Source organism: Mytilus edulis, chromosome 14 (genome assembly GCF_963676685.1).
Source record: "Mytilus edulis chromosome 14, xbMytEdul2.2, whole genome shotgun sequence".
Lineage (NCBI taxonomy): Eukaryota > Metazoa > Mollusca > Bivalvia > Mytilida > Mytilidae > Mytilus > Mytilus edulis.
In genome coordinates, this window is record NC_092357.1 from 40217182 (window position 1) to 40289270 (window position 72089).

Sequence of the window (72089 nt, forward strand, 5' to 3'; positions counted from 1 at the left end):
TCAACACCCAGGGGTGTTTCATGTCTTTATTCTCAAACAGTTATTATTTTTTTTGTATCTTTTTTTATTAATGCATCACTTCCTACTGTCCTTATCTATTATTCTATACATTCTGTGTTTCCATCCAGATTCTCGTGTAGACAATGAGGGTCCGGATTGGGGGTGTTGTTTATTTCTATATTCTTTAAATTGTCTGTTACTTTTCTCTACATTTTATTTTATCTTACTCATTATTATTTCTTTATTCTTTATATATTCTAGCATCCCAATATATTTTACTTACTGATGTTTAGTTACATTACGACGTTTATCTCTGATTTATATACTGGTTAATACCAATTTAGATACAAATTAGTGTTATTCATGACAACCTAAACAGAATCCACATGATATATGCGACCATTCTTGGATGAAATCAATATGTATAGATTATAACAGGCCCTTTTCTATATTAGCCCTGGTATCATCCCGAGACTCCCATATCGGCCTCGAGGCTTTAGCCGAGGGCCGATATGGGTCGAGGGATGATACCAGGGCAAATATGGAAAAACATGTTATAATCTTTAAGCTATAATTTTATCACATATTTAAGTGTTGCAGAAAAGAGGGAAAACAAGTTCAATTATAACAATTTAATGAAACATCTTAAAAATTTATCCGTATCCGTAACAAATATCATGTGATAAGATATAAATAACACATAGCTGAGACCTGTGATAGAGCAGATTGGGTCCCGAGAAAACATTGTCAACCGCGGCGAAGCCAAGGCTGACAATGTTTTTTTCGAGGGATACCGATCTGCTCTATCACCCTCTCAGCTATGTGATATTTGATTTCTTATAATGAATGTCCTATCATCATTTTCTTTAACAGATGAGTTTTATTATAAAGTATTTTCTATGTAGTCACGTACTTGACAGCGTAACGGGTATTTGACTGAAAATCATCAGAAGTGAAGTAAATAGACAATAGAAGTGCATTGACTTGACATATAAACGATACAAGGATTAGGCCCGAAACGGGAAAAAAGCTCTGCTATCAAGAAAAAAATTATTTTCAATTGTTGTTATTTTGTTATTGTCATTTATTTTATTTAAATTTTGGGTAAATACCCCTTTCAAAAGGCCTCATATCTGGCTGAGATATATACATCACAATGAACATGATGAAATGTACATTACCAGTTGAAACCCATCAATGGTGAACGAATGCGTTTAATATCAACAATAAGCATAACACACAATGATTTATAGGTTTCAAAGTAAAAATAATATGAGGCAGGCATTACCTGTAAATGGGGACGAAGTCTGTATGAATTATTTTTTTGTAACTTAATTATTTGTCAAAAAAAAAGAAACGGAAATACCGTAACGTTTCCGATTTTGGTTCTGTTGTTAGGGATTTTAGTTGTGACGTTATTTAAATTATGACGTCATATGCAATGTTAACAAAGAAACGCTATCATTAGGTAACGTTTTTTCATATCAAGGAATTATTAAAAATGAAATTGGTATTGCACGTTCCTTCCTATTTTATACTAGACTGATAAATATATATTTTACTCAAAGTTCCATACAAACGAGACCGGAAAAAGGAAGTATATTGTACATTTCTGCGCAGGTCCGGGATTGCAAAACATGACATAAAAAAAATTGAACGATTTTGAGTTCATTAGTACAATGAAAAATTCGGGAAATTTTCCCGAATTTTTTTTTTTTATTGAATTTTCTACTGTTATTGGGGACTTCGTCCCCATATTAACAAGTGAAATGCGTTTTTCCAACAATTGTAAAAGAAATAAGTTTGAGTCGTTCCACGCTTCGTTGTATAGTAAATTAGAACTTTAAGGATTGTCTATAAAATAACTTGATGTAGATTCAATTCATTGTCGTTTAAACTGCCGATTTTTGATTGGTCTAGCCGAGAGGGTGACATTCCAAAAAATTGTCACCCGCTCAGCCATGTGATAGAGTAAATTAACACCTTCTTATTAGGCAATCAAAATATGGCATTTTAACATGATGTATAATAATACTTTAACATTACACTTTTTTATATCAGTTTTCAATATTCATGGCCTAAATTCATTGTTCATGTCAGTGTTTCCGTATATATTATGTTTCATTGCTCATGTGTTGTTTCCGTATATTTTAGCCACTCGTCTTGAGCCTACCCATTTGATCCGATAACACCCAATACAGCAATAAAATTATACTTGTATTGCCATTCATAACTCTTAACAGACCAATTAACAGACCGGGTTTTATACATCCGACCCATTAACAGACCAGGTTTTAAATAAAGATTGATTTATGTCACCAAAATACAGATTTTTGTGTAGATTTTTCACACAATGATATCAATTTGGTTGACAAACATAATGCCTGTCTTTGTTCGATGTTCAAAATATCGCATGCAAGTAAATTCAACCAACGTGTCTTTTTGTGTACATTTTGTGTGTGTAAAATGTGTATAAATTTATTGATGAGTAACACGCCTTTTCATTTTATAGATCGTACATCGAAGCTAGAAAAATAATAATTACACCACTGGATTCAGTACATTGAATTGTTTTGTTAGACATGAATAATTTTTATGATAAACATATATTTAAAAAGTTATACAATGAAACATGCAGAATTTCAAATGATTTCCTCGATAACACCTGATTAACAGACTTTAGCCAACCCGATTAACAGACCCACCGCCGATATAGCCACATACTCAATATAGATTAACCGACCAATCTCTCGGTTAGCCGAGTGTCGGCCGTGAAGATATAAGCCTCTAACAGTCCATTCTGTAAAATATTGAACAAGTCTTCTAATTTAGACAATAACTCCTTCTTTCCCGAAACCATGTATCCACCCTGCATGAATTTTTCTTATACAAAACGCAAGGCTGTTTATGTCGAGGGGGGGGAGTAGATATTAAATTAAAATGTATCAATCGCACAAAGGACATCAAGTGTATTTACGGAAATATTGGACAATATATCACAATTAAAAACACAACGGGATATGGAGGTCCGTGTGTATTTGAGTCTCTCCGTCTTGGGAGACATTTAAAAAGGAAAACAAAAATCCGGAAGTGTTTACGTTTTTCAGTTTTGATTTCTCAAAAACAAAACAAAAACGAAGGTAGATACAAAAGTATTCTAGTTTTTCATTTTTATTGCTCAGAATACGTCAATTTTTGTGTTTAGTTCTCAATAAACTCATCATAGATACAAGGGCTACATTTTGTATTTATGCCAGACGCGCGTTTCGTCTACAAAAGACTCACCAGTGACGCTCGAATAAAAAAAAAATCCAATAAAGTACGAAGTTGAAGAGCATTGAGGAACAACATTCATAAAAGTTTTGCCAAATACAGCTAAGGTAATTTATTTCTGAGTTAGAAACAGTTACACTTTATACTGTTCATTTAAAGACACTGTTTTCTGTTGTTTTTACTGTGCGCGTACACAAAACGTAGCGGGATAAACAAAATTACAAGCTTTATGCATGTTAAATAAAAAAGCCTTGGGTTTATACATGTAACATGTAAACACCTAGATTCGCACAGGGAGTTGTTTTTAATATGACATTATCACATGTATTAATAAAGTCACAATTAAGACATATTCATCGAGGAGATGAAAAATCAACACCTGCGCATGATACAAATCTGTTCAAATTCAGCACTCCTTATTTTCGACACCAACACCTTAAACAAAAGTATAAATTCAAAACAATTATTTAATACCATGGTAACAGAGAAATATGAACATTAATTGGTTGAGGATTTCAGTTAAAAAGTTATGCGCGTCCAATATACCTCAATAAAGTATTTACAACTCAGCCTCAGTAGTTAGAGAGAACATTTAGCAGCCGACAATCAACCAATCAATCAGCAGTTGAAGATTTTCTTTAAAATGACAGACGATACATCAAGGCATCAAGTTTTTTTGCTGGGGGCAGGCAGTGTTGGTAAAACTTCAATTTTAAATCAATATATGAAAGGGAATTTTACCGAAATTTACACAGAAACTGTAGAAAATATTCAAACGCAACCTTACAGTGTAAACGGAAATATCAAATATGTTGACTTTATAGACACTGCCGGAAGCATTGCATTTCCAGCAATGAGACAGATCTACATTTCTAAGGCAAATGGTTTTATTCTAGTGTACGCAATTGACGATGCTTATTCGTTTAGGGAAGTAGTACGAATATGGGAACAGATTAAATGCGTTCGCAAAAACGTATTAAGTATCCCATGTGTTGTTGTAGGAAACAAAATTGACAATGACAATAAGAGGCAGATAGAAACATTTGATGCACTCGAGTGGGCCTTTAATCAAAATCTTGGAGGATGTTTTCTTGAAGTCTCAACTAAAGAGGGTGGGAACGTCAAGGATATTTTCGACATTCTTCTGGAACAGTTCGGAAACACAAGGGCTCTCCAAACTGGTCGATTCACTATTCGATCTACAAGCTTATCAAGGAAACCAGTGGAAGATGAGGGATTCAGACTAAAACTTAGAAAGAAAAGGTTTGACAAAATGGTGGCATACGATAAAGTTGTTTCTTCTACTAAAATGTTTCAACAGGTTGCGTTCACCGGTTATAAGAAAAACACCATTTACCGTTTGAAACCTGAACCAAAACTTCGTCCCAACAATGCATTGGCAAGGAAAAAAAGTTTTGGTAAAAATGACGAAAAACTCTCTAATGTTAGAAGCACAAGTGTACCAACAGGCAATGAAAAATTTCCTGCGACTAGACAACTTGCAAGGAAAAGCATGGAGGATTTATACTCTTATAAAACCACTAGATATGAACAAGGGAGTAATGAAAACGAGTCTAAAACTAAAATAAATGGCAATACAGGACTGTTCGCAAAGGTACGAAAATACTTCCGTAGATCTAGTACGTAACTGTAGTAACTAATGACACAATCGGCAATCATCGGGTGAATCCGCTTCTCTACGGAGTTGGCCGAGTTGTGACGAATGAATAATGACAATGAGTTCACATATCATCAGAGAATGAATCCTATATTATACATTGTTATAAAATAAATGAAATGTAAGGCTTAAGTGTCCATTTTTAAGAAAAAAACACGGTACAAACGTTTTGAAAAAAAACCCATATTGAATTATGTTCAAACTGTTCTAGTAGATCATTTGCAGATAAAAACTAAAGAACCAGGCCAAATACGAATTTAAAACCATCAATTCAGATAGATTATGTTAATATTTATGCTTAACCCACACAAGGCCTACATTGACTAACGACTGCATGTAGCCAAAACAGGATTTAAACTACATGTATGTAAACATTGAGTTTTATCAATGGGAACGTAATTGTGTTTAGTTTAAGTGTAATTTACACTAACACAACATCGAGTGTAGATCCATGTGAACACGGACTTAGTTGCCTTTTTTAATATAACACAGGTCGATTGAATAAAATAGATAATTTCTAGATGCTTTTTGAATTTTTTATTCGTACTAAAACATATTCTGAATCACTATTATTCGCAGTTCTAAACTTCCAGGATATCAACCAAAATTGGAATCATATCCTCTCTGAATTCAATTAATCTGGGTCAAAACGTAGATCATAGAAATTCATAAAATATAAAATTTAAAGTTCTTTTTTCAAACCATTATTTGCCTTACAAACTTCCGGGTGAATTTTCCAAAAATATGATTCACATCCTTTTGAACTTTAATTGTTTCATGTCAAAGTTCGGATCATAACCTTCAAAACATAAGACAGTTGTTATGTGCGTTCTCGATTAGTATTGTTCTTAAATACTAGTGTTGTCAAATTGAGCATTTTTTATATCCGTATAATACGTCGTGTTGTCTTAAATACTCAGGTCTGGAATTTTGATTCAAAGAGGACATTTTTTTTAAATGAATTTTCACAACATCGAAAGTTGTATTTATGTCCTTGCTCACTTAGAAGTGTTCTAGTAATAATTAAGTCAAAAAGAAAAAGAAACAAAGTACACATGCATGACATGTTTTACCAGACCAGTGATAAGCACTTCTGTTTTGACATGATTTATTATTGCTATATTTTTTTTAATGATTTTTATACTGCAATCAGCTATTTTACTATACAGATAAAGCTATACGTATAAACGTTAGCTTTATACGTCAATGACCTCAACTCACCTATAAGCCCCGCCTACTTACAACGTCACGTCACAACCATGACAACGTGTAGTAACAATGGTCAAACTTTTATGAATTTAAACCTGTTATGTCTTCAAATTGGTAATTTATATACCATGTTTATCAAATGTTATTAATTAAATTCATTTTCCCTTTCTAATTTCTTAAATTGTCAATGCTTACCGCCTAGACTACGCTCATAGGGAAATACCCCAAAATGGTACCCCAAGGGGGAAATTCCAAACACTTTTTTTTAATAATATTTGTTTCATATTTTTATTATTTTTTTTATTTTTTTATCGATTTCAGTATAAAAACAATATACGTATAGTGTCTTGAAATATGAAATTTATTTGTATTCGGCACGAAACGGGAAAATGCTCGGTAGAACCTCGCATTTTCCCGTTTCTAAGCCTCATACAAATAAATTTCATATTTCAAGACACTATACGTATATTGTCTAATTCAAAATCATTGCATTACTGAGTTATACGTCTTATATAGGAGAAACGCGCACCTGGCATACAGCAGCATTACAAGCATGGTATCTTTGATGAGTTACTTCTGCTTTGACATGATTTATCATTGCTATTTTGTTTTTTTATGATTTTTTTAATCATTGCACCAATGAATGATGAGTCTTTTGTAGACAAAACGCGCACAATGCATACAACATTATAAGCCTGGTATCTTTGATGATTTATGTTTACATAGGCTATGTAAAAGTGTTTTTAGAAAGATATTGATGTCTCTTTGACACATTCCCTGTTTCCATTCTCTATTTTTATTGTGACATGGCACTTGGATTTTGTACCAAAGACAACTGATTTGCACTATTCCTTTCATTCTTCCTGAAAATTTTAATCAAGGGACGATCATAACTAGGCGAGGATATAAGTTTCCAAATACCTCATCCCACCTTTTACAAAAAAATCAGATGTTACCTCCCTTACAAACATTATGACGTTATAAAGTAGGCCTGAAAAATATTTCTATTGCCTGGCATAATCAACAGTGTTCATCTTTTTGTATTATTACTTTATGTGAAAAAGGCAATTTTTGTATTACTAACATCTATTGCATCAGAAATGAAACAGAAACACAAAGCGTCTCCAACATATCATGCACCGCTCATACTATTACATCTTATATTCAATAATCTGACTTAAGAACAAAATAAGGGTTATCTGCCATATTGTACTAAAAAGACGCACAGTAATGCATAATAAGGATGTATAATACTTTTCAAGTTGATGTGGCCACACATGTACGACAAAAATATGTTATACCGTGGGTAATCTAGTGGCAAAGAAATATTCAAGCTGATTTGAAAGATCGATGTTACAAGAAGTATATTTTGTCAGAAACCGCTAGTTTTAGATAAACAAAAAATATTATATTGTACTGAAAATATTTAGAAGATTTTTGACTTATTGTAAGATATGTACTTAGTAACCATCGAATCTATCATTATTAAAATATATAGCTAGCGCTTGAGTAAAAATTACCTCATTCGCAAACTCTGAACATTTGATCTTTTCTATATTTGACCCGTTATATCTATAATACTAAAATTACGAGGTCCAATTTGTCAGCCGTCATCACGTAAAAACGACGAATCACAGAATTCAACTTTATATATAACTAATATAGTACAAAGGTGTAGATTAAAAATTACACCACTCCAGGCCCTTTTGTTTTCCACGTAATCAATATTGCCAATAATTAAGAAGTTCCGGGTCGAGTCCGCTACCGATACCAATAGTATATTCACCTGTTACCTATTACCTTATCTGTACGTTCTGCATCTGACAGGCGCACCACTAAACGTTGTATTCAGGATTAATATGCTATATACACGGGTCGTAACAACAGGGTTGACACTACTAAATTGTCAAATTGTTACCTATTGTAGTATTTTAATCAGTAAGACTTTCTAAGATAACAATACGAATACTAAAAATCTGGACTAAAAATAAGGCGTATAGGTACAGTTTTCAATTTGTTAGTGGGCATGACGTAAAACAGCGACGCAAAGAATTCAACTTTATTTATAACTTATATAGGACAATGCTGTTGATTAAAAAATACTCCATTCCAGGACCTTTTGTTTTCCAAATAGGTAATATTATTGTTTCAGTTCGACGGGTTCAAACAGAAAAAGTTGAAAGCAGAGAAAAACTGTGTATCTTATAATCGACATGACTTTATCAGATGACAATACTAATACTAAAATAAGGCTTGCGCATAGTTATATACTTTAATTCAGTCTCGGACCCGTGATATCACGGGTGTGTTCTAGTTGAAATTAAATTCACAAGAATTGTTCTGGTAAATAGTCATAAAGACAAAATTATCGCTTATGATTTTTAGCATGTCCATCTTAATATAGCATGTATCACAAACAATTAGAAAAAATAAAGGCGACAGTAGTTTATCGATTCTCAAATCTCGTTTGTCGATAAGGAAGTCTTAGAGACAAATCTCGATAACGTCTGTGTTAAATTTATTCCTAACGTTTTTCGGGTCGATTGATTCAGCAAGTAAGTAATCGATATTTTGTATTTATATAAACACTTAATATATGTTTGTTAGGAAATCTAGATTGACCTCAAATGTATCTGCTGTTTCTTCGTTCAGTTGGTTCCTCATCGGTGTTGAAGATCTCAATATAATTTGTTTATCATAATCAGTTTTTTTTAAGAAATAGTTTACATTAATCAACGCTATAGTTTTGTTTTTCTCAACGAGAGAACAACGGGGGTAAATGGTAGAATAAGATACTATAGATATAATTAATTGCAAATAAATTTAACAATTTAATTCTCAAATAGGAATTCGTTCACACCTATTGTTAAACGAAATACCAAGTTGTTGTGTAAAGTAAACTCGCTAATTTGTTGCAGGTGATGACTTGCTTATATATTAGTCCGAGTTCTAAGGTTTAGATTATGCTTATTTAACAAGACCTCTGCGGTTTTTATACATAACATGGTAAATGTAATCTCAATAATTATTTTCGCCAATACTTTTACCAGCGTTTGGCCTGTTCTAGTCCCATTTGCGGCGATTTGATTTCGAAGTTTTAGAATTTACTTGCTTAAATTATAGAAAAAGAAAGATCCAAGTTTAAATTTTTGCGACGATTTATAGTTGCGTTATTTTTCTGCCCGCGAAAGTCGCGAACTTAGTCTTTTTACAGTACTTATAATTGTATATTTTGCAGTTTTAAAATCTTTTCGACAATATAGATGCAAATGAGACGGTTAACCAGACCTGCATATATTATAATGTATTCTAAAATGACGAGCTTCTTTCGCTTTATGATTAAACCCAAGCTCTAAATCCAAAAGTATTTTTTGCACATGCGTATATTGACTACTGCAGAATAATGAATTTTTATCAAATTGACATGCATGTAATATATTTCATTAACTTAAAACACTTCCAAACTCCTAAATGATGCACATGGTGTTACTAGTAATTCATTTCTTATGACTGTAATGTGTTGCATTCCAAAATTGACATATTTGACCTAGATACGACAACCGTTCATGCTGGCTGTTCAAAAACTCCTCCCTCTGAAAAATCCAGTGCCAGCTGTTTGCTTTTTTACAAACAAAAACGGGAGGTTCATGGAAGACCCTACACAATCGCTTTACCCTTATACATATCGGACATAGAAATTACCTTAATTGTCCTAATCAGAATCGAAATAATTGATGCAAACTATACTTTATTGTAGTTTTAACATGGGTAGGCATTATTTCCGTGTTATTTTAGCCCCCACTATCGATCGGGCAAAAATAATCACTAATATAATGCCTACCCATGTTAAAACTACAATAAAGTATAGCTTGAATCAATTATTTCTTTAATATATTAGTTTTATTTGACCTACACTTACAGTTTCGTATAATTCTTATATATTTTGACACTAAGTCTTGTAAATAAATGATGACAATAAAAATTAATTATATAAAAAAAAGAGACGAAATCGATACCAATGGAGCATTAAACTTATAATTCGAAAACAAACAGACAATGCCATGTTATTCAGTTCTGAGTGTAGTAAATTGTTATTTATCTTTTGATCGTTTTTATTATCATTATTTGCTATAGCACTGTCGGTTTTATTCTGCTGTTGACTGTACCAATTCAGGATCATTGACTTTTATTTTGCAAGCGTGCCGGAAATTTTATTAATAGAAAAAGAAAGTTCACAACGGTAAAACATAAATCAATATTACTTTTGTTATGAAGATAAGATCTCAACCACACCTTTTAAAAATGAAATCAACATACTTCGATGCTGTGTATAACATTTGTATTTACTTCATTATTTTGTTCATAATAGTTATTAAATAAAGGCAACAGTAGTATACCGATGTTCAAACTCATAAATCCATGGACAAAAAACAAAATCGGAGTAACAAACTAAAACTGAGGGAAACGCAAAGGCACCAAGACTATAATCTAATACGCGAAACGCGCGTTTTGTCTACATAAGACTCATCAGTGACGCTCAGATCAAAATAGTTGTAAAGCCAAACAAGTACAAAGTTGAAGAGCATTGAGGACCCAAAATTCCAAAAAGTTGTACTAAATACGACTAATGTAATTTATTCCTGGCGAAAAAATCAAAGTTTTGTAACAGGAAATTTATAAATATGACTATACAATTGATATTCATGCCAACACCGAAATGCTGACTACTTGGCTGGTGATACCCTCGGGGACGAAACGTCCACCAGCAGTGGCATCGACCAAGTAGTGTAAATATTTATCAACGGTATGAGGATAATAATTTAATACGCCGGAAGCGCGTTTCGTCTACCTATGACTCATCAGTGACGCTCAGATCTATAACAAAAAGTTGTAAAGTCAAACAAGTACAAAGTTGAAAAGCAGTGAATTAGACTGTTGGTTTTTTTTTGTTCTTTCGAGCCTTTTAAGCTGACTATGCCTCATAGGTTTATTTTTGAGTGACCTGTTATAGTTAATTTCTGAGATATTTGGCTCTTGTGTAGATATGTCTCATTGATAGTCATACCACATCTTCTTATTTTAAGATTGTGTCCTCATTTTGTTTTTCTTTTTAAATGAAGCATCATCTAGCAATTAAATCATGATTCCTTTTTGTCGTTCGTGAATTTTATGCACAAATAGCTTAAACATCCAGTATTTCATTTACATGTTGTTACACTGGTAAATGTTTCATCTTTAAGTCCCTTTTAGTTCACCATTTCCAAATGGTCGATCATTTAATTAGCGTCTTTCAATCGTTATCTTCTCCTCTAAAACTGCTTGACCAAATCTTACCAACCTTGGCTGAAGAAAATTCCAGTTTGGTGAAAAATAAAGAACATCTTTTATATTAAGGATACTTTTTTTGTTTAAAGTATTCTTAGTGTAAACTATATTTTGTTTTAAAAATAATAACATAAGCATAACAAATATAGCATCCCTAATAAACACCCAAAACCTTAATATGGTGAAAATTTTTGATAAAAACAAAACCAATAAATAGTCTTTCTGATAAAAAAAAATCGTCTAAAAATCAAAGGTTATAAAAATGGTAAATGTCTTCCAAGTTTGAGTTGAATTTTTTTCTTTGTTAAAATGCCATGTTGCAATGTTTTATAATACACACAAAGAAATGATCAAGTAATCAGCTGCCTATAGCTACATGACGTCGTACTAATACACTTATCAAACTTTCTTGAGAACTACACACGAAGACAAGTAATTGATTTTTTTTAGTTTCTGGTGGCAACATTTCATAACAAAATGAGAATTAATAGTTGGTTCTAATGACATTTATTTTTAGTTCTGATTGCATTGTCTTATATTATAGAAGATAAGAAATCATAGACGAAACCAGCTTGGACGTCTTATCAAGTCGTTCGAAAAACAATCTTCTTGAAAAGTTATAGACACATTATTTTGAAACAGAGTAGCGAACATCCTTAACATCATATCTTATACTATATGATACTGTTTTTTTCTTCGCACAAATACCGAATAATGTTTACCTTCGGATACAATATTGCGCAACAGAGGTAAGTGAAGGCATATGGAAGTTGATGTGGTAAATATACCCCGGTTTTTGGTAGAGTTCGTGTTGCTCAGTCTTGAGTTTTCTTTAGTGTGTTATGTGAAATGTTTTTCTTTTCATTGTTTTTCGTACTGGCATTGTCACTAGGAAGAGGATATATGGCATCACATTGTTTGTATTACCAAACTGTAAATATCTGCCGTATTTTTAAGGACAACTCAGTACAGAATTCGAAACGTATTTAAATAATATTATTCAGTGATTGCTATTTCAATCTTTGAGGGATGTTCAGTAGAATATACAATAAATATAGGCCAAGAGACAATTGCCTAACAAGAAATCAATCATTCGATGATTATCTCTTTAAAATTTGATACAATATAAACGATAGATACTACAACAGTAGTCGAGTGTTCGAGTACTCATTGACATCCATTAATTAAAAATGGTAATGGTATGTTTTAATATTACTTTCTTTTAATATATAGTAATATCTTTTCTTGAAGAAGTATTAGACAGAAACCCTGGAGCTCCAGATTTGTGGCATCTTCAAACATAGCTACTGGTACTGGAGAATGGTGACATCGTTACAATATATTCTGGAACAGGGAAAGCCGGTCATGTCATTATGATAACAATACATAATTGTGCCTTAAGTAGTGGTATTGTTAAACGATGCTGGTGGTTGAGAAGGAAGACTTTGTTTCAATACATCATGTTATGAAGAGACATTTTTGATAAAAGATGTAAGTGTAAGAGATTGGTGACAATGTTACAATAGAACATTTTGCTACAAAAGGCTGATGATATTTAAATACATGCTGGTGCTTGCCAAATATGACATTAAAAGTTGAATCTATAAATAACATATGATACGCAGATATTCAACTAAGTAACGGATCTTTCTTACATTTTGAGTAAATGCGTGAGTTTAGAGGATAAAGTGGAGGGATTTTTTTTTGGCTTGCCACATACCAATGGTTCAACTTATTAAAAATCAATAACGAAACACTTTATCTTTATAATGTTACAGAAGCAAGATACTTTTTTTAATCAATTATTGATGTTTTTTTTAATATTTTTGCTCTCATATAACATGTATAATAAAATGGATGATCGATGCCTAGACCTTGGAAATGATGTAATGTTTCTTCTGTTATCGTGATATCTTATATAACTTTGTATTTCAAATTCAAATATCCTCAGTTCTGTCAATGAAATTTCCAAGACCCTCAGTGTCATCAAAATCTTCTTCGTCACTACTGGATATACTCCGTGTCTCGATGACATTACTGCTTCTTTCTGAATTAAGTACTTCGCTATATACTGTTCTGTTTTCAATACCTCTGATCCGCACAGCTTGTGACGTAGACGGTTGGAAATACACGTCGGAATAATTCAACTGTCCTGTCTGAATTGTAATGGAATCATTAATTTTGTATGACTTTTGTGCAGTTATCTGCAATATCTTAGTAATCAATCATAAACTTTCAAATATGGGTAATCGAAAACATAATACAAACGTTGAGAGCTGTTACAAAGAAAACAGCCAGACATATAACCGAACCCTGACAGAAAATATCAGACCTAATGATGCTGGAGAAACTATCTTCCATTTATAATAATTATAGAAGTAATACAGTTATCAAAATAGATAATATTCACTTTAGTTCTGAACATACTTGAGTACATTAACTATGGAACGTACAACACAGTTTCTGAAAGATACAAAGTCCTTGAAACCCCTTTGCTCAAGACCACTTCCCTTCAAATACGGCATTACTTTGAAATGTAATCACCTTTTTAACAGTAAACATGTCAGAATATACTATTATGAAATATGTATCTATCGTAAAAAGTAAAATCACAAAAATACTGAACTCAGAGGAAATTCAAATTGGAAAGTGCATAATCCGTAGTTCGTAATTCACTGCTTCAAACTTTTGAAAAGTGTAAATCTTCTCATCTCTTAGAACCTGGACATTTTAATCGGTGTCGTACTTATTTCTGGTATTAGTCTTACTAATTGTTGTATGCAGTATAATGAACTTTAGTACACATTTGTATCATTTGGTTTTTGTTGGATATATATTTGCCTCATTATCATTTTACGTTTACTTAGTAGTTTGTCATTTTTCATATCCCCCACAAAGCAATAATTGATTATATTTACTTACCAATGGACGTATGTTCTCCTCGTGACTGTATGTTTCATAGTTATATTCTGAAAGAAGATCATTATAAAATTACTTACTAAATACCTTAAACAAAATTGTAAGTTAACTGATCATTTGTACAACCAGAAAAATTAACGAACAAACAGTACAATTACAGGCATTTAAAATGCTAGTTAATATTTAGATTTGTTAGAAAAATCTTACCAATGATTTCTCCGTTAGCTTCAAAGGGTATCGGTCGAAATATTATCGCATCTTGGTACACAATATTCTCTACAGGCGCTGGCTGACCTACGATAAGAATAAAAAGGAAACATGAATTGCCTAAGATGAAGAATGTCAAATTAGCAAAACGCTAAAGTACCAACAGAGAAGAATTGAAGCAACAAAAAACAACCAAACAATCCCCCATTTCAAAGATCTAAAAAAAAGCAAGAGTAAGGCAAATAATTTTATATTTTTTCTTCCAATTGGTTTAGATATTTTTGTCGAATTATATTAACAAAGTTCATTTAATATCTATAGTGACATTGAAACAACAATACCAGGCTTTAATTTGATTCTCAAAATACATTTCTCTAGTCAGTGGCATCAAAACAATAAGAAGGCCAAGTCATATACAGATTTGTAGAACATTTAAACCAAATATAACCGTATCAATAACATTCAACGTCAACAGATTGATGAGCATAATGGCCTAGCGAGTCATATCTGTATCAGTAGCGTTTAAGAACTCATCATGGACGCCAGAATTATATTGTTGTACACAGGACGCGAGTTGTGTATATACCAGAGGCGTATAGGCCAAACAATTATAATTCAATGTTCAATAAAAAATGAAATAGAACTTAGATGTTAATGTCTGTGTCATTTTGGTCTCTTGTGGACAGTTGTCTCATTGGCAATCGTACCACATCTTCTTTTTTTATATTACAACCAGGAAAATCACCAAGAAACAAAAGTTAACGGATGTACAGCTTAATATTATCAACACCATCCTGGAAAGATCAAGTCATCACACCGTCATAAGAGAGCTATTATTCTATCTTGTCCAATGTACTAGCAGTTATTAATTATAAGGCTCCTTTGGCATCCGTTTATGTTAGCATCAAAATCAAAACCGACAACCATCATCCAAGATCTGATAAGAAAATGGCCCCATTTGCTCGAAGGAAGGAAAAAAAATGCACGTATAAGGAGGCTCCAGAAATAAATTTAAATAACGCTTTATTCATTTTGTGTGAACGAAGCACTTATTTGTATATACCTTCATAAAATATACTCAAACCAATAAACTTAAAATTCAGATAAAATTGTGATAGCTTAAAGGGGCACTAGCTGTCAAATTCTTGTTCACAGATTTGACTAATATTCTCATAGTTGATTTATAACAATGTTAAACATTTATCCAAATTATAAAAAGTATGAAATAAACAATTTACAGTGTACGGGCTTATTTCAAATACAAATACATATTTTACCTTCTACCAACTCTGGTATGTCGTCCACTATTCTGAAATGAAGGAGAATGCCAACCATCAATACAAGTATTAAAAAAAGAAGATAATGTTTGAAATCTTATTAATTTTAAAATGTTCCATAAAATAAGTGAAAATAGTCTGCATGGTAGAAGAAATTATGAAAAATATTCAATATACAAACCCGGAAATGTTATTTCACTATAAATGACTTCTCTAAATACACGTCATGTTAAAATAAACCTGTAAAATCAGATGTATCTGTGAATACCAGAATCTATTCTCAAATATGAGAAAATAAGGGTTGACCAGCTGATTTAGACAATACCTTCTCTCTCTGTTTCTGTTTCTTTTCCTTTTCAGAAAAACTGTAATAAAAAGGATTGTTAAATAACATATTGAATAAACAATTTAATGTTGATACTATGGTGATATGCAAATGCTAGAAGGCCATATATTTGATTTTGAAGAGAACCTAACAAATTTAAATACAGTAATTAATCATTTTCAATACTGTAACATTAATAATAAAAACATGTCAGTTGTAATCAATAAAAGACATATATTTTAATGTACCATAAAAATTATCCAAATCATATTTTAATTATCTTGTTATAAAATTTCTTGTATGGGCCACACATGGTCTTCATTTTTGGACCTGAAAGGTATTTTGTCTCATTTAATCAAAAGATTCCATTAAATAAGATCGTAGTTATGCTTATTGTACCATATTACAAAACAAATGTACCTGCTGCTACCAAAACAGGGACACCGCTTACCAACATTACAAAGATGACAATAATTGCAACCTTTGTACCATAAGTAATGTTCTCTTCTGAAATAAAAAAAATAGAACAAGGAATCATTATTATTCTAATAAATTGGATTTGTTTGTGTCTCGACATGTTGTTACTATCAATTGTTTATGATTTAAACTGGGGGAAGTATATCATAAGGTACTGATATATGATTTATAGTACTCCTTTCGTTAATTAAATGCTGATTTTGATTGACATTATCATGAAATTAAGGTTCCTATTACATTTGTTTACTTTAAGTAAAATTGAAATAGGACGAATTTGGCTACTTTTCGTATAAGGTTCTGTCAAGCCATAGAGGTTTTGCATTTTAAGGTATTTATGCATTCTTTGAATTCTGATATTTGGGTTAAGGCGTTACTGCTCAAGTCAAAACTCAACTACATCATATATATTAAAGAGATGCAATCAGATCATTCCCTTAAGTCAACGATATAAATGATATTCTCCAAGATATGTTTTGCCCTTTTAACGGACCGCGTCTTAGCAACGTAGATTGATTTCCCCCCAAAAAATACCACAGCAACAGCAGAATACCAATATCAAAATTTATCGTTAGTGTTATACCGGAGGACAAATACAGTTTATTTCTAATAACATGAATAAGTCAGAAATATAAAACGTATGGCATTTGTGCCTGTTTCTAAAGGTATTTTAAAGATTGTTTGTGCAAAAAGTACATATATGATACAATCTTACCTGTTGTGAATAGTTCTATCTCTACTTCAAAACTGTTATTGCCAAAACCATTACATATTGTTACAGTGTAAATTTGAGACTTATTGTTATTTGATATTTTGAAACTCAAAACTACTTGAATTGATTCTACGGTTATTTCTGTGCCATGAAAGATTGTGGTACCATTCACACTTGTCTTTTCCATTGAAGCTGCTATATCTTGATTCTCACTTTTTACGTTATACCCTATAATCTCTGATTTAGTGTATAAAACAAATTTCAGTTTGAATATTTCTCCAAGATTACCATACTGCTTATTTTCAATTTTGTCCACAAATACAGGCGGACCTTGAACAAACAATAATATCATTTTCAATAGTGCAAGGAAATAGAAAATATACGCAATTTAGGAAAAAAGCAATATGAAAATTTATATGCATCTTGCTTACAGTTACAGTTAATGGTCTTAACTAAAGATTTCGACCAATTAAGTATCTAACCTTAGTACCTTATTCTCATCCTATTACATTGAATTAAGGGCATACAATACAGTTTTGATCCCGTATTTACAGTTTGATGAAAATTTCCATAAAGGCTATTTTTTGCCTGATTAAATCAAATATGTAATTAAAAATATACCTTCATGTGCTACTTTTTGAGTTAAATGAGGTCGAAATTTTGTATATTTGCTCAAAATACGGATTTGTGGCCGAATTTTCCCTTTAATAAACAAAAGACATAACTTTTTTGATTTGAAAGATAAACACAAATTGTTTTTTGTTAAATAATTTGTAATTTCTGTATTTTATAAGTAACTTAAAAATTTATGCATTTTCTATTCAGAAATAAATCATATTTATCAAATGGTCATGAATTAAGAACAAAACCTCATTTTTTGCTGTATATTTATCAAAATAAAAAAAATTGCACTATTTACAGTTTTATAAAATTTGGTCCTCATAACCTCCCTGCAAAATGAAACAACATGTATTAAATCAGTTTGAATGATAAAAATCAGTCTAAAAATGCATCTTTTCCCGATATGTCACAGTTTGACGTCGCGAAAATAACATTTTTATTGAGCAACGTCATTAACTCCCCTGTAACTGTATCGTATGCCCTTAAATTTACAACAAACGAGTCTTTGATTTGCAGAGAATATATTTTAAACAGTAATTGATAAATTTAAAAATCATCCTCATTATGTTTTTCTACCTTAAACGCAGTATGAAATCATATTTCACTTGCATGTTTAGGTCAAAGAAGCTTTCTTTAATGTTACGGAATCTAATAAAATGTGCGAACCATTTTCGCTATTGTTTTTTTTTTCCAAGGTATAATTGGTGTGAAGCAAGGCTACCAGATATAGTTTACTCTTCTTATTATTCTTTCTACAGTTAAGATCCTAAAATATTGTGGATAGGTATATCCATCAAGCAGTGTCAATTAGATGTAGATTCTCAAGATCTACTCGTAAATCTCCAATCAGAATCATTTAGATTTCCTCAGTAATACCAACACTTTTTACGCTATTGACTAATTATGCCATGTCAATTCGCGCTTACAATGCTTTCTCTACAAAAAGGGAATCGTAAATGCGACTGCCTTGGTTGTTGTCATGACAAAGCTCTACACCCGGTCCAATTTTTGAGAGACAATACATTTGTTCAGTTTAGTGGGTTTATATTTTTGAAGACAAGCGGCATGCAAACGGGTTTTAAGTTTGCACCTCTATTAGCATATTTTTGTTATGTATTTATACATGTTTTATGAAGGAAATTCATACAAAATCTTCTTAAATAAAAAGCAGGAAGTCCTGTCACCTAATAATCCACGATTCCATTGAGTATCCAATCATATCCCAGTGAACTTCAGATTGAGGATACCACAGCAAAAAGATTGCCTGCTTCATATTTTTGAAAATTATTGAAACTGATGGCAGACGTAAAACTAGAAACTCTAACAAACTTTTAAAATTATCTGATCTTTCCAATTGCCAACTTTCATATTCACAGTTGTGATATTTCCTCTGCCCTTTCAAAATGCATGCATATATTTTATCTTTAAACTTATAAGTTTCGTTCATGCATTTTTACAACATTATGGACTTTGTTCACCGGTTTGTCCCACGGATTCTGGAACAAAATATTTCTACGAGAATAAGACCGAACAAGAACTGACATAGGCGCTACTTTAATTTTACTGTAACCGCTACAAACTGGGCTACCGAGTCCAACCTAAGGCATTAACACGATGACGTGAGATTTACATATTTTCTCTAATATTTTGTGAATTACCATTTGCAATAACGTAGACTGTTCCGTTCAGAAAACTATTGCCGCTTCTATCAACCACTCCGTTTCACGCAGTGCATATGTAAATACCACTGTCCTGATACCTGTTGATTTTCTTTGCAATATGAGGTAGAGCTACTCTTCCATGAGTAGTAGAATCTAAATATCTAATGTGTTCGCCGAAGAATGACACGTGCTCCCATTGACCATATATAAAGACTTCAGGAACCCCGTGTGCAAGACAATGTAAGTTTCGTGAAACATTATTTTCAGTTAATTGTACGTGTTGATCTGGAATATCGGGAGGATCTGAAAGAATTTTGTATTACAAATGTTTAAACGATACTGACATTATAGTATACTTACTAGGTGAAATTAAAAAACACAAACATCTGGAATTTAAAATTGATACGTCGTACGAGCGTTAGTTAAGGAACAAAATAAGCTAAACATATTGATAGGTTATGCAGTTCCTTATTCAAGATTTTAAATTATTTTGAATTGATGGGAAAAGCTTGACTCGTTCATTTAGATTATATTTGCATTGTTATTTTTGGGGTACCATATCGAAAGTAAATACATCTATAATCTGATTAAACTTAGGTAAATGACATTTTATGAGCTATCAAAGTCTTATATGAAAAGAGAAAGGTGCTTTATGGGCCAAATTATTATCCTGTATTGAATTTAAAAGAAAAAACTGAGTAGTCCGAACATCTGAAATAAATTCCTAAACCTCACCTAAGTACAACTTTAAACGTAAATGCATGCATATGCATAATTGATGAAAACAACCTATTTTCGAACATTTTCAAATTCTGTTACGAGTTTAATTTTCAATTTAACAGTAGTTTTAAGATACAAAACAGGTTAAATTATAGTCAAAATTGAAAAAGTAAACTGATATGTTGTTAATTTTTGTTTATAATATTGAGCTGAACTCGAAAATTTTGAATGATGTCAACTATACCGTTTCAATAAATTGCTAAATTGTAGTTAGTGTTTTCTAGAGTTTAGTATGACGTCCATTATCATTGAACAAGTATACATACTTGTTTAGGGGCCAGCTGAAGGACGCCTCCGTGTGCGGGAGTTCCTCGCTACATTGAAGACCTATTGGTGGCATTCGGCTGTTGTCTGGTCTATGGTCGGTCGGGTTGTTGTCGCGTTGACACATTCCCCATTTCCTTCTCAACTTTAGCTTTGTTAAAGACTTATATTATGTTTCGTTGATTGTTTTACAAAGTGATATTTCACAAGGACATAATTTCTTGGTCATATCATTCTGATTACCAATGGTTCAATGTTTTTTCTCATTGTTTACCATTACTTTCAAGACTTAATCAAGACAAATTCGACGTTTCATAATGTAATGCATTCTATATCAGTTTTGTTTAAAACGTACATTCAAACGTTCTGAATTTGTAAGATCTTCTTGAACAATTGAAACTCAATCAATATCATGACGTTCCTTTCGCATGAACACCATAATTACACATGGCAAGGAACAGTATTATGGAAATGCGTAAAGTATTAATTTAGTGAATTGAATTAACAAATGGAGCATCTGGCCCAATGATATTAAATAGAATTCTTCCAATATGTGACTTGCAGCTGCAGTTGGACTTATAATTGAAAAAAATAATTATAGTCGACTGCTAAAGGTAATAACTTACATAAAACTTTTAGTTTAACCCCAGCATTTACAATTGCAAATTTGTTTTCTGCATAACATCTGTAACCACCGCTATTGTAACGACTGACGTTTACAATTTTATGACATAGGACGTTTGTATCATGTTTGGAAGACAGAAGTAAACTATTCAGATCCCACCACAGATCAATTGTTGTAAGTCTACTGTTAGATGAACAACAGAGTGTTGCAGATTGTCCCTCATAAACCTTGTTTGGCGTACATCGTACTGTTAAATGTGGTCCGTCTATATAAAGAAAAGAGTCAATACGTTAAATTTAAATAGTCAAAATGTTACATTTTTCATGCTTAGCACATTCAATACGAATATAATAATTGCAGTACTCATTACTCATGTTGATTTAAAAAATAACATGTTACAGCTATACATTGTACTAGTATTTGATTCCTTGACTTACATTTTATTATGCACGCACACTTTTTAAAATTTTGCGTTTACATATAACAAATAATGTATTTCTAATGGGATCTCCTTTAAGGCATAAAATCTGCCACTATTTCTAAGAAGTTAAAAAATATGATATTCGTGAATTCTTATCATAAAACCAAAGGATATGGTTTATCCAACCATGACGCACAGTCAGTACACACACAGCAAATACAAACAAAAAGTATGAGAAAAAACACCTGTAGTGCTGATCTTCATCTAAAGGTCACAGTGAGGACTTCAACAAGGAACAAAAAAACTTTGGAACTTCCAGGAATTAATTCTGATACTTATTCAATCATTATGTGTAACCCCCTTTTTAACTTTTGAGTTGTCCGGATAATTCAATTTGAGGGCTATCAAACTGTATATATACTGGGCAAATTCCCAAATTCTTTCTTAATGCAATTAATCATAATGATCATGTATGAAAACCAGTAACAAAACAAAATAAAATATATCTTTATCAATAAACCTATAAATGAGACGTGGTTTATGATGCAGCTAAAAAAAATTCAACCTGATAAGGTGAAATTGTTTCTCAACTAAAAGGTTAATTTTTTTGCAGTAGTGAACCTTAATTTTGAGACTAGTAGTCATATTTGTTAATTAACGGATTACGAGTCAATATTTATTTTGACGCTTTTACTAAGTGAGGACTCGCACAGCGTGTGATGCATGTATACATGTGTAACAGAAGGCGCTTACCCTATCTTGTATTTTTGACGTTATATAAACCAAAGTTAATTTTACAAATTTTGATGTAAAATGTCAAATTGAATGAAAAAAAGTTTTCTCGTTCGTAGTAAATGAGGACACAACATCTTCATTTATAACTCAGAAAATATTTTTTTTAAACTTATTGCTTGACTGGTTGTTTCGTTGGAAGCGTGTTTATATTTTATGTTAGTTCTTTTTTGAGGACGGCACCACTTGTTGATATCATAAACCAACCTCACGAATAAAAGTATGAATTAGACACCTCTTTGATAATTAAACTTTCGATAGATTTTATTGAATTCAAAGACAAAACATTCAACAATTTTTTGTCTTTAATTGAATAAACTCAAATTGAATGAGTTTCAAGGTCCACCGTAAAAAGAACACTTATAAGTATATTTTATAATTATATTATCAATCAACATATCTAGCATTTTTATATATGGTTGAGAATAGTTCCTTTTGTATATAAAACAACTGAAATCTGAATACAAGTTTGTGGGAGAAATATAGATTCTTACACTGCAACAAGTGTATTACGATATTTCTCCACTCGAGACAGTTAAATTTTATTATTTAAAGCGCGAGGCTTGCCGAGCCCTTTAAATAATAAAATTTAACTGTCGAGAGTGGAGAAATATCGTAATACACGAGTTATAGTGTCGGAATCTGTTTCTCTAATGATTTTTATCGTTCTTTTTCAAAGATTTTCAGAAAATTGTGCTCTTTATATGCGACGTCATCAGGCAAGATCGCCTTTTTTCATGACGTCACAATAGGAAAATTGAGAAGAAAACAAAACATTTTGACGTCATAATCAAATTTCGACTAATCATTTGCCGAGAACAGATTTTTCACTAGTGAGGAGAAATATTTTTCTCACACCGGTCAGGAAATGTGAAAATAGCACAAAAATTAGAGAAAAAGTAATTAAAAATAGAGAACGAGTTTGTTGAGTATGAATTGAAAAAGATACGAGTTAACATGAATCCTCTGTCAACAATCTTTTATTATCATTAATAGAACTTACAGTAGTGTTTTTTTAGTTAGGCATTTCACAAGAATGTTCCTTACTTGATATAAAAGAATTATCCGGAAACTTGGAGCGAGGTTCTTGGTTAAGGTTTCCTATTTTTTTACTAATTGTATTTTTGATTCCTAGAGTGTATGTCCGAAAGGGTTGCTGCCTTTTATCTCTATGAAGCATTGCTGAAGTTCCTTTCGTCGTTGGATCATTGCTTATTGTAATGAGATGCACACAACCTTTACAAAATAAAAAAGACATACATCATATACAAATATGGTATGATTATATAGTACAAACAATTAAAAGTAAAATTGTGACTGTAAACCATGATAAGTGATTCCGTATTAGCCAATCAAATGATTACCATGATTACTATAAATGTAAGATATAATAATCAAAATTTAACACCTAAAACATGTTTCTCTAAATCTGAATAAGGCTGATAATATCTGCATTTTATCTTCTTATATATGTTTCCATAACCTTGATGGTTATGACAAAATCTTATTTCTATGGGTCAAGATCTTTAATGAATTCTTCAAAGGCGGCAATGGTTGCTCAGTCCATATTGTTCACTTAAATGTGCATGATAGCTTAATCGAAGCTGAGACATTTATACATGTATGGTTACATTTTTGGGTTGCCAAATGAAATTACTTTTTTCACAAACTGCTTGACCCCAACAGATGGTGAAAATGTCACTCTTCCCATGAACTAAATTAAAAAAAAATGTCCATTCTAATAATTAATTTATCATGTTTAAGGTCAAATCTACATGTTTCTTTTCTCATCACATCAGCTCTATAAAACAATTCGTATTGTTCCGTTATATCTATTTCTTTAATATCACAGCATCCACAATTATATGGCGGATTAATATATTTGTACTTACGTCATGAGTTTCTCATCTCAAGGTCCATTAAGGATATTACCCCAAATTTATAACAAAAAGACGATGTGTTTATTTTATCATGGTCGACATATAATATTCCAGGAGGACATATAATGTGTTCAAAACTTTGTATCATTAAGTTTCAGTATTTGGGCCTACTTTTAAGTAAAATATTTTTATGAACAACTTACATTTAATCAATTCTCCTTTTGCTTTGAGCATTTTCGTGTCAAATGTCCAGAAGTATAAGCAAACTCTTTGCATATCCCTACCAATAGTTCTCGTTTATGTGGAGAAGGCGGGTCTGCTTGATAAACAAATATTTTACTGAGAGTCCAAATTTGGAGTTAACTGCAATAGGTTCATAAAATTCAATTGTATTTTATACTTTTAGTATGATGTCTTTTAACTTGCTTCATTAATCAGTAAACAGTTTGTTACTCGGCTAGTCATACCTCATACAATTGATGACAGGAAGAAATTAGAAAGTTATTTCAAAATAATTACCTGTTTGGAACAACAGAACAGTTAACAGTTGCCAGCTATATCGTAGATAAGTTGTCTTCATCCTTTGAATATAGATCTGGTAACAATAAGATTTGTCATACTACACACATGATGACGTGTTCACATGTGGATGTGACTGTTCTCTGCTTATTCCAGTTTTATAGCGAAACAACTAGATACTCTTTTGATCTGCACGTATAAGGAGAGTACTATCTTTAGATATTGTTAAATATTAATTGGAAGATAAAACAAAAATCTCGACATTTCAAAAGTGAGAAAATTGAACAATCGGAAACAGGATGTAGGATTAACAAATCATATGTTATTCTTCCTGTAAAGTCACATTCTACTTCCACATTCACTTCAGTACAATGTTATAATGCATTGAAACAATGCTTTTTGACACAGAGAATGTTGACCCTGGTATGGGTTACAGACTTAAAATTAAATATAAAAAGAGCAATGTTAAAACATAGGATGTAATCATTTCTATATCTCTTAGTCTTTTTTGTGTCGATCATGATGGGATTATATTTGTATTTTGTATTCGAAACACAATGATGTTATTGTACGTTCTATATTTTTGTTTCTTTCACTGATTGATTTTAAAAAAGATAAGGCTGAGTTTAAGTTACTTTGTCGATTTATCTCAACCTAATAAAATTGAGAAAGGAAATAGGGAATGTGTCAAAGCGACAACAACCCGACCATAGAGCAGACAACAGCCGAAGGCCACCAATGGGTCTTCAATGTAGCGAGAATTCCCGCACCGGTAGGTGTCCTTCAGCTGGCCCCTAAACAAAACAATGTTTGTTTGTCAGTCTAACTTGTATGTACTTACTTCAAATATCAATACGACTAATTGAAACATTATTTCTATTAATAATATGTGTGTAAATATTTTATTTTACATACTTCTACAGCTAATAATATATCATACTAAAATAAGTCAAAGATTCAAAATTACAAGTGAGAGGTTTAGCGCTAAAAACAGGTTCAATTCATCATTTTCTACATTTGAAAATGCATGTACCAGTTTAAGTCCACTATTTTGATGTGTTTTATCATTTGATTTTGCCTTTGATTTGGAAATTTCCGTTTTGATTTTTTACTTGGAGTTCAGTATTTTTGTGATGTTATTTTTTTACAATTGTTGCTTGAAGTGACCATAAATTCATCGTGCGACTCTACTTCTTTAACAAAATATTTAGAAAAACTATTAAAATCTTAAGCTTCATAACTACAAGCTTACACTGAACTAAATAAATAAAAATTAAATCATAAAGCGTAAAGTTAACTTAATTGAACCTTAACATTCTTTTAAATAACTTCAAACCATATTGCTGGATATTTTTGTTTCCTGTTGTATGACACACGAGGAAACGATGTTGTCCAGTTTGAAACCTTTTAAGGAAGAAAGCACGGAACGATCTACGTTCTAAATTCTATAAATTCAAACTTTACAAAAACCAGCTGTAATATTTAAATATGATTATTCATAATATAAACAAATGCAGTTGACTTAAAACTAAAAAAAAGTGTGATGACATTTAAACTCACACTGCTCAAACCAATATAAACTACAAAAAATATAGATTAAAAAAATTCCTCTTTGCCAGATAATTTAAAAAAAAAGAAAGAATAAACATAATCTTCCTGTCGTTTGACTGCTAAATATGGACAAATATATCTTAAGGGTGAATTTTGATATCCAACACTATATTTGATATGATTATACAAACTAAAAAGAATTTAAACAAATTAACCCCAAATTCAATATATTTTAATTGATTTCAAGACATGAGGGAAAATTAACTAGCTATAAAACCAAATTTAATCAAATAACTTATTAGGGAAATGTTTCTGTCTGACATGTTTTTGGATGTAAACTAAATTCTGTTATTACATTTGGCTTTGTGTCAATCAAGCAATAATCTGTAACATTTAGGATAATGCACAATTATGCATTCTTTTGTAAGGGGAAAATAAATTGTAAATCAAAACAAAATGGAGGGAAACAAAACTTTATTTTTCAACTATTCATTTATTTATTGATTTTACCGCAGTGGGTTTTTTTTTTTTTTTTTTTTTTTTGTTGTTGTTTTTTTTTTAATTTGACTGAAATCATTACTTGTTCTATTTCTTTTTTGGTTGAAATCATAAAACAAATGCAGGAAAACAAACATAACCATTTAATGAAAGCTAGAAGAAGACATTGTATAGTTTGACATGAGGACATGAAGCTTTAGAAAACATTTCTTTTGACAAACAGTACATTTTTTCGGAACGACTAAAAAAACAATAGAAACAAAATACATATTTAATTTTTTTTGCAGAGGCAACTTATTCTCATTTGATATGGAGCATTGTCAATAAGATAAATTTTCGATACAATTCATCAATAGGTGCCATAATTTACAGGGGTTTGATGTTTAAATTTGACGTCAAAATGTATCAAATATTCAACAGGAAGAATTATGTTAAATTGTTTATTATAATTTCGTGTATATCATGATACGTATTTCTCTTTCCACTTGACACTATTTATTTTAATATATGAAATGATTAATCAGAATAGGTCTTCCAAGAGCAGGAGTAGCACAATATTTCTTTATTTTGTAAGTTATTAAGTAAACGTTATTACCATAGTATCAGGTTAATTTTAAAACGTCATATTATATTTGATCTGTCAATTTAATTAATAAATCGAAGATAAATAATCTTAATTGGATTTAAAATTACTGAAAACATTAAAGAAACGATCCACTTTTAAAAGAGTTAACGGAGTAAACACAAATCACTGTTAATCATTGTCAAATTTCGTCTAAAATATAACTTATGAAATAGTGAGTTTGCTGGAACAATTACTGTGAGGGCATATATTGCAGGTAAGTTAAGGCTACCATCTTCTGTACTGAAATGTGTTTAAAAGAATACGAAATATATAAATGTTAACAAAATTTGTTTTGTTTTTGTTTTGTGTATTAACGTCCCGGCGGTCTAATTTAGCATATTCAGCATATGACAACACAAATAACAACCAATTACGGATCATAGTAAAAAGATGTGTTATGTACAGCACCAAACGGAGTAAAAGCATTTGCGTCTATAGTTTAAAGCAAAGTTGAAACTCCTGCGATCCGAGAACTTGTATGTTTGGAAAAAAAGTTTGATTGTATATGACATTTCATATTGATCAACAAAAATATATGTTTGCTTTATTTTGATGTATAAAAAGTGTGTCACATTATCACAAACGTACATATTTATGCTTCAAAAATGGTTATTTTGTATAACATGTATAATATAATGTAATTTGCAAGTAATGACAATTCATAAACATCCAGATAACTTGAGAACACCGCATTACTTTTTCATGATGTGCGTGAAAACAAAAAATCAATACAGCGGATGTTTGTGTTATTACTTATAGCTAAACAATTTGACAAAGATTAAGTCACCTTTATAAATAGCATAAAGAAACTCATAAAATTTAATTTAAATGGAGAATGTGTCAAAGAGCCAACAACCCAGCCAAAAGCAGAACAAAAACAGCTGAAGGCCACCAATTGATTCTTCAACACAACGAGAAAATAGCATAGAAAAAGCAATTTCCCCTTTTAAAATCATATGATTGTTGAACATATTCCTTAAATTAAGCGAAACATATTTTTAGTGTTAAGATAACCTAATTGCGACTTTTTGTAGTCAAATAACATGAAAATGTTTATCAAATCAAACTAAATGCAATCAAAGATAGATATTTTCTTTCCGTCAATATGATGTTTGAATTTTTTATCATGCATGGGTTATGAAAGCGTAAAACTAAGACTGCAAAATCACAAATGTCGGTATATATAGCTTATTTTTTCACTATTGGATTTTTTAAAAATTTATTTTTAAAGACAAGCAGCATGCAGAAACAGATATTCTGCCAGTTACTGTATATTCTTATGATGACATTGAGAATAGGTAAGTTTAATTTGCGTGATTTTGTATTAAATATGTATTATTGACTGATGCACGTCATTATTTCCCCTCTGTAAGCCTCTGACATTCCTTAGCGTTCTGTTTACTCTTGACTACGTCACATAGTAATCGGTGTAATGATGACGTTTCTGAGAATTAGGGATAAAAACATCGTATATATCACGGCAGTTTTCCTGAATATAGACTGATAGTAGTTATTAAAGGTACTAGGATTATAATTTAGTAATTCACCATATTTAAGGTTGGTACCAAAGACGTTGACTAATATTAAATTGGCTCGTTTGATTTCATAAAAATTTAACATAAATTTACTTTGACCCTTTGACAAATTAAAAACATAAAAAAATCTCAAAATTTGAACCAGCCTTTTTTCAGAAAATTTCATTGGTTATATGAAGTTTTTAAATTTTATGTCCTCATGCCCTTCAACTTTGATCTTGTTTGGCTATCATAACAGTATTGATCTGCGTCACTGATGAGTCTTATTTAGAAAAAAACGCGCGTCTAGCGATTTATATTTTAAGACTGGTATCTTTGATAAATATTAGCAAACACTTATTTTGATCACTGAGAAGCGTTATATTTTTTTTAACAAAAGAACGTAATTAAATCGTTTAGTTGCTTTTTACAGGGTTATCTCCCTGTAGTGTGATGTACCACCTCAAATATTAAATCAAACATTTAGTAGCTTAAATTCGCGTCATGTGATCTCTTGTTGACCATAACGTTTGTCTCTATGGCACTTAAATCCCCTTATTTATTTTTTATAAATTAATAGTAGTATGGATATATGCTGTTAAAACGAATGCTAAGATAAAAGTTTACTAATTCGGAATATCTTTGAACAATGCTGAATGTGCTGCTTAGTGTTCAGTTTTCTGTGTTGTGTCTTTTGTACCAAATTGTACTATTATTTGTCTTTTTATATTTTTCGCCTTGGCGTTGTCAGTTTATTTTCAATATATAATGTTAATTATCTCTTTAGGTATTACCATTTGAAGAATTGTTTTTTGCCTCCATATACAAATATAGCAATTTATCATTTATCATTTAAAATCAGGGTTTTGTTAATAACCAGAAAATGAAAAGATAGTAAGGCAATTCATTTAGCCATACAAAATCATCGATAATGTTTTAGTTTGATGATAAAAAAAATGTGTGTGTGACAAGATTAACAAATTAAAATTCATATATTTTATAAAAGAAAATGTATTAAAAAATTGTAAATTAAAATAAAGAAATACGAGAAAATACCCTAAAGTCTCTGACTATCGTTTCCCTAATTTCAAAAACATCAATTGCATCGAAACTTTTTGCAGTTTATATCTGTCAAGATAATTCGCATTATTTCCAATCAAAGAAAGAAGAAACTTGTTTCATGGAGGGAACATCTATCTTTCTTGAAAATAAACACTGATCTAGTTCAAATAAATCATTCTTTGAATCTGACATAATCAAGACGCCCAAGTTTTTTTATGTACTTGCTTGTCGTTCGTTATTTTTCTATGTTTGCCAATTGTTGGTAATTTCCATTGGACTTATGAATGTCCTATCAAGTCGCTTTTTCAACATTGCTAGTCAGTAAATTAGGAAATGTAAATGGTATTTCAATCAAGTTATACTATCTTTTATTCTAAAGTTATTCAAATAAACAGAAATTTTATTTTACAGTTTCAATGGCAAACATTATCATTATGAACGAAAAGTCTGGAAGCATACTTCGTGGAACTGAAAACGAAGGGCTATCTCTAGAATGCAAATATGACGGTAAAAACACTAAGGAAGTTCTTGTTTGGACACGAAACGGCAGAAAAGTGACAGATGATCGTAATGGATATGCGTTGTATTCCTTTATTCCAACGAAGAAGGATCATTTGTCTGAATTCTGCTGTGAAGTGCGTGATACATGGAACGGCAAAATCAAAGAAAAGGTTGTAACACTGGATATAAAATGTACGTTGATACATATGTAGCTGCTTTTTGTTTGTTATTAAATGTCAGTATTTTCTTTATCGCAGTTTCTATAAATATATATAAAAAAAAGCTTCTTTCTCCTTTCCAGATAATTTTACAATATATATTATGCTCTACTACTAAAAAAATATACAATTTCAACATATGAAAAAAAAATCTATAAATTTTGAGTGATGTAAAGGGGAATATCATACAGAATACAACAAAAATTGGGAAGTTAAGATGTAATATTAAATCAAAAACCCAAACAGTTGTTGACAGTTATGAATACTTCCGACAGAACATAAAAATTACGTTCTATTTGTATGAGTCAAACGATGTTAGTATAGCTCTGCTATTTTATTGATAAATAAACATTCAAACGAATTGTATTATAAGTAACATATGCCAGAATCGAAGCACTGGTCAGTGGCGGAGTTTTCTTCCCACTTCGCGGTTCTTAAACTTCAGATACTGACATATGTACGGATAACACATTTGTCTTGGATTTTTTACATCAAAAGGTTGGTTAAAAATATATACACAAAAGGCAAAAATTCACACACACCAGAATCAGAAAGCAAACCCCGTTTAAAGTAAATTTGGCAGCCACAGAAAGGACTTAAACATTGTAAAAAGAACCAAAAAAAAAACATACCGAGAAAAAATCAAAACGGAACGACAATAATCAAATGTCAAAATCAAATACTCAAACACATCAAACGTGTGAATACCAACTGTCAAATTCCTGACTTGGTACGGACATATTCCTAATTAGAAAACGGTGAACTAAACCTGGTTTTATTGCTAACTGAATGTGTCCCCTGTACGAAAGTCGCATAAAATTCAAATAAATAGACAACAATATTAATGTGTGAACTAAACAATGAGGCATAAAAAGTAAAAATGTCAAAAATAGGGGTACTGCAGTCGACATTCTGGTTTAATCTTAATCACTATAAAAACAATAAATATGTCAACATGTAAGTTCATCCTAATATTCCAGACAATCTGGGAGTTTTTATTGTTAAATCATATAATTTCCAGTGTTTTCCTATTTGTATGAGTGCTTACTTTTTGTCGGATAGCTGTCGAGCTGCTCTTAATTTAGATTTTTTAGCATAAGGAAATTGTTTTCCTTTAAACTTTTATGTAAAAATTATGTTATTATAATTTTGTTTCTGTTTTTTTTTTATATTTTGATGTATTTGGGTATACTTTTCTATCCCAAATTTATGTATTTGGTTTTGATGTTATATTGGTTATTCTCATCGGATTTTGTCTTAGTCTGTTGCTATGTGTGTTACATTTGAATGTTGTGTCGGTGTTCTCCTCTTATATTTAATGCGTTTCCCTCAGTTTTAGTTTGTTTCCCCGATTTTGTTTTTTGTCAATAGATTTACGATTTTTGAACAGCGGTATATTACTGTTGCCTTTATTTGTAATCTTTTGTTTGTTATTTGTCATATTTATTAATTTAAACAATTTTTATTTTTACAGATAAGCCTGTGCTTTATTTCAACTTTACAGAAAAAAGCCTTTTTATTAAAGGAGAAACAAAGACAATATGCTGTACTTCAGACAGCAATCCATCAACTGATACAATGTGGATGAAAAACCAAAAAATATCAAAAGAAGTACATCATAAACACAATGTATGTCTTACGCTGATGAATATAAGTGGAAGCGATGGCGGAATATATTCATGTTTCGCGGGAAATAAAATAGGATTTGTCGAACAAGAAACCAACATCAATGTGTTATGTAAGAAACATTTTAATAAGGCATTGCTCCTTATTTTTGTTTATAGAAGGAGACGATATATTGCTTTTTTTTGTAATGTTTGATTTTCAGAAATGACGTAATAAATATTAATATATATCCACTTGCAATCATGAAGAAAAGAAACCCTTAAAGGCATAATTAAACCAAAAAGTGTGTCTTTGAATAAGATACAATATAAACCCACGAATAACAAAAACATGTTATGCACAACATATGGTATCTAATTACATGTATGTAAACAGCCTACTGTTGTTTTCAACCATTATTTCTACACTTGATAATCATAAGTGGCAGTCTGAAACAAAGATACTGTTTTCTTACTTGTCCATGTAAACTCTTTCAACTGTTTAAAAGCGGTATTTTTTTGAGAAAAATTAAGAAAGTTTTAGTCGAGTTTTTGCAAGCATTTAAGCATTTGTGAATAATAGTAGCTTAAAAGCAATCAAATTATTGGTTTATTGAAAAAAAATGAACACACTTTTTAGATGATTAATCACCAACAATTAATACTTATCTATTATTCTTCGTATAATTCTTTTTTCTGTACAATACCAACAATTATCGGTATCAATTTCAATCAAGTTATTTGTTTAGTTCTGAACCTTTTTGTCTTTTCTACGTAGCAATTTTTTTTCATCATTATTCTAAGCAAATTCCAACCTTAATAAATTAATTGATACAAAAAATCCAGATATCATTATATAAATATATATATCCAAAGTATCAAATTTATCTTTCTTTGGTTAATTTACAAGTTCACTCATTATTTTTATATGTATTATATTCTTTTCAGATCCTCCAGTTTTCGCAGAGGAACAAAAAATCATACAGTTTGGAAAATTAGGAGAACACATTAAGACAAAGGTGATTGCACACACTGTATCAAGCATTGTATGCTGTCATATTGAAGGAGAAAACAGAAGACAAATACCACCTGATATTGAAATTATTTCTAATTACACAACACACCCTTTCCATGGTACGAATACTATTGTAGAATAACTGGAAATTGCAGTGAGCTTTACCGAATTGGAAACAAGTGATTTTCAGAAATATAAAATTACAGTATGCAATCATGATGGGAATAGTACTTGTATTGTGGAATTAAGACTTATGACTACAGGTAAGCATAAACAAATCTGCTGTAATCTTTCAAGATGGATTTGGGTTGCTATAAGTGTTGTCATACGTCGTTTTCCAACACCATTTTGTCGTAATCAATTTAATTGTATTGTTGTGGTACCTTTTAAGAAGATAAAATGTTTCGATCATAACATTCATGCTATCCTTTTCTATTTTTATTCCAAACCATTACTGCTTGTAGGAAGTCCATCGACCATGAAAGAATAGAGAAAAGAAAATCCGATTATTAGTCCACTTATAATACGTTGTCAAGTTCCTTAAAAGTTTGTGCTACAACGTTCAAATGTAATACATAACATTTATTGTGACAGGGATGTTAGATTGCGGCAAAAGGGCATACCCCTATATATCATAACAATAGTTTTTGTCATGAAGATTGTTCGAATATTAAAACATACAAAATGGAAAAATGTAAGATTTGCACATAAGATTCCACCACAGAAATCATACCAAAATATCCAATGAAAAGGTAAATATGAAAGAAAAGCACAGTTCTTATTCTTAAATACAATGATATATAATTAAGGTCCTAATGTTATTGCTATGATATCAATATTGATCCTTAAATATTTGTAGAATTTGAAATACCCCATGCACTAAGTTTGGATGTTATTCTTCTGTCTTCATTGACTACCATACTGCTGGTAGCAGGAATTGTTTTCGGTAAGTATGAATATGAATGCATCTTTATTCTGATGAGTAAATGTAGGCAAAATAAATTAACTTCAGAAGGACGAAGAATGAATTTTACTTAACGATGTACACCTCTGAGGAGCCAAATATTTCCAGAATTAAACTTTTTTTCTAAACCTGATTTTTGGGTTTATCAGACTGTAAAAAAATAATTGGTGAAGAAAAAAGCATATGGTGGTGCACTTCTTTTTTTGCTACGGCCCTTTGAAAGTACCCAATTTTGATGATTTTCCCATTTTTCATCAATGTTTACCTATTTGGGGGCTATAATCATAAAAAAAAAATCACATTTCCACAATTAAACTTTTTGTCATACCTTCAATTAAGATGAAGGGACCAATCTGAATAAATTTGAATTAAAAAAACTATAGGTAGGTGTTAATATAAGAAAATTTTATCACATTTTGATGCTTTTTTGTTTCAAATTTTCCATGTTGTCAATTTTGTAAATTTGTGATCTTTCTCCGTTTTACGTACAAATTGCATATTTTTTCAACTTCTTTGTTATAAATGATTGAAAAAATACATATCTAAGAAATTTGAATAGAAAAAAAGGATGTGGGATGTACATGTTTCGGGTAAAATCATTTTTGTATCCCTCGCCCATTTTCTCCAAATTTTGGCGAAAAAGATTGACTTGATTGGTAATAAAATTTGAAAAATTGATTACTCAAAAGCTACTCTTTGGAAATTTTTTCACAGAGTTAAGTTTGATTATAACATTTTTTAAATTCATTGATATTTTCCATTTGTATCACATATTTTAGAAATAATTCCAGAACGAGATTTCAACGAGACTGAAACGTCAGAAGAATACATCCTCAACATTAGTCAAGTTTGTCATGGATTCTAGTTTAAAGAATTCAATCTGTGGTCGTTTCGAGAAGAAAAAAACCATCAAAATATGACGCAGGCCTTTGGTTTCGGTAGTCGATACACAGTGCACGTGTGATCTTTTGTCGGTGACCGTCTTATAGACTCTACTGAGCTACTATTGATGACACTTCTTAACTGTTAATCGAAATTTGAAATGACATTGAAATTACACTTAGTTTTGAGCTCACCTGGTTTATATGTTATTATTGAGCATTTCTGGTTTCCATGTTCTCTTCTGAAACTGATTGGTCGATTTTGCATTGACAGCTCATTATAAAAAAGTTTAAATTTAGTTTCGATCGAATAATCTACAATACCACCATGATCATAAACCTTTGATTATAAGTGACAATTTTTATCCTCTGAGCTACAGACTAAAATATTTTAAAACTTTAAGGACTTGATGAAAATAGATCAGTCAAGAGTGAAATTTGTTTGAATTTGTTTGAATTTTATACTCTGCGGAACAGTAGTTGATATACAAATGCCATGTGTAAGAATAAATGATTTTTGAAGCTCTAATTTTTTTCTGTTCTATTACAGCATTGATTAACAGATTAAAGCATAAAAGGTACGAACCCGTTCTATTCTCTCTCTTATATCATATTTATATATCAATACTTTGTCTCAGAACGTCATCATTTTTTACATTAAGTACTTTCGATAAAAGTACAGTAGTAAGACAGCTTTATACATGTCATAATTGATTTAATAACAACCGTTAGAAAATACAAACAAACATAATTTTGAATAATTATATAAAACGGGTTGTAAATATAAGATATGAAAAGTCCATTTACATTTAGATAACAAGTATAACTCATAAACAACACTGATCTATCAAAAGGTACACATTTCATTCAAGTTGTAGAACGATTTGTTTTCACATTTCAAGACCGCGAAAAACACCCATCTACCTAAATATGTGAGTTAAGTTCTTATGTCGGTGCTTTAATATCTTAAACAAGTATAGCAATTTTGCATCTAAATAAGAAACAGCAGAATGTTATTATAATATGTAATGTTTCTCTTTCAGAATACAAACTACCGACGATGATATAGAAGTTGTGGAAGGTATTTTAAAATAATTTAATGCACTTTTACTAGGAAAAGTACACACAACTGTTGAAAGTCTTACTGATTTTCATATAAGTACATCATCAATGCAACATTTACTATATTCACTACTGTTAACAATTTAAATGATATGAAAGAAATGAAGGTATTGTAAAATATGTTATAGAATCATTGACAAAATGGTTACCAAAATGTAAACGCACAAAAAGTTCGGAAAATATTTTATAGAGAAAAACAAATTGATCAAACAATCGCCTTTAAAACACGGGATGCACTAGAAGGTGAGGCTGTTTAGGATATTTACCCAATCTGACGAAAAGAAGAATTAAAGGTATAGCCCATATCCCGAGTAGTGAAACTTAATCCCTCGCCAGTTAAGTATAGCATCTGATTTGTTACGTCAATCAAGATTGTCAGTAAAAAATTACATTGCCTTTCATGTCCAAGTTAATATAGTAAACATCTTATTTGGAGAACAATGAACATAAATTGCCAGAAATTATTAGTTGATAATAATGAGTGTAAACTCTTTGATCTGAAGTTTTTCAATTTGCAGTTTCAGAATTTAATGCATCCTTGGTAATATTTTCAAAAGTGTACACCAAAACGTCGTGATTGGTTGAAAATGTCATAAACAATGGAAATTCAACCAATGACTATATGTTATTTTCATTTTGGGATACGAACAATGGAACTATCCATGATTCCTCTTTATATTCTGAATCGTCTAATTAACACTTTCATATACTACAGATAGTACAGAAGCTGTGGAGAATGTACTTTACCAGTCTAATGCATTTAGATACACTGAAGCCACAAATCGAAGTACTCTGTCAAAAAGTGCTACAGTTTCAAACAGCCAAAGAAGTAGTCCAACTAATGAAGGTACGTGTTTTCACCATTCTAGGAGATTAAGGATCAAGTTAAGCTCGTGCATGTTATGTCAGGTACTATTTTTTTTTTTTTTTTAACAAAATGACGTTTGCCGTTCAGACACGATTTTTGTGATATTGAATGATTTAACTGTAAATTTCAGGAAAGATTTTTAAATCTACTTATGATCTTTTATATTGAAGTGACATGTTGAACTAAACATATGTGTTGTATATATTTCAATTAAAAAATAAATTCTTAATAAGTTTATTTTTCTTCAGAAAACCAAAGACCGCAAAGGTTCAGCAACAGGTTCCAGGATTCGGTAAGTTATGATCTTTCTTGCACTCTAAAATGTCTACGTGTTTCAATTACTAACTGCTAACGTATTTATTTATTTTAAAATATGCAAAAGTAAGTAGTCTGTAATTAGTGTTTATGGTTCAGAAAGGCAAAATTTAGAAAATCTTCAAAGTACGTGTTTTGATAAGTTATTTTTAAATCTCAAGATTACAATATATGCAATGAAACAAAATCACATTTAATAATAAAAAAATAGAGTAAAGACACATTATCAAAAACAACTGCTTTACTTCAAACAATAATATATTATTTTAATTGAATGAATGGTATTTGTGAAGCAGTAATATTGCATTTTTTTCAATTTTGCTGCAAGCTAAAAGGTTCATTTTTTTTATATAAATAAGGCCGTTAGTTTTCTCGTTTGAATTGTTTTACATTGTCTTATCGGGGCCTTTTATAGCTGACTATGCGGTATGGGCTTTGCTCATAGTTGAAGGCCGTACGGTGACCTATAGTTGTCTGTGTCATTTTGGTCTCTTGTGGACAGTTGTCTCATTGACAATCATGCCACATCTTCTTTTTTATATTGTAATTATCAATCACTTTCAAAATATTGAATCAAGTATTGAGACCGAAAGCAGAATTAAAACATCTTGAATCGTCGTTATCTGATACATTGTACTTCAAAAATATGATGTAGTCAAAATCAGAGGGAATTACTGTTTTTTTATAGGTTAAAATCACCATGTATTATCGAAGAAACGAAATCGGCGCCAAAACAAAAAAAATAGAACTGTCTGTCTGGTAGTAGTTTTTAGACAAATGTAAATCGGCTTCTCCAAAAAAGAATGTTGTTTGCTGAAATTATGTAGAGTTTAAATAAAAGCAATTCAAGACCTAAGTGAATAAACTACGTACCATACACTTGGAAGAAATTGAACAAATATGGCCACAAATAAGCTCTATGTCAGAGAATTCAACCAAATTAAACCATATTTATTCAAAAAGAAAATCATTTTAACAGTAAAATACATATCCACAATAAAATGCTGTCTTCATTTTTGTTTTATTTTTTTAGAGAAGACAGTTGAATTATGCAGATATAACATTCAGTTCTACTTTACCCGGCAATGAAATGCGTATCAGAGGACTCGGAAACAAAACGGAGTATGCTGATGTTGATTTAACAAATGGTCAGACCGGTGTCCTCGATGCACTAAATGAATTAAACACTGACGACGAAGATTTCGTTGAAATATGAGGATCTTGACATATTTTCACATAGAAAGAATGAAATTGATACTGTTTAAGAAAAATGCAAACAAATACATTAAAATCAACCAGCAAAGATTTATCAATATCACAATAATATATTATCATAAAGTTTTGATATGTTTTGTTTCAACGTTCCTAATGAAGGTGAACATAGAAAAGTATTTTGGTCGCACTAAATAAATTAGTCATCAATTTCATATTGAAATTGGTTGATACACTATATCAGGAACTCCCATAGATAATAGGATTTGTAAGAACTGTAATATAAATTTGGTGGAAGATGAGTTACATCTTTTTTTTATTAAACTGTCCAAAATTTTCTCACTTAAGACAAGAGTTAAGTCTACAACTGTTTAAAAAAAAAACATTACTAATATTACACATATTAACTCCCAGTTTATGTGGTTGTTAAGTAATGACACTGATGTATGCAAAAGTAAAGCTTAGTACCTTAACATGTGTTTTTTTACTTTGAATAAAAGTGTGAAATATATTGTTTGCTATTTACAATGTACTTATCTTTTTTTTTATTAGAGTTACTCCCCTTGGCACACATACTATTTTGCTAAACGTGTAGTATTACTTTTAGTTACCTTGTTTAAATGTTATTCTTTGTTGTATCTATGCTTTAAATAAATATGATCCTAGTTGAGCTTTCTTGAATAAAATATTTCGTATTTCGTATTTCAATTAAGTCTTATTCTCTTTATTTCGAACTGGTTTTTTTTTAAGTTTGAAGAATTTGCCTTAACCTTGTGCTTTGTTTCATAAACCTTGATGACTAGCTTGACCAGAATTTTGTGTGGTCAATAAATTAATGAAATGTATAAGACACACAAACGTGAACTATATAAATTTAAAATGTTTATGATTGAAAATAAAGGGTTTCATTGAGGCGGCAATCAGTCAGTTGTACTCATTGATGTCGATTGTAAATAAAAGTGTTTGATACATTTGTATCATTGAGGAAACATAATGCAGTTTGATATTTTAATGAATCAAAGTAAACAACTGTAATACAATGTCAAATCACGTTTAATAGCATATCATAAAAAAAGATTCATTAACCTAGGTTATGCTATGACAGATTAATTGATTTAGAAATGAAGAAATAAATGTTATATTCAATGATTAATAATTAAAACCAATTTACCTACTCGAAAAATAGAAGACAAATCATCAGTTGAACTATTTATCTCTATAATTGCTCTTTTTTTTATACTTTTTTCTCGAAGAGAGATTTTTTTGGCAGAATTGTAAAATAACAAGTATATTATTATAATATTGACACGAAAGATAGATTATGTATTTTTTGTAAGACAAAATCCTTTAAAGACGGATTTCATTTTTTTATTGGATTGAAATACATATAATTATATTATCATAACAAAAATGTTAGAACACTCAATATTGTTAAAAGATGTGAGAAAACGTAAATTGTCTTACATTAGGTTGTTATTGAATAAAATTCAAGTATTTATGTTATATAAGATGTTAGTACTGGTTTTGTTTTTAATAAGTTGCGCATAACTTATTGACTTATATCATGTCGTCATTTATATTTTGACTTTGTCTATTAACTAATTACATTGGATGTGAACTGATTGATAAATAAAGGCAACGGTAGTATATAGGTGTTCAAAAGTCATAACTTGATGAAGAAAAAACAAACCCGGGTGTCAAACGAAATTGAGGAAAACACATCAAATATAACAGTTAAAAAAAGGAACAACAGGAACACTGAAGTGCAACAAAAGCAAACGTCAACATAAATAGAAACGAAATATTTGATAACAAGTTCCATATTCTTGACTTTGTACAGACTTATAAGAATAAATGGTGGGTTGAACCTGCTTGTATGGCTAGCAAAACCTCCCGCTTATATCACCATGTAAAAAGGGATTTGTAACTAAGATGAACACGCTACGTGACAGAAATTGATTGACATTTACCAAGTCTCTCGCAAAACATAAGTTCATCAACATGATCAATACGATAGTTCAACTGTAATGCAAGTGAATGCAAGATTCCTATATCGGTGTTTTGTTTCTTATGTCTTTGTGTTTATTGTTTTTTCATTCAAGCCAATCAGATAATTTAAAAAAATTTCAACTGATTACTATAGCCTTGGTCACGAGAAAGTGTATGCGGTCATGAACATGTTAAACATCGCCTTATCATTTCTATATCTGTCCTATAGTTGCCGTCAGCTGAAATTCGTAGCGGTTATCGGTAAAAATAATCTAAACTATCAATCGCGTTCACTCGAGATATAGTTTTTCACATTCCATTCATAAATCGCAAAAAGAAAAACCACTATTGACCTACCTTTTAAGTGATCGCACTGTAATAATCCTGACCTTCACTTTTTCATAGACGATTTTGAATGGTGGAATCAGCCATTGTTTTTACCGGAAGTGTTTCCGTGGAGTTCAATTTCACAAAATTTGCATAAAGCGCGGGAAACCTTATCACATCAATGAAAGGAACATTTCAGGAAACTGCGTACAGTGACGAATGTCATATGTAAACAAATGATCCTCATAGAAACGAAGATGGCGGAATTACAATGGAAAATATTCTGGAAAATGTGAAGGTCAGGATTATTACAGTGTGATCACTTAAAAGGTAGGTCAGTAGTGGTTTTTCTTTTTGCGATTTATGAATGGAATGTGAAAAACTATATCTCGAATGAACGCGATTGATAGTTTAGATTATTTTTACCGATAACCGCTACGAATTTCAGCTGACGGCGACTATAAGAAACAAAAGTGTTAATTATTTGGTGTTGCTTGCAGTATAGGGTTTTAAATTTTAAAGATATTCTTATCTATATAATTTATGTTTTCAGATAAAAGCCTAACGCAAAGAAATGTTGTAAAATCCTAACATTAGGATAATAACTGCTTAATATCGATTCTTCTGTACCTCATGCAAAATGTGTGAGCATTTGCTATCATTTCGTAAAAACTTTCATAGAACAGTTTTCAATTCTAGAATGCAAATGTTGGTACACAAAAACAATGGCAATTAAAGATGATGCACTCTTTGACCCATAATACTAAGATACATGTATGGAGTAGGGAATGTGTTCAACTCCAAGGACAATTTAGAAAGGTACTCATCATATGACAAAATAAAAAGCCAAATCACATCAAACGCATTGAAAACATTTTGTCATAATTGTGACTCGGTAGGGGCATCACGTTATGTATAAAATGGTGGATTAAACCTGGTTTTATAGTAAGCTAAACCTCTCAGTTGTATGACAGTTTCATTTAGTTAAGTTATATTGACAACACTCTGTGAGCAAACCAAACAGACATGATACGTATAAGGTAAAAGGAATTGGGGTATTGGTGTCAACATTGTGTTTTAATCCTATACCCTTTAAAAAAAAGTCAGGCTCCTGTAATTCAGACGTTGTCGTATGTGAAGGTCTGTCAAATTTCAGTTTTTCGAAATTGTTTGTATACATTAAGCCTTTACTTTTTCTCATTGTTTAAGGCGTATCGTTTATCTATAATTACTTTTATCTTTGTCATTTGAGATCTGTTGGAAAGTTGTTTCATATCTCATCTTCTATTTTTTATTTATACAAGACTGCATCTTACCAAAACAGAGGCGAATGATATCAAAGGGACATTCGAAGTCATAATTTTAAAATAAACTGACAACTCAATGTAAAAAAAAAACGAAAGAAAAAAAAACCCAATTGAAACAACAAAACTCAAAACATTAAAAAAATATACATATAAAAATTTGAGACTAGTCGAAAAAGAAATAGTTAACTAAACACTAAGCAAAACGAACTTTCCTAAAACCTATAATACTACGGAAAGTCAAGAGAAAACCAGCGCAGTACTCAGGTTCCAAACCGGTTCACTCCTTCATGAAACTATCTAATGGAGCAACAGCTGAAAGAATCATTATGTAAAATAGGGGCTGAAGATACCAGAGGGACTTCCAAACGCATAGATTGAAAACAAACTTACAACGCAATGGCCAAAAGAATTACAAACAGACCAACAATAGCACACAAGAAACAAAATAGAAACCTAAAACCTTACCAACAGGTCTTCCACAAAACTGGGATGATATCATCAGCTCAGGAAAGGTAAGAAGATTATAAGGTATTATTGGATTAGAATTCATTTTGACATTAATTAAGCTGGGCTGCGTTAACGATGTTTTAGAATAAACCAATGTTTGACTTGTTTCATAATTCGTTTTTCAGTGATTTAAAAAAAACGTATGTTATGAGGTTGGTATTTTTTTCCCTCTTCCTCAGCCTAAATAATGAGTAAATGTTTCGTGGGTATTCATATCATTTTTAGCTCACTTGGCGTCCGTCATCCGTCGTCGTCCGTCGTCGTTAACTTTTACAAAAATCTTCTCCTCTGAAACTACGTGGCCACATTAAACCAAACTGGACACAATCAGCATTGGGGTATCTAGTTTAAAAAAATGTGTCCTGTGACCCGGCCAACCAACCTAGAAGGCCGCCATGGCTAAACCTAAAACATAGGGGTAAAATGCAGTTTTTGCCTTATAACTCGAAAACCAAAGCATTTAGAGCAAATCTGAAATTGTTTATCAAGTGAAGATCTGTCTGCTCTAAATTTTTCATAATTTTTTAATAATATTATTATAGATAGAGATAAACTGTAAACAGTAATAATTTACAGCAAAGTAAGACCTAAAAATAAGTCAACATGACCAAAATGGTCAATTGACCCCTAAGATGTTATTGCCCTTTATAGTCAAATTTTAACAATTTTCATAAAATTTGGAAATTTTTACTAACATTTTCCACTGAAACTACTGGGTCAATCATTATAGATAGAGATAATAGTAAGCAGAAAGAATGTTCAATAAGGTAAGATCTACAAACACATCACCATCACCAAAACACAATTTTGTCATGAATCCATCTGTGTCCTTAGTTGAATATTCACATAGACCATGGTGAGCGACACAGGCTCTTTAGAGCCTTTAGTTTTTGTTTCTAATTTCGATGCAAAAAAGGATTTTATTCATGATGATATAAAACATAGGGGAAAATGTAATCAACGCTTATCTTTAGAAACATTTTGACAGTGATTATTCAACAAATGTTTCGCGAGAACAGATTTGCAGGATGCAATCTTTTAAACTAACATGGTAGTCATAACAGTTTCATTTTATAACATCAAAGGGTTACCTAGAGTATGAAATGTGTCTCTATACTTTCCCTTCAAACAGTATAACTCTAAGCGCATGTATATTGAAGTAGGACGTTGTATTGTGTGGTAATACCGTCCGGTCAGATTGCGGACGTTAAATCTGATGACTCATACGCGTTAAGAGGAATATCAAAGTTATTGGGAACATAAGAAACGGCTCCGTGCTTGTCAAATATCTTTCCTTAACCGAAATGCCCCCATTTCCATGTGAAAGTCCCACATAGGAGGAAGATTTCATAAAAATTTTCTGTATCATGGTTATGAATTCATATTTCAACCAGTCTAAATAATGTTGTTTATGTATATCAGTTGGCATAATTTCAGACTGAATGAATTAAAATTTTAATGGTTTGTTTTTAGCTTATGGATTTTTGCTCACAGTATTTTTGTTCTATTGGCTATTAAACATTGCGAAGGCTGTTGGTGATATTATTTTTAACACCTACGGAAACTCGGAGAATCGGATTATAAACATGCACAGATGCAATCAAGAGATTTAAACTTGACGTCGAAATACTTAGAACGTATAACACATGTTTTTATTATTGCTATTGTGTGCAATTAATGTCAATAATGTATTAAAGACACTGTTACACACAAATGGCATTATGTACAATACTGTAACAGTACAAGTATTTGAATATTTACGACTCCAAACGGCCGAAATAAAACAACGGACTGTTTTAACAGCGGTATACACAGCTACTGTTGCCTTAATCAATCAATCATCTGGTTAAATATAGAACATTTATTTGCAAATCCTTTCAATGTGAACAATAAACAGTTGTTTTAAAATAATTATACCCTCGAATATGAAGCAGAAGCCTCATTTATGACTGGCTTGAGATCTCAACCCTCCCTCTATACCTCTAGCTAGCCAATGTAGAAAAGAAAACCCAATAAGCACAATAAAACTCAGTTCAAAAGAGGTCTGAGTCCGATGTCAGAATAGGTAACAAAAAAATCTTAACACAATAACAATGAAACATAGATTAACAAAGGACTACTAGCAGTTACTGACATGACATGCCTGCAGCTCCAGACCCCAATTAAACTGACTGAAAGATTATGTATTCATCATATGAATATCAAGTACAATCCCTCCCGTTACGGGTTTAGTATTATACTATCATAACATATAAGAAGAACGTAACACGTATCATGCAAACAACTGGTTATAGAAAAATGTGTTTATTAACGATGCAAAGACCCTACAGTCATACATATTTCCTATATCAGAGATTCAAAGTATCAGTATCTACCATTTGCACCTTAATTGTATACAATGTATGCAATTTCATGTTTTAATGATAGAAATGCACGATTCTACAGGTCCTGTTGCAATTGTCATCGCCCTTAACGTTTTTACAAAAACAGTATCATTTACGTCTAAGTTTGTTGACACCACACTTGAAGAGGTGGTATACCAATTCTGGACATATCTCGGTGAATTTATTTTTAATATCCGATAATTATTACGTGTAACTTCATACTGTGCTTGATCTGTAATGGACATAATAACTACAGATATCACATAAAATCCAGAAACTTTGCAGGTAAATTTTCCGGTAGACTGGAAAGACGCAAGATCAATGTTTCCTGTAGAAGCTTTGGTCGTTTGAAATTTAACAACTGTTCCTGAGTCAAACATTCGTCCACCAAAACAACATGCACACAAACCAACTGCAATAGAAAAGGAATAATGTTATCGCATTAGAATTGCAAATAAATAATAAGTAATTTTAATCAGTTTTGATAGATGTGTGATATGTCTTAATCTCGGTGTAAAAAGGATAAAATTGAATGAAATTAACGGGGAAAAGTCGGAATACCTCAAAATGCTGCCGTATTTTGTGTTACACATTTTGTATGTTTCCTGTCGATTGTGAGTAGCCTGCATATAAGTAGTTGTCATTGGTCATATCAGATGTTCTCTGCCAATTTTGTGTTTGGTTATCATTTTGTCATAATGCAGGTATTTCATTTTGTCATGTTAGAACCTTTTATAGCGAATTTTACGATAGGTGTTTTGCTTATTATTAAGCTCCCATTACAGTTAGGTGCTCTTAACCACGTCATTTTGGTTAAGGCGGATTTTTGTCATAAATCTATCGAGAGAAAACAAATCCAGTTTGAATTGCTTAACTAAATGGCGTAAACCAACTTTTAAGATTCCTGCAAGTTGTTAAATGATCCCCTATTGGATAGATTTAGAAACAACACAATTAATAGGATCAAACATTGATGGCTTTTACCTTTGTAGAAAATTCGAAAACTAAAACTCATATTTCCTGTTTTGACAGATGTTGAATCGATTCAAGAAGATAATTAAACAATCATAAAAAAAAGTGCCCGTTTTGTTTTCTTTTTGCGAGTGCAATGTAAGCGTCTGTTTATAAGGCGTTATCGCATGTAAAAATTCAAAATCAATTATCTTTTTTAAAAAGAAGTTATTGTATTATATATATCTTTGTTTACACTCAAATTTAATCTTTTGGAAAAGATTTTAAACTTACTATGGGTATATGTAGATTCTTTTACTTTCACAAAGATAAACTAAGTAGAGTAAAGCTTGATCACTTTAAAGATAAACATAAGTTACTTTTACTTTTCATTTACCGAGGAATCTACAATTTTTCAATTTCTCATGAACTTGTAAATAACTTAACCAAAAAAATATAGTTGGTATTGGTCAGTGGGAAAGTAACACAACAACTAAAGAAAGAAAAGGGGAACTTCAAGCTGAATATAGATGTATGAATGTACTTTATTTAGGATATTGAATTAAATCGATTTATTGAAATATGGATAAAGCGCACATGTATCATACAAAAGCACACACATCCGTTTAAAAAAGCGCAAATGTGATATTATAAAGCGTTTATTCATAATTATATGTACCGTTCGATATTTAGATGAAAATAATAATACATACTGTCTTTTTGCTCCGAAATAAAGTTTTGGATCATCTTATTCGTCTCATTGGAGTCTCTTTCGACCTTATCCATCTGGCGATAAATCGACTGGTTAAATTGCTTTTGGTTTTGCAGGAGATTCGACTGTAAACGTTTAAGGTCATTTTCACTTTTATTCTGGAACTCACCGAATTTCGTTGAAAATGAATCTAAAACATTTTTCACTTTTTTTTCCGATTGGAGATATATATTTTCAACAGTTTCCTGATAGGAATCATTAAGTTGTACTTTCTCCTTGTTAAATCGTGTCCTCTCTTGTTGGAGAGTGGCTTGTAATTTGTCAAACACATTTTCTCTTTTTTGCTGAAATTCGTTGAATTTTTCCATTTTAGTCGATACCGAATCCAAAACACTCTTTACTTTACTTTCCGATTGAATATAAATTTGGTCAACAGTTTCGAGAAAGGAATCATTTAATCGCATATGCTCCTGATTAAGTGTATCCCGCATTGATTCTAAAAAAAAATCAGTTTTCTTCTTGGCATCGTCAATTTTATCAAGGTTTGACGGAACTAACTTTTCCCAAGTTTTCATTTTTTCGTCATATATTTCCAATTTATGTTCTATACGAACAAGTTTTTCAAGTATTCTTTCTTCAAAATGATATTTGGAACACTGAAGAGATGATTCCACGTCGGATCCAATTGAACTACCATAGGAACCAGCATAGTGCATACAAATTAAGCTAAAAATCATACACACGGACATTGCTACGATTTGTTTGCTTAACATACAGTTTTAAATGCTTCTAGATAAACATATACCAATGGATTTATACGTTTTATTTCTATCAATTTTCAGCTGCCATAGAGTTAGGAAGAAGAAACATATGTTCAAAACATAAATTGGAAACATCACTTTATATTTGAAAGATTTGATTTGTTAGATAGCTTTACACATAAACATGTCCATCTTAATTTTCAATTGGAGTTTCGATTTTAGGAATTCAAGCACTAATTGATTTACATTTATATGTTTCATATCATAAATTTTACTTCAGTTAATTTGTTTAATCAATATAAACATAGATATGTCTTTCTCAATTTCCACTAAACCATGGTTCAAATCTGTAAGATATAATGCTTTTTTTAACTTTAAGTTAGATATTTAGAATAAATATATGCATAAACATGTCTATCACAATTGTCGTTAAAAACTTACCATGAAGAATTTGCAACAAAAAAAAATCAGTTTTAATGTGTTCGAAATCATACATTTTAAACCTAAGATGAATTGTTAATATCTTGCACGTGTTGTTTTTTGTAAGTTTCATGTGCAACATCTTCATCATTATAAGAAAAACATGGATACTATCTCTACAGCTGTCAAAATTTAATCTGTAAAACTTTTAACATGTTCAAGTTACATAAGAATGTCTACATTCCTTTTTTCTTAGGGGTCTCACAACCAGTAAACAAAATAAAATTGATAAATCAAATTAAACTTTTATAAAAGTCAGTAAGAGTATATTTTCTTTTGTTAATAAATCAACTCATATATACCAGGATTAATGTTTACACTTACGCCAGACGCGCGTTTTGTCTACAAACGATTCATCAGTGACGCTCGAATAAAAACATGTTTAAAAAACCAAAAAAATTACGAAGTTGAAATGCATTGCGGACCGAAATTCCAATTTATAATTGTACATCAACAACTATATTATCATATATTTATTTTTGCAATTTTTCATGTACAGCACAATTCAAACGAAATGAGCTTGTCTTTGCCTTTATCGCATTATGCCAAAGTTTGTTTTCAATTAGTTTATACCCCGGTATTGCAAATACTAAAAAGGAATGTATATATCAAAATAGATAACACAATATGATGCTTACTAGATATAGTTCAAACTCAAATATTGTCGATTATAGACAGGAGCCTGTACATGCTGTAATTCCGTGGTTGTCGTTTGTAGCTGTATATCATATTTGCTTTTTCGTTTATGGTTTTGTACATTAATCAGGTCATGAAATTGTTTTGTTTTAATTGTTTCATTTTTGTGCTTATCAGGCCTTTTAGTGCTAACTATTCTGTATGGGTTTTATTTGCTGCTGATTACTGTACGGTAAACATATTGTCAACGTATATGCCATTTGGTCTATGGTTGAGAATTACAATCACATCGCCTAATTTTTTATAAGTATCTTGATAAATGATACAAGTTAACCGCTGAACGATTTTGTTCACGTTCTGAATATGAATGAAATTTCAGCAGTTCAACATTAAGAAAACAGTATTTACTTTATCAAAATATTTTATGATCAGAAGCTTAACGTTTGGACAGAAAATCCCGCAAAATGTAATTGAACTATCTTGTTCACGTTCTGAATATGAATGAAATATCTGCAGTTCAACATCAGTGAACCGGGAAATTTTCGCAGTAGTTTAACAAAATGGCCTGATAACAAAATAACGTCAGCCAATCAGAAGACGCGTTACATCCAAAATTGAATTATATATATATAGATAGAGTAGAATTTTTCTAAATATAATTAAAACTTGATAACATTTTTCTTACTAATGGTTTATAATATTGAGAGAACTTTTATCAAAACGTTAAAATTCAGCGTGTCAGACGTAACAGACTACGGTGACCTATAGTTGTTAATGTCTGTGTCATTTTGGTCTTTTGTGGATAGTTGTCTCATTGGCAATCATACCACATCTTCTTTTTTATATTCATATTTGTTACTGCTTCATTTAAATAAAAATATTAGACTTCTACCTTCTTTTTTGAACAAAACTAAATTGCAAGTTATTACATTTAATAGATAATAAACTTTCAAATGTTTTTTTAAACACAGTGTTACAATTTGTTTGATACATTTCATTTAACAAATTGCTGCAAATTTAATGTTCTTTTCTTTTGTCAACAAAATTCTTTAGACCCTGAATTTCAACAAAGTCTTCTTCTTCCTCATCACTACTCGTTACATTACGGGAATCGACGAGACTTGTGGCTCCTCCTGAAACAGTCACATCGGTGTATACTGTTCTGTTCTCAATACCTATGATATGCACAACATCGTGTGTCGAAGTTGGAGGGAAAATAACGTCTGCATAATATAACTGACCTGTCTGAAACACAAATGACACCTTATACTATAAAAAAAAAAGATGAAAGTATGGTTTCCAGTGAGACAAACTAAACTTTGCAGATACGAAAAGTGTACGAAAATGTCAAAATCTCAACATGTTTTTGCACGTAATGTAAATTTGAAACACTTTCGAAAACAGAGAAAACAATAACATAGACATACAAAGATCAACATTCAATAATCACCCCGTGTCTTTTTTTATCCCTTTTCAGCATTTGATATTGTTATGCAAGGATCCCTTCAGAGGCATGTGACGGAAAACAGCAACCTATGTGCAAAATATTTTGTATATTTATTTACTGATTGGTATGATTTGTGGACTGCAAAATGTACAGTACATGTATGTCAAGCCAGTTTTTAAAATTCTTCAGCCCCTCAGATTTAGTATCGATCCACAAATTATACTTGAGTAACACGGCAAATGCTTGAGGTGAAGGGATTTGTGCCTTTTGAGTATTGAAGCTTGCATTATTCAGTAATTTATTTTTTATTTTTGTAAGAATTTGGTTCCGAGCGTTCCTAGCCTCCTGGTTAAAGCATTTTTTTTTGACAAGCGCAGTGCCTGACATAACTAAAGATTTTACGTTGAGTGGAGTTTTTACTCTATCCACAATTTAATAATAAGACATTGAATATGGTGCTTACCATATTTATTTTAAATTCACACCTAGTGTGTGAACATTTTCCACAATCGAGGTTGAAATATTTTCAGTAATTTTGTTTTTAAATATAACTTTCTTTGCGGAAAAGGTCTTATTAATGAAGGCCATATAGTGACCTGTATTTGATTATATCAAATGTCCTTATCTTACTTTAGGGAATATGTGTTGCTCATTAATGAAGGCAGCACGGTGACTTGCATACGTAGTTGATTACAACTCTGTGCTTAGGTATTTTTGGTTGTCGTATTGGCAGTCATGTCATAACTTTACAAACGTTTTTTAATTCTTTTTATTCAGTAAAATGGAATGATAATAATAATGATTATGATAAAAACGATAAAATACAATGCTTAGTACTCGAATGTATCTTACCAATGGACCCGAATTCTGTTCTCGTATATATGAGCTGCGGTTATAATCTGAAAAAAATTAAATGATTTGTGCTGTAATGCAGAACGCTTTCTCATATTGAGTAACGTTGTCAAATTCAAATATTTCCATGTGCAAATTGACGAATTGTACAACCTGAAAAATGATCAATTAAGCAGTTTACATTAATAAATATTCAATAATGAATATGAAAGACTAGTTATTTGTCTAGAATTTCCTTACCAAAAACTTCTACACTAGTTTGAACTGGTGTTGTTCGAACATCTACCGACTGAGTTGCAGTTTGATACACAATATTTTCAACAGGCACTGGTTGTCCTAGAACAAGAATGAAAACATTACATTAGTTGCGATACAGATCTATTGAAAGTTGAAATGCAAAATATAAACATAACAAAACATAGCAAAAAAGGAGGCTGATTGTTAGCCCGTTTGAATTCTTCTTTGTAGCATCATTTAAAGAGATTTCGCATCAATATTGCTTTATTAGTAACCCCTCCTTTTTCGTATTTGTGCTATGAAATTCAGTGCAAAATTTTCATACTTATATCAGAAATGCACGGATAACAACATATACCGATTGTTAACATTATTATCGCGGAGTTCGCCATTTACATGTAGTACTTGTACCAACAAATTCAAAGAAACTGTTTCTATCAATAATATAAATTAACTCATCATAGATACCAGTATTGAAATTTTATATTCTTATAACATATGTTTGTTTTAAAGGTATACTCGACTGGCGAATGAAATAAAATATAACAGTTATTCGCCGCGGTTTTGTGGTACATACTTGGGTTCACATGACATACTTTTTTCAGCTCACTCACTGTCAGGAATGTGTGTTTCTTGAATATTCTTGCTGGCATTTGGTATAGATCAAAGTGTAAAAGAACACATAAGGACTAAGCTGAGACACACTTGCTATAGAAACAAATTAAATCAAAAAGTTAATATATTTTGAAATAATTCATCTAGAGTAATTGTGAGCTATATTGGTGTCCTTTTGTTTTCAAAAATTATTTGGATTTTTTTATTCTCTAAATGACAAAAGTTTACCTTCTATTGACTCTAACTCTGAGATATTCTCTGATATTCTGAAAAAAGTATAAATCAAAACCAACATGACGAATTGTACACCAACAATATTATTTTTCAAAAGAACACTTTGAAGGATTTAAACAATACATAAAATGAGACAGAGGAGCAAAAATTAAAAAAAAAATATGGGAGTTGTAAAAAAAAAAAAGGAAAAAGAATATGTTTTTCCAGAAAGGGTGCAATAAAATGCTATAGATTGAAAAAAGCTAATTATGTTGACAAGGTTTTTACCACTTTACCTTCTGTTTCTCTTTCTTCCCAGGAAAACTGTAATAAAATATTAAAGTGCATTTTAAATCTGCATGGACTAAACCTACATCTATGGATTTCTTTTCTAACAATAGTACTGACAGTGGCGTAAAACAACAATAAATCAAACAATCAATATAAATATGTATATCAGTAGGTGTGTAAACGCAAGTTGAAAATTAAGGCTTAAAAAATAGACGATGACGAAACATTTATTGTTGCGCAGGCAATATTTTGAAATACGTACTTAAATGTCAACAGTCCACCAGTTTGAATATTGATCAAGTGTGAGAGTCTGGACAGAGTACATGTACATATAATAGAGGTAACAAAATATGCAAAATGGAATACAATTGACAAAAAAAAAAAGGATTAGAAAAAAGTGTCAAAAAGAAATGAATGACCCTATTCAGACACTTTATTCTTATTCATTTAAAAAAAAATCAAATTAGAAATCATATATTCTTCGATTCTTGCAATTTATTCACTTTTAAATTTTACATGTAGATAAGGCAAAGTTTCTCTCCCTATTAAATTAACCAAATGTCTCCAACCCTTATCCCATAGGTTTTATATCACAGGGCCTAACTATTGTTTGTTTAATGCTAAATAAACTCATCATAGATACCAGGACTAAATTTTGTATATACGCCAGACGAGCGTTTCGTCTACAAAAGACTCAGTAGTGACGCTTGAATCCAAAAAAGTTAAAAAAAATAAATAAAAAAAAGCCAAATAAAGCACGAAGTTGCAGAGCATTGAAATTCAAAATTCCTAAAAGTGTTGCCAAATATAGCTAGGGTAATCTATGCCTGACGTAGAATTAATTATCGCCCTTAACATGTTGTAATATTTGCCACTGGACATTCACCAACCAAAAAATCAATCAAACATAATCGGATGATTGGGTCTACAGAAGTAGTATCGACCCTCTGCTAGTAGTTGACAATAATACTGTGTAATGCGTCCGATCCGCTATACACAAAGCTGTAAAAATAGATCTGAGAACAAAGATGTAAAAAGTAATCTGAGAAGAACTCTGTTATTCTAATGAATGTTACCTGCTGCTCCTGTAATTGGGACACACATTACCACAAGTATTGCCAAGATAAGTACCGCAATTTTTGTTTCACCAGTTTTCTTCTCTTCTAAAGATATAAAATAAATGATGTAACAATACTCTATAAAATAGTTACTGTAAGACATTTATTCAATAATATATCGACTAAAGCAATATGGTTAATACTAGTTGTACTGTTTCTTTTTGAAGCTTTTAGGTTTATCTTCCTATTCGCAATGACACAAACACTTAACAGTTGGATTTTGAAATATGTCTGTGGTACGTTGCTGATATTAAATAAAATGTATTCTGCAATGAAACATTTTTTGGACGGACGAAAAATTCGTCATATTCAAAATATATGTCAAAGTATTTTTGTTGGTTTTATAGGCGATCCGCGTATAAACAATGTTGATCTTCTTAGATATCAAAGAATACCTTTTCACAAAAAAATCAGAACAAAATATCAGTGTTATATAATAGTGCAAGATAAAAACAATTAGTGTACTACGTTATTGAAAAATAAATATTTTATTCTGAATCTCTACTAAGCAGCGAAGCATTAGTGTTCTTTTTCTTTATTTTTCTTGCATACCTATTTGTTTTATGCTGGTTAATTTTATAATTCTATAAACGTAAACAATGAAAGAAATATGTATGTACATGTATATGCACGGCTTTAAATTAAATATTAAAACAAATTAGTTCTTTTTTATAAATGAAGCACATGAAGCTTACCTATATCGATTGGGCCTGATGTTATATTTACTACAAAACTGCTATTGCTGTAACCATTACACAGTGTTACAGTATAGTCCTGACGATTACTCTTATCAGATATGTTGAAGCTCAAAACGATTTCCATGGTTTCGACTGATATTTCAGTTCCATGGAAAACCATAGTACTGTTAATATGTGTAATCTGTATGGAAGCTGTTATATCCTTATTTCCACTCTTAACATTATTAGATTCTATCTCTGAGGTACTGTATACAATGAATTTCAAAATAAATGTTTTCCCTGGTTGACTATACTGCTCATGTTCAATTTTCGTCATAAATATGGGCGGTCCTTTGAAAAAACGTTATTTTGTCATTTGGATAATTAATGAAAAACGTAAAATATAGAACTCGCAATATAACCTTTTATACAGAATATGCAATCTATGGTCTTAACTGCAGATATTCATGATATTGGCCAACTTTGGTCAAACTGAATAGTTCTAATTAAACATGTCCTGCTTTCCCACCAAACTAGTAGTTCCATCTATAAGTAAAAGTATTGACGAGTTTGTTGTTTAAGTGCTTGAATTTGTTTTGGGATTTTTATAGCGTAATATACAGTATGTGTTTTGCCCATTGTTGAAGGTCGTATGGTAATTTATTGTTACTTGTATCTACGCAAGTTAGTCTTTGATGAATGTTGTCCCTTTGGCAATCCTTGAACAAATTATGAACATTTTGAAGGGATGGGGACGAAGGGGTTAGTGTTCGTCATTTGGAAAGCTCTGAATGCATGGCCTCCTTTAGTTGTATTTGTAGATATCAAAATAAATGTCAGTGTAAGCATGGCATATCTGCTAGAAATACTAAAGAACAGAGTTTGCAAACTCTGCTTTGGCTAAAACAGTGTGTGTGTTTTTTTGTGAGTGTTCTATCTGACCTATCTATTTCGTTTGAATCTATAAAGAATCAGATGGTTTATAAACATATCGATGCTCTTTGTGAATACATCTTACCATTTGACATAACGAAGATCTTTCCGGTCTGAAAACTATTTCCAAAACTATCAACTACTCTATTTGACGCCGTACATGAATATATACCGTTGTCCTGGTACCTTTCAACCTTATTTGCAATTGGCGGTAAAGTTACTTTGCCGTCAGTTGAAGGATTTAAGTATCTAATGTGTTCGCCAAAGAACGAAAGATGATGCCATATACCATATGAATATGTTGCAGGTACCCCGTATGCAAGACACTGTAGGGTTCGTGACAAATCAGTTTCTGTAAAATGTATGCGTTGATTAGGAATATTTGGAGGATCTAAAAGAATGAATTACAAACAAACTCGTCAAGTTTATAGATATCAAAATAAGTATTCCATTAAGGGTTGGTGTATTTCTAAAACAAAATTTTGTTTGATATCACGTTGTTTTGCGATGTAATACGTAGAACTTTATTCAGATAGATGCTCTCTGATATTGCAATAGCTTTCATAACTATTTATGGATTCCGAATGGTTCGTTCCTAGTGATTGTTTTTAAATTTAATTTTTAAGAATGAATTTTGGTAAAATTTCACATCGACAGGGTAGATGCAAAGCTAAACCTGTTAAACCTTTTTGTTTTGACATTCACCAAAACGTTTATTCCTTGTAAAGGTTTTACGGAAACGCTTGGTCGTTTGTGTGCTTTATCGGTTGTATTGATACCGTCTTGAAACAAAAGGAAATATGGAATTTAAAAATTCCGAACTTTAACAAAACTACATGTAACTTTGTCTTCAGATATTGTTTTTGGGGCAAATACCAGTCATTAGAAGAAAGCTCTATTGCCTTGCGACCTAGAATCAACAGTTGGCTCGACATGTTTTTGTTTGCAAATCGCAATCCTCAACATGTTCAACAGTGATTGTTTTTAAAAAGACACATTTAACAATATCGAATACAAAATTTGAAACTTTAAACTTACATAAAACTGTAATAATGACCTCATCATGTATTGTTCCAATCTCGTTTTCAGCAAAACATGAGTAACTACCGCTATCTTCACGACTCATATTGATAATTTTATGACATAAGACGTTTGTATCATACTTTGAAGACAGTAATCTACGTCCCATGTTCCACCATAGTTCTAGTGTTGGCGGTCGACTCTCGGAGCTGCAGCAGAGTGTTACAGATTGTCCCTCAATAACACTGTTTGGTGTAAAGTTCATAGACAAATACGGTTTATCTACAAAAATAATTAACATATGATTGGCATTGATTAATCGATCTTCGGCAATTTTTTAAGGAAGTTCCAAACATATGTTCCTATTCAAATGCATTGATAGTTGACAAAATGGAGGGTACAAATCATGTGGAACCCCTACCCTTGATCCGCGACTGCCCAATAAGATTTCTATAGATGGTTATGTCTATGCTTTACTAAATCAAATGTTTCGAACAATTACATATCGGTTGATTCACAACAGCACACCATTTAAAGAGAGAAGGGCGATATAAATTGGTCAGTGCTCGATGAAAAACGGCGAAAAGACAAACAACAGTCCATAACATACTAATCACTGAAACTAAAAGTCTAGATACACGAACTTCACCTTAAACCGGCAATGAACCAATCATGTGCTCCGTAATTATCAGTTGTTCCTTGTCTACTTTTTGTTTGCTTTATGCCATGCAACCCTTATGATTAACAGACATACACGTAAAAGACAAAATTCAAATGAAAATAAAAATCTGGATGACAAACGTATATACAAGAATTAATCTGAAGTTGAACTCACAACTGATATCAAGCATAACACTGGTCTTCCTCCTTATACGAACAGCCAAATTATACATGTCACACGAAAACGTTGAACCGTGATCTTCTTTCCTTGGAATAAGAGAATATACTAGAGAACCATGCCTTGACTCTTTTACGATCAGTCCATCTCTTTTCAGAACTGTTCTGGTATATGCGAACGGACACTGCAAATGAAGAGGCTTGTTAACTATTCCCGGAATAATTGATGTCGTTCCCGTTATGATATTAGAACGGTATGGTGAACCTGGATGTACACAAGCTATAAAAAGGAAAATTAAATTAAACGACTATGTAATGAGAAGTTACATAAATTAGAAATTACTCATTCACACACTCAGTCAAATTTGGCAAAGGTCAATCGCACAAGAACCTGACGTGAAAATCAGCTCAAACGAGCTTATACGTGAATTTCATGTGAACTAGATATCCATGAATCTCACGGGAACTTGTTGAAAAGATGTATGAATTTTACCTAAACTTCAACAACAAATGCTATTGTTCATCATTTTTTATTTAAATTTGAAAATTAAGATGTTATTTGAATAACGTTTTTTTTTAAATTCATGTGATTTTCATACGAGATTCATGTGCAACTCGCATGAAATCGTTTCCCCTTATATTCACTCGCAAGCTCGTTTAAGTTGCAATTCATGTAATTTCAAGTTAGAATCTCAATTCACGTGAAAATTTATGGTATACGTACTTTTTTTTATTATTGTAATGTAAGAAGTTGAAAGGTTCTGTAGGGTCTCTAGGAGTCAAATTAAACAAACATCTCGCCAAACAATCAATATATGAGTGTCAAAGAACTCAGACTCACGCTATGTCATGATTTTTCCTAAAATAATGATTACATTTTCAGTAAATTTAGTCAGGAATATGACAGTTCTTGTCCATTCGTTTTTTATGTGTTTTTGTCATTTGATTTTGCCATGTGATTATGGACTTTCCGATTAGATTTTCACTGAGTTCAGTTGTTTTGTGATTTTACTTTTAACATATATCAAGAAATTGCATGTTTTACAATGTAACTCCTGCGTATTGGCCAATTCTTGGGTTCTGGAGTGGATGGAAGAAGGGTATCTCAACCTTTGTGCCTTTTTTATTTATAATTAAGCCATCATTTTATATCCATTGTTTTTATTACCTTGATATTCTGTTTCCCTTTTTCTAAATTATGTTGCCCTCAATTCCTATATTAATTTTATTCTGTATTGTCTATTCTGTAAACACAATTTAGACCATCGATATAGCCAAAGAACCGTTGAAAGTCAGAGAAAGAGAAAAATGTTGTATATGTAAAATAAATACCTGTGTTATACAAAACTAATATCAGAACCTGCCAGCTATGCCGTATAAAATTGTCAATTTTCTTCATCCTTTGAATGTAATAGTTACAACTTCTAAAATTATTATGATAATGAATATTACGCCGAAGCCAATGATTATGTTTCTTTATACTCTTGACTGATTGAACCAATAATAACCAAAACTAAAATTTATGATGGTCTGTATTAAGGAAACAATTGTTATTAATCTATTTTTTTCATTATTGGTCGGAAAGACAAGTCAATTGAATTCAAATCATTAAGTATTGAGTGCGTGAAGTAGAACAATGTGATTGGGATGAATCATCATGACTGACTGTTTGTAATGCTTCCTGTTTTCTTTAATTTTTTATTCATGGTCATATAAGGACAGCACGTTTGATTACAGCAAAACAGATTATTAAAACTAAGAGGAGTTAGATTTATAAACGTTACAGCATTGAAAACAAATATTGAGATAAAAAAAAAAGCATTTAAGTTTAGGACATCATTAATTCTATATTTTAAAGTAACTGAAATATCCAAATGTTTCGCTCTCGCTGGATTTTGATTATTGATGTTGTTTCGTGTCGCTATGTTGATATCTCATTGACCTTTGACTCTCTTCTCCTTATATTTATATGAACAATAGGCAAAATGATTATTTTGTGGGTTTTTTTACGATGCAATTTATCGTACAGGAAACTTAATTTGATGTCAATAAAATTCAAGGTGCATAACATTAAATGTTGTTTACGTATTTAGACGCAGATAAAAATTGCATTCTGCTATTTCAGTCTTTAAACATGGAAGTATAATTGATTTGAATGCAGCATGTGCAAGTCAATCTGCACTACTATTAACATAATACAGGGAAAATTAAAAATGGTAATAATAAACCAGCAAAGAATTATTTTAGACGCAGAATATTAAGTCTACAAACCTTTTCATAATGAAGAAGAAGAATAAAATGAAATTGTGTATCTTTATTTTAACATTATTGAAAACTGTGTATGAAAATTTAGCTACATATTGTTATAATCGGTAATTTATAACGGAACGGTAATCAACATGATCATGCAGCAACAATAAAATGACAATTAATTCAGATTAAGTGTAATGCTTTCCATTTCAGTCCAACCTCATTTGAACGATCCAGTCACGTCGTTAAGTGTAGGGATATGTATATTGCTACTAGCAGCGAATATGCTTATATGAGCGTTATTTAAATGAGTTTCTAGACTTTAGTATTTCTGCAAAAGCAGTTGCTAGGTCAGCAAACAGAGCTTTTGGTATGGTAGTACCAGTCGCTTGAGAGTACGATTTAATATTCAAATTTAGTTTTTACTTTAAATTTCAATTGTGTGATAATTGTTCCTTCCTTGTAAACTAGACATAAGGAAACATATAGAAATGTGATTCATTGATTAATTTGTAAACACAATCGAACACAAACCAGTCGCAAAAAAATAACTGACGGGTTCCTGAACCTGTAATGTTTAATTGCATTTTTGCATGCAATTGAATCAAAGCTTTTTTTTCTTATTTTCGGTGAAACATTTGTTATAATTCTTTGCTTTTGCTGGATTCGGTTTTATCTATTTCTAACAATTTTAGATATAATTTTCAAAATATGAAAAAGGAAAGTGTTAAGCTTGCAGTTAAGGAGAAACTTATTGTTGGTAGAAAATGTGACTTATTTGTAGATTTTAAATAACTGACACTTTTCCTACAATATTCAGTCAATTTACGACTGTTTCAAGAAATGAACAACACGCTGAACTTTGTAAAGAATCATAGTTTTAGGGCAAAACGTCTTTTACGTAGCCGACAGACAAATGAGACCATTTTGATTTATGTGTAGCTCTTATAATTACTTTGATCAACTTTTTTGTAATTTCTCTCTACAATTTATCTTTTATCACAATGTAGCATTTCCAACAAAACTTAAAACGAAACGTTTCAGGGCAAAATAGTTTACACCAAAATGGAAAATATGAGTTGAGATCATTATTGAAGGATGCTGACTCATGATAGGATTGCAGTTTTATTTTAGAGGTGAAGATTTTAATAAAATTCTACGAAAGACGAAGTACGACAGAAACCAATTAATGATAATAGCTTATGTTGATACATGTAGTTTTGGTCAGGTGAGCATTTGATAAGGTTCCAAATTCATATTCTACATTTGGTATAATATCTTATAATGTGCATTGAAAAACTAAACATAATTTGATGATAAATTACAATACCATTTAGTTTCAACAATTAAAAACGTTTGTTCGGTAGTCATATCAAATTGGGTTGTGTTATTTAAACTATGGACAAGATTATAAGTATACAGTTAAATCTGTGTAAAATTTTGGAAACTGCTATTTGTAAATCTAACGCTTCTTTCACCTGGACATTGGATGTTTGTCTTTAATTTAGGTAAACGAAAAATGATACGTGCTTTTCCGCTAACCCTATCTAACTTAAACAATCACTGTTAATTCCTAAGTAATAACCAGATAAAACATGTTTGTGAAATAAAATGATATTGGCTACCTAAATGCACTAATTTTTCAGTAACACATGTAATATATTTTTGACCTTCGTTTGTTTTTATTTTCCAGTTGGTATTTTCTTACAATCTTTTTCTTCTCTCTCCTTCAATCAATGACAAGGATTTCAATTGGTTGATCCATATGTGTAAATTTTACTAATTTTAGTTGTGATATCAGAATTATGTATTAAGCGGAATACTTAAATTTCTACAAATGAAATTTCAATATTTAATTTAATAACGTACTACGAATCATGATCAGGATAATGGTTAAACATATTATTCTATAGTTATCATGCGCGATAACACACCTTGCATCGACACAAATTTTAGTTATAGTTATTTTTCGGAGACACCTATGCAAAAAGGAATAATAATGTATAACAAAATAAAAATACTAATGTGTTGCAATAAATATCAAGAACAAAATACGCGATAGAAAGGTTCATATCAATTACAGAGATAAAGAAAACAATTACGATCATTTTTTACACTTCACACTTCACCTTTGTGCCAGTCCATTGAGCATACCCAAACAGACTTTTTTCTACCTTTGTCATACATTGTACATCTGGGTCCGGAAATCATTCCCCTTTCAAACACTAGTATTAATTGATCATGAAGTGCAAGCATTTAATTTTAACAAGTATCAACATTCAATTTAAACACAGTCTGGTCTATTGAAGATTAGTATACTAGATAAGTTAACAGTACATATTAAGGGGAAATACAAAATCACTTTAAGATTCAATTCTCTACAATAGACAGTTACAGTCATATTTTTTAAGAAATGAAAACAACAACAAACAAAACACACTATGTTCAGACATTTAACAATAGAAACAGTTGCTACAGGCTTTATTTTTTTATGAAAGTGCCACTAACATTTATCTTATTATTTAACGTTATTCGCTAGCACATTAAAGGAAAATACAATATCTCTTTTCAGATTTCATAAACCTACAACTATAGTCATATTCATATTGATAGAAAATAAGAAAATAAACAAACACAATCACTACGATCATACATCATTAGAATAGAAACAAGAATTTAATCTTTTTCTATGACAATAAAATGATAAAATCTAAAATTTATACTAGAGGATGTCAGTTAGACAAACGGACACAGATTATTTTATAATCATATAAATGCACATCCCAGCACTTCTGTCTCGCTGACATTCTCTGTACTTACAACAAAATCAAACAATGTCATTGTTTTAATAATATACTGGTATTATTTTGTTTCATTTATTTCTATTTTTGCTCCATTTATATATTACATATCTAAATAGGCGATTAAGGGTGTAGGTAGGGATAATTTCTCAATCAATGATAGAAGTGTGTTTTTTTCTCGTCAGGGAATGAAGAATCACTAAATACCAGTTTGCCTTTGGAAATTTATTTGGAAAAAATTGACGCAACTTGCCGTTATGGGAAAGGAAAAAATATAATCAATCCTTACTTAAGGATTCTTTATTTGCTACACCAATCGAAGGAGACGTCCTTACATTGGTAGCATTTAACTCGCACATGTATTGTTATATCTTTCTAAATATACTTTTTTTACAAGTATATCACAGACGACACAAAGGTGAACAACCAGATAAAATTTCTAAACAATTTTATGATACCTATCAATTAATAATGTACATTTCATCAGAAACTATTATTTACTTTTTTTTTCTTTTTATTTTCCTATTACATGTACCTTCTGTTATATGTTTTGTTTTTGTCTCAACATATATATATATTTTAGTAACTCAGTCAACCATGCTCGTCAAAGTTTCAAATAATTACTTGCCAAAACGTAATACTAAAAATAAATTAAGGACTGAAAGTATATATACATGAAATTTATGTTATATGAATTTAAGGCGCAATTACTATATACGTAAGCCGCCCGCCAAAACCAATAACAACAACAATCATTTTTTATACAAATATGTCTATATATGGTGACTTAGATAAAAGATGATATTGAGTATATCATGTATATATGGTTTGTGTATTTCGTCGGTAAAACTGTTGACTAACAATAAACCGCGCGCATATGTTTTCACGCCAATACAACAGCAGAATATATTAACAAATTACAAAAAATGAAAGAGTGAAACTTACATGACAGTACAGTAAGATATGTGTGTATATATATTGTTTGAAGGGACGACAACTGGTACATTTTTGTGAGAATTGTCAGTAATTATTATGCTGGGGTGGTCAGAACTACAAATGAGTGATATTGAACAAGACATAGTAAACATGAATTTTCTGTCCCACATAATGCAGGTTAGAATTGTGTACAACGTATGAAGAAGACAAAGATTATACTCGCGAAATAAATAAGTATAGAAACAAGTGAAACAAAAAGAAAAACGAAAACGGAAACTTAAAACAAAAAATGGTTATGGTACTCAACGTTTCACGCAAAATTTTTGTGATTAACATTTCAGGCGATTCATTGATAAATTTATGAACATATGTGTTCTCTTTCTCTTGTTGATGTGAAAATTAATAATAATGATCCAACGCACTAAGGATCTTGGGACAAAATATGTTATGTTTTGCTGCTGGTTATTATGTTGATGTATACTCATATTTGATTTACCAAACAATGTATATACATTATAAAAGTCATTGCATTCCCGGTAATGCTTTGGTCTCGGGCATGTTGGATGAATATTACTAAATTCGGCATGGTACTTTCATTTAACTATCACTTTGAAACTTCAGACCATAAAGCAGTATTCTGTATCTAGGTCGTTCAAAATACACACATGGTGTACTCTTAAATGCGCAAAAGATAAGCGAAAGATACCAAATAGACATGCAAACTCGAAAATAAACTGACAATGCCATGTATTTAAAATAAAAATAGACGAACAGACAAACAATATTACACAAAGAACAACACAAAAAACTAAATTCCGTTAAATTGTTTAAACATGTATATTATCGTTTTCCTTCAATCCAAACGGAGATTATCACAGCAATACTGTGGTTCTTTTCTTATAGTAATGAATTCTAAAGATAGAAAATTTCAAAAAACGAGGTTGTATACATGGCATTATTCATGTTATATGGCCCTTGAAATAAAACAAATAGACACATTATTTAATGATTTCGAAAATTACCTGTCCTTGATACACGTGAGCGCAGATATATCACATGATGTGTCACTTTAATGTAATTAACATAAAAACATATCGGAATTGGCATACTTAACCTAAAACTGTTTTTACCAGCAACCAAATACACTTCAGTACATCTTTATGAGACAAAACGATCAAAACAAAGTTTCAGACATTTTATGTAGGTTAATATACAATAAAATTAAGTGGCTGTACAATATATCAATCTGTAAGGCGCCCTACAGGGACTTTAAAGATGTGAATTCATTTCATTGACCTGTCACCTTTTCCAAGTCTCATTAATAACAGTGAACTTTTTGGTACAGGTAATGTCTGTATTTGTGGAACGAACATGATCATGTCTTGATGTTATATTCAAGGTCTTCAATTAACACCAAACATGAGTGTAACTTGTTTCTTCACTTCTTTTTACATTCCGCAGAGCTTTTTCTGTGGCATGGTCCATAGGTATAGGATAGCCTACAATGATATGAATTAAAATTAGACATCCAGCTGCTACCGTTCTATTGTACAAATTAAAAAAAACACGTAATGAATTTTATTATCATTATTGAAACTATATAGTATATTACTTGTCGACTCTTTTTCCGTCTAACATTTAAGTTTTATAAATACTGCAGTAATAAAATTCAAATAATACCACGAGTATTATTGCCAGATATATAAAACGAATATGTTTGGGGCAAAGTTGTCTACAAAATATTTCTTTATAATCCCATCGTTGATCATCACGGTCTTTTTGTTCCAAATTTTAACATCACTAATGAAGCGAATGTGCCATTACTACATTTAAATCGTTTCATTTTAAAGGCCTGTAACTATAGTCTGTAAAGTTAAACCTAAACTATTATAAATGTTATGTAAAATTTCTATTAATTTTGATATCAGAAAATATACTTTGCTATTCTTATGTCTATAGTTTTGGTCTGTTGAATATAGCTTGATTTACTCTAATAATAATTTCATGTGCGATGAAATATGCTTAAGGTAAGGTTTGCGTACACAGGGAGATAACTCGAATTCAAATAATTGAAAAAAGGAGGGACCCGCCATTTTGAATTGCTTTGAATAACCAATGTTCGATAACTACAATATTATCGAAAATAAAACAACACCTACCTCAAATTTGCCGTTTTGGTGTAATTTTATCAAAATTTGAATCGTACAAGTAACGTTATGACCTTCAGTTTGTTAGTTTTCATTATATGACGTCACGTTTATCCATAACGTCTATGTGCAAAAACAATTCATTAAGTTTCGCGGAGTTTTATTTTATTTCATAAATGTACATTTTTATGCCCCCGCTGTAGCAAAGGGGGCATTAAGTTGTATCTTTGTCTGTTTGTACGTTGATCCGAATGTACGTATTATAGTGTACGTCTGTTTTTACAAAATTGGTTTCCCTTCTCTTACTTTAGAATAGTCTTCCTCAACCAACTAATATAAAATTTATGCACAATGCTTTTTGCCACAAAAACACAGAATAGATTTTAATTTTGATGTCGTCACTTTTACAGTTATAGATTTATGAATGGTCGGACAGGGGATACCTTTCTCCATTCTCCCGTCCCATTTTTCTTGTCTCCCGCCATAAAAACTAAAAAAACATCAACTGATGTATGGGAAGCTGATTTCAATAGAAATCGGTCTAATATTAATGTGTTTTTTTATGGCTTGTCCCCGTCTTGTCCTTTCACAAGACAAGTTTTGTTGATTCTGCTTCAAGAACCCCGGTAACTTTTTCACTGATTGTTAAGCTGTCTTTTATTGAATTTGTAAGTCTGATGCACGCCGATTCCGATTTTTTATACAGTATTTATACATATAAATACAAATTATAGAAACGCAGGATTGAATGAAAACGGCACATTTTTGTGACACTTTTAGTCAATTTAGTTTAAAAATTTACATAATGCGCCATGTGTTTTACTTATAGAGAATGCATATATTCTCAGATAATTTTATTGCAGAGTTTTTACGTATGACAGACTGTTGAACTTGGTCTTTTCCGCAAATACGCACACAACCCACACGTTTACATCATTCGAAATTTATTTTATTTGTATCAATCACTTTTACAACTGACGGAGTGTTCTAATAGTAATTTTTTATGGATGCATTAAGACACCAGGCCCGTAGACAGGAATTTCCAAGGGGGGAAGGGGGGGGGGGGTTTGTTGGACTCACAAACTTGACTTTAACAGTCACAATTCGAACAGAACATTGACTTTAACAGTGCTTATTTGTTTTCAAGGGGGAGGGGTTCGTCCGAACCCCCCCCCCCCCCCGCCCCTGGCTACGGGTATGGACACAACTATTTTATTGTGTCGTCCTGAAGTATTTGCCACTGGACATTTTACAACCTCTTACTAAACAAACTTCTATGCATATCAGTCAACTTTGAATCAATTTATCTAAAAAACGAGGATGGTTATATGTGTCTCTACACATGCACGGACTCACTATAAAATCCAGGAAATTGCTAGTTTTAAGTCTTTCTCCGTATATATAAGAGATCATAATAAAGTAGTGACGACGCTCGGAGTATTTTTATGAGGTCGTTTTCTGAGTTTCTCGTTTCTGTTCTCCAACTTTACTTTGCTTTTACCAAATGCTATAAAATTTATACGTAATGCTTTATAATGTTTCATATTTATGAAAGAGGGGCATCATCAGTTTCCTATGGACACATTATCCATTTATTCCAAGCTCTAACATATTATTTCTTTGTGTAATGCATTATAATCGGAATAACATAACTATAGTTAAAGAGAAGCCATGACCAATTTTGATTTGACGGTCGCAAATTTCCGTTTTACTGTCTCCCCTACGCGTGAACAGTAAAAACGCAGTTGCGAACATCAAAATGCCAATAGACGATGGGGATTCCTCAACTACAGTGCCGTTACTCCTGTAAACTTTATTGAACTTATTTTAATTGATTAAAATGTGGAAGATTTTCATATTACAGGTCTACATAACTGCATTTCATATTTTAAATATCAACAATACATATACAGCTGGTCATTTGTTTTCCAAGGCCATCGTCTCTTTCGTCTTTCATCACGCACAGGAGCATGGAGTTTGTTTGTTTGATCAAAGACCCCAAATCTGAATATCATGTGTAACAATTAGACAAATCATACCAGTAAACCAAGGCTTTCCCCTGCTTAGTCATAAATATTTGATTATATTTGAATAACATTTGTTGATGTCTAGATTTAATAATGATTTGAATGGAATAAATAACGGCTTCTGTAAATGACTTTACTATAGTCAAAACTGATGTCTTTTCATCCAATTGCTGCATACAAACAATTTACCAAATATGGGGCAATGGAGCAATGCTTTTCTAAGATTTAAAATATTACAGTTTGAAGAACTGAAAGAATATAAGCGTTTCCTTCAAAATCAGAGTTTTCTTCATGTATTACGCAAGTATGACCAAAGTAAAACACCTCCCCTTCCGACTGATAGTTGTGGGCATAAAGTTAAGAGACCACATCAAAATTTTAATGTAGGATAAAAAAAACCTCAATTCACATAGTTTTTTCACTGACCCTCCCCTCCCCTTCATAACTTAATTTGGGAAAATTGATTAACCGATATGGATATATGTAGAATTGATGTTAAATTAACAAAACTTGCAGCAACTTTTATCCCCCCATCCCCACCCCCGAACTATTTGAATTAAGTTTTTTTTATGCCCCACTTACGATAGTAGAGGGTCATTATGTTTTCTGGTATGTGGCTCCGTTCGTTCGTCTGTGCGTGCGTTCGTTTGTGCATCCGTTCGTATGTGCGTCCATTCGTCTGTGCGTCCGTTCATTCAGGTTAAAGTTTTTAGTCAAGGTAGTTTTTGATGAAGCTGAAGTCCAATCAACTTGAAACTTAGTACACTTGTTGCTTATGATATGATTTTTCTAATTTTAAAGCCAAATTAGACTTTTGACTCCAATTCCATGGTCCACTGAACATAGAAAATGAAAGTGGGAGTTTCAGGTTAAAGTTTTTGGTCAAGGTAGTTTTTGATGAAGCTGAAGTCCAATCAACTTGAAACTTAGTACATATGTTCCCTACAGTATGATCTTTCTAATTTTAATGCCAAATTAAATTATTACCCAATTTCATGGTCCATGGAACATGGAAAAGGATAGTGCAAGTGGGGCATCCGTGTACTTTGGACACATTCTTGTTTATCCTACATTGATCTTTTAAGTTAATCACTGTTTTCTCTCATTGATTATGGTCAATCCCAAAATATTACAAGACACAATGATTCTTTATAAAAAGATGCTATTTAAGATGACTTTCTTCCTTGCAGATCAACAAAAAAAAATATGTTTTTGTTTAACAGAAATGACAAGATAAACACATATAACGGCCATTTCCGTAAAAACGAGTTCGGGGACATACCAATTTTATTAGCTCATTATGATGCAAATAGTTGATTCCTTAATTTCACAGTTTTTTACAAAAACGTTGGACCCGGAAAAGGGATATTTTTGGCTTTTTGTTGCCATGGCAACGGATTTTTTTTTACCCAAAAACTAAAAAATCGTGTTTTCAGGATTTTTTTTATGATATTTTAAATTCAAATTTATTATTAATGAATGAACCACAATTATTTATACACGTTTTATTCAGTTTTATTTTTTTATATTCACTCGCATACATTATTATTCTAGAAGAATTCAAATACATTTCCCCCTAAAAATCGTAAAAATCGGGATTTTGAGCTTTTCACCTGAAAAAACGGGACGGGCGAAATTCGATTTTTTTTCATTAAATGATTGGGTCGTCCTCCCTGAACAAAATGATGTATCATATTGCTATAATATCACCAAGAAAAAAATCCAGATTTCATGCAAACCTTACCTTAAGGTGGTATGGGAGTCTAAATTAAAAATGAAAAAATTTGTTAATACTTTGCCAAAACATAGTATCAATTGAAATATGTATAAAAATATAATAATTATGATAGGTCTCCGTGCATTTTCTGAAGCTACAGGTTATGACAAAATGACACATGTTGTATGGATTAAACAGGAAAAAAAATAATTATGTCGTTAGAAGCTAAACCAAATGATAGAATTGCAAAATAAAAAACGAGAAGATAGCTTTCAGTAAAAGCTTTGAGAAGATCAAAACAATAGATCGGGTCACCGTCCATTTTTTCCGGCTAGAATTCAAATTTACAAAATTCCATGAAGATTCCTTCATTATATGCACTATTTCAGAGTTATCTCCCCTTTAAATGCGAATTAAAACAAACCATTGAAAATGAAGCTTAAATAATTTACACTTGTAAAAATATTATTATTTATAAGTTATAATCTTATAAATTTGTTCTTCTAAATGCAAATTTGCATTTGTTTACTGCATTCTTGCATCAAATTTTTGCTAACTTATTTGGAAATCTGGACCTTAGATTCTTTGTTTTACACAATCCAAGATGGCGAAAGACACCCATACCACATTAAACATGTTCCTATATTATAAGAATGCTGATGAACATCAAAGCAACACTATGAATTTGAAGATTGACTCTCTAAACCACATATATTTATTGTTTTCTTATCATATGTTACCTTCTACTAACTCTGTCATCCCTTCAGTTGCTCTGAAAAACAAGGAAACTGGGTGTCACATATTTTTGTTTTCATCCTCAACAAATATTAAAATGTTTTTTTTTTATTTTTCACTTGTAAATCTTGGTTTTATTGATTTTATTGTACAAAGTTTCCAAAGTATTTTCGAATTGCATTTTGGCAGTTTAAACTTAAGAAAAGCAAAAGTAAATATTTAGCATACCTTCTAGCATTGCGCCTTGTGTTTCTTTTCCTCTTCAGAAAAACTATAATGAAAAAAGAATATATTAAAACACTCATGGAAATAATTGTTTTGCCTCGACAAAAGGACATAAAGTTTGATAATATTGCCGAATAACATTATTTAGTTACTCTTACAAGTTCTAATGCGATTTGTATGAACCAGGTATAGGAATTACAAAAATAATATTTGAACTGCTTGCAGCAAGGATAAATTATGATTGTGGTATTTAGACATACACAACAACTGCAAATAAGTTAAAAAAAACCTGAAACATTATGTGCAAAATCAATACGACCCAAACTGATAATCATTATTAGGCAGATAGTTCCTAATATTACAACGAACAATCATTTATGTAAAATATACAAAACCAAATTAGCCCTAGATTATGGTTGTTGTGTTATGACTTTTCAAGATTTTGAGATTTTCAAGGTAAGGAAACTATTGACACTGTCAGGAATCAGTGCAACAAACTCCAAACGCACTTTTCAACAACAACAGTTGCCAGCATCATTTAAATAATGTCATATAATCTTACTCATAGGGTAAAAAATCCTGTTACTAGATTATTAATTTTTAAAGATATCATTACCATTGTATTGTAAACAAATGGACCCTGCAATTCAGTGTTTGTTGTTTGTTTATGTGTTACATATTTTTTTCTTACATTGTTTTTTACATAAATAAGGCCGTTAGTTTTCTCGTTTGAATTGTTGTACATTATCATTTCGGGACCTTTTATAGCTGACTTTGCGGTATTGGCTTTGCTCATTGTTGATGGCCGTACGGTGACCTATATTTGTTAATTTCTGTGTCATTTTGGTCTGTTGTGGAGAGTTGTCTCATTGGCAAGCATACCACATCTTCTTTTATTCATACCTATCTCGTTTTAGAATATTCTGTAAGAGTTTGAACAAAATAATACTAACTTGTTATCCCTCGGATGACCAAACACAACACTACTACAACCGAGATAACAATTACAGCAATCGTTGATCGTTTTTGCTTCATTTCATCTAAAATGTTGTAACAACTTGAGGTATTATGTTTCTTTATTTTGTTAAGGATATTGTTCGTTGTATATTCACTAGAAAGAACGATGCAAGTTTCACAAATGATATAAATTTTGTAACAGCCACATACCTTCATAATATGGCAGGGTTAAACATGTTAGCGGGATCCCAATCCTCCCCTAACCTGGGACAGTGGTATAACAGTACAACATAAGAACGAACTATAAAATCAGTTGAAAAAGGCTTAACTTATCAGATGGACAAAAATGCAAGTGGACGTGGCCGGGTAGTTGTACATCCCAACAACAACAAAACACTAGGAACAGATCTGAGGGTACTCGCAGTTAACTGACAGCTAGTTCAAAGCCACTAACAACTAACAAAAAAATCATGTATCTTAGACTGGTTTGTCAATATTGCTGAAAAATCGAGTTTCGTTTTTGTTTGCCTGTTTGTGAAGATTATTCAAAGATGCTTCAGAAAAAAAAATCCCCTATGTAAAAATACATCTAACGTTCTTTAACTGGATTTATCTCTACTACAAAACTGTTATTGCCATGACCATTACAGAATGTAACAGAGTACAAATGAGAGTTATCGTAACTTGATAATTTGAAGCTCAGCACAACTTCGATTACTTCAGCAGATATTTCTGTTCCATGACAGATCGTGGTACTATTAATTGATACTTGTTGTATACAACAAAAGTTAAATTGAACAAATTCCTTTGGTAAACATACTGCTTTTTTCCAATTTTATCCACAAATAAAGGCAATCCTTTGAAAAAAATAATAATACTATATTTGATGTTTGTGTTCATATGTATTACATTGAAAATATGAATTATTAAGGAAGACAAAGGTGCAGCATGAAATAAAACATGAAACTTTGCTTTCTGCATACAGTGAATTTTCTTACAGCCGATACAGGGTCAAATTCAAAACAAACAAAAAATAGTATTTTCTACGTATCAACCTGTTATTTGGCATAGACAAGTAAAACAAAACG

General features: G+C 31.2%; 3 protein-coding genes across 3 annotated transcripts; 1 reads left to right on the top strand and 2 right to left on the bottom strand.

Moving 5' to 3' along the window:
• Positions 1-13248: 13248 nt before the first annotated feature.
• LOC139502744 (uncharacterized) lies at positions 13249-25252 on the bottom strand. The gene is made up of 11 exons (XM_071292310.1): positions 24963-25252; positions 23611-23799; positions 21352-21615; positions 19679-19984; positions 17403-17729; positions 16634-16720; positions 16214-16253; positions 15889-15920; positions 14612-14698; positions 14408-14454; positions 13249-13641 (listed from the first exon to the last, which is right to left on the bottom strand). The coding sequence occupies exons 5-11, from the start codon at positions 17584-17586 to the stop codon at positions 13423-13425; spliced, it is 696 nt and encodes a 231-aa protein (XP_071148411.1). The 5' UTR covers positions 17587-17729; positions 19679-19984; positions 21352-21615; positions 23611-23799; positions 24963-25252; the 3' UTR covers positions 13249-13422.
• A 2263-nt stretch (positions 25253-27515) lies between these two features.
• Positions 27516-37566, top strand: LOC139504197 (cell adhesion molecule CEACAM1-like). The gene is made up of 10 exons (XM_071294262.1): positions 27516-27580; positions 28868-28934; positions 30624-30905; positions 32406-32669; positions 33484-33669; positions 34410-34496; positions 35946-35973; positions 36439-36476; positions 37233-37364; positions 37556-37566. Exons 1-10 carry the CDS (start codon positions 27524-27526, stop codon positions 37564-37566), a joined length of 1152 nt encoding a protein of 383 aa, XP_071150363.1. The 5' UTR covers positions 27516-27523.
• A 12374-nt stretch (positions 37567-49940) lies between these two features.
• On the bottom strand, positions 49941-58667 carry LOC139502960 (uncharacterized). Its single transcript, XM_071292624.1, has 11 exons — positions 58539-58667; positions 57205-57486; positions 56388-56651; positions 55435-55740; positions 54435-54767; positions 53698-53784; positions 52627-52654; positions 52346-52383; positions 51506-51601; positions 51266-51312; positions 49941-50211 (listed from the first exon to the last, which is right to left on the bottom strand). Exons 1-11 carry the CDS (start codon positions 58603-58605, stop codon positions 49984-49986), a joined length of 1776 nt encoding a protein of 591 aa, XP_071148725.1. The 5' UTR covers positions 58606-58667; the 3' UTR covers positions 49941-49983.
• Between the last annotated feature and the right edge of the window lie 13422 nt (positions 58668-72089).

What these genes read in the sequence shown, in the direction of transcription:
- LOC139504197 (XM_071294262.1), top strand. Translation starts at nt 27,524, where the DNA reads ATGATTAATCAGAATAGGTCTTCCAAGAGCAGGAGTAGCACAATATTT. An exon ending in TGTAACACTGGATATAAAAT is followed by an intron (nt 30,906 to 32,405) that starts GTACGTTGATAC and finishes TTATTTTTACAG; the next exon opens with ATAAGCCTGTGCTTTATTTC. An exon ending in GGTAGCAGGAATTGTTTTCG is followed by an intron (nt 34,497 to 35,945) that starts GTAAGTATGAAT and finishes GTTCTATTACAG; the next exon opens with CATTGATTAACAGATTAAAG.
- LOC139502744 (XM_071292310.1), bottom strand. Translation starts at nt 17,586, where the DNA reads ATGGAAAAGACAAGTGTGAATGGTACCACAATCTTTCATGGCACAGAA. An exon ending in GATAGAACTATTCACAACAG is followed by an intron (nt 16,721 to 17,402) that starts GTAAGATTGTAT and finishes TTTTTATTTCAG; the next exon opens with AAGAGAACATTACTTATGGT. An exon ending in CCCTGTTTTGGTAGCAGCAG is followed by an intron (nt 16,254 to 16,633) that starts GTACATTTGTTT and finishes TTTTTATTACAG; the next exon opens with TTTTTCTGAAAAGGAAAAGA.
- LOC139502960 (XM_071292624.1), bottom strand. Translation starts at nt 58,605, where the DNA reads ATGAAGAAAATTGACAATTTTATACGGCATAGCTGGCAGGTTCTGATA. An exon ending in TGTTATGCTTGATATCAGTT is followed by an intron (nt 56,652 to 57,204) that starts GTGAGTTCAACT and finishes TTATTTTTGTAG; the next exon opens with ATAAACCGTATTTGTCTATG. An exon ending in GGTCATTATTACAGTTTTAT is followed by an intron (nt 55,741 to 56,387) that starts GTAAGTTTAAAG and finishes TCATTCTTTTAG; the next exon opens with ATCCTCCAAATATTCCTAAT.